The sequence below is a fragment of the Chenopodium quinoa genome, unplaced genomic scaffold (genome assembly GCF_001683475.1).
Source record: "Chenopodium quinoa cultivar QQ74 unplaced genomic scaffold, ASM168347v1, whole genome shotgun sequence".
In the NCBI taxonomy this organism is placed as follows: domain Eukaryota; kingdom Viridiplantae; phylum Streptophyta; class Magnoliopsida; order Caryophyllales; family Amaranthaceae; genus Chenopodium; species Chenopodium quinoa.
Window position 1 is genome coordinate 14,404,684 of NW_018742738.1, and position 72,089 is coordinate 14,476,772.

The 72,089-nt window shown below is 37.4% G+C and overlaps 3 protein-coding genes and 1 long non-coding RNA gene across 4 annotated transcripts; all 4 read right to left on the reverse strand.

Annotated features, from left to right (window-relative positions):
* Window positions 1-13,902: 13,902 nt before the first annotated feature.
* LOC110724116 (serine/threonine-protein kinase WNK8-like) lies at window positions 13,903-18,713 on the reverse strand. Its single transcript, XM_021903512.1, has 3 exons — window positions 18,622-18,713; window positions 14,176-14,734; window positions 13,903-14,043 (listed from the first exon to the last, which is right to left on the reverse strand). The coding sequence occupies exons 1-3, from the start codon at window positions 18,711-18,713 to the stop codon at window positions 13,903-13,905; spliced, it is 792 nt and encodes a 263-aa protein (XP_021759204.1).
* A 3,858-nt stretch (window positions 18,714-22,571) lies between these two features.
* On the reverse strand, window positions 22,572-25,496 carry LOC110724309. Its single transcript, XR_002511951.1, has 4 exons — window positions 25,144-25,496; window positions 24,863-24,932; window positions 22,863-22,929; window positions 22,572-22,760 (listed from the first exon to the last, which is right to left on the reverse strand). It is a non-coding gene; the product is annotated as an uncharacterized LOC110724309 (long non-coding RNA).
* A 5,319-nt stretch (window positions 25,497-30,815) lies between these two features.
* On the reverse strand, window positions 30,816-32,280 carry LOC110724117 (serine/threonine-protein kinase WNK8-like). The gene is made up of 3 exons (XM_021903513.1): window positions 32,207-32,280; window positions 31,166-31,935; window positions 30,816-31,096 (listed from the first exon to the last, which is right to left on the reverse strand). Exons 1-3 carry the CDS (start codon window positions 32,278-32,280, stop codon window positions 30,816-30,818), a joined length of 1,125 nt encoding a protein of 374 aa, XP_021759205.1.
* Window positions 32,281-37,767: 5,487 nt separating this feature from the next.
* On the reverse strand, window positions 37,768-38,691 carry LOC110724118 (serine/threonine-protein kinase WNK8-like). The gene has a single exon (XM_021903514.1). The coding sequence runs from the start codon at window positions 38,689-38,691 to the stop codon at window positions 37,768-37,770; it is 924 nt and encodes a 307-aa protein (XP_021759206.1).
* Between the last annotated feature and the right edge of the window lie 33,398 nt (window positions 38,692-72,089).

A 72,089-nucleotide genomic window follows, 5' to 3' on the forward strand; every position in this document is an offset into this window, starting at 1 on the left:
GGAATGGAGAAGAATGAATCTAAGCCCGTCTGCATTGATAATTCCGAGCTCGTTCAAGCTGTTGTAGCAAACAAGGATTTTGACCCCTCCGAGTTAATCGTCCAAGCTGATAATATTTCAAGGGGATGGCGCAAGACATTGAGGATCACTACACCAAGCGGAAAGAAGTTGGAAATAACCGCTGGCGAAGACCCTATGTTTGATGAGTCGGAGTCGTCTGGGTCCGAGTCCGAGTCTGAGTCTAATTCTGTAGACGAGTTCTTAGAGTCTGAGGCCGACCCTATTTCTGCTATAGAGTCCAATCCTGAGTCTCTTGTTGAGTCATCTCTTTCTAGTCCCGGTGAGGTCGCAGCTGACCTTGCCCCTCTTGATGTATTAGCCAATGAATTCAATAAAATGAGTACCTTTGCTTACGATGCGTGTCATTCCCCTAACCCTGATCAATATTGCTTTGCTAATGATAAAAATGGCAAAGAAATAATAAAAGAAATGGAAGAACACGAAAATAAAATAGCAGTTATTGAAGATACAGAAACAGTTAATATTTCCAATGATACAACTGTTAAAGAAGTAAAAATTGGATTAACACTAAGTCAAGATGAACGCAAAGAGCTAATTAACTTGCTTAGTGAATTTGTTGATGTATTTTCTTGGTCATACCAAGATATTCCAGGAATTGACAAGGATATAGCTCAGCATACGATACCACTCATTCCAGGTATGAAGCCTGTCAAACAAAAGTTGCGCCGTATGAAACCGGATGTGGCTCTCAAAATCAAAGAAGAAATCAGAAAGCAGCTGGCCGCAGGTTTCATCAAAGTATCCAAGTATCCAGAATGGATAACAAATGTGGTTCCAGTTCCAAAGAAGGATGGAAGGGTCAGAATGTGTGTTGATTACAAGGACCTCAATAAAGCAAGCCCAAAAGATGGATTTCCTCTACCTCACATTGACATTCTGGTCGATAACATAGCAAACCATGCACTCCTATCATTCATGGACGGTTACGCCGGATATAATCAAGTATTGATGGCTGAAGAAGATATGGAGAAAACCACATTCATCACACAATGGGGTACATATTGCTATACGATAATGCCATTCGAGTTGAAAAACGCGGGTGCCACCTACCAAAGAGCAGCTACGGAATTGTTACATGACATGATGCAAAAAGAGGTGGAGGTCTATGTCGATGATATGATCGTTAAGTCTAAAGATCGCCTAGGCCATATCATTGCACTTCGCAAGTTCTTTGAAAGACTCCGCAAGTACAACATGAGATTAAATCCAGCAAAGTGTGCATTCGGAGTCACGTCAGGCAAATTACTTGGATACGTGATCAGTTCTAGAGGGATTGAAATAGATCCCACAAAAGTAAAGGCGATCATGACCATGCCACTGCCCAAGAATGAGAAGGAGATTTGAGGTTTCATTGGATGGTTGCAATATATAAGTAGGTTCATATCAAAGCTCACAGCGATATGTGAACCTATATTCAAGAAGCTTAAGAAAAATGTCCCAATCACATGGGATGACGATTGCCAAAAAGCTTTCGAAAAAATCAAAGAGTACCTGGCAAACCCACCCGTGCTAGCGCCAGCAATACCTGACTTTCCTCTTCGACTATACCTTACGGTGACAAGAGAAACGATAAGGGCAATGTTATCACAAGAGATTGATAGCAAGGAGAATGCAATCTACTACTTGAGTAAGAAGCTTCAAGGATATGAGACACGATACACACCACTTGAAAAATTGTTTCTCGCACTTGTATGGGCCGCACAGAAACTAAGACATTACATGCTCACTCATACAGTGCATGTCGTGTCCAAGATGGATCCTCTCAAATACTTGTTCGAAAAAGCAACACTCAATGGCAGATTATCAAGGTGGATAGTCAATCTTGCTCAGTTTGACTTAAAATTTGTACCACAAAAAGCCATCAAAGGTTCTGCGGTTTCTGACTTCTTAGCAGACTTTCCGCTAGAAGAAGTTGAGAAAGAATAAGATGAGAACGATTTCCCTGACGAAGATTTACTCATGACCGAAGATGTTAGCTGGACACTCTATTTCGATGGAGCTTCAAACCAAAAAGGATGTGGTGTAGGAGTCTTGCTTGTATCACCCAATGAAGAGCACATCCCAATTTCCATGAAGCTCGACTTTGATGTCACCAACAATGCCGCAGAATATGAAGCATGTATTTTGGGGTTAGAAACAGCTGTCACCTTGGGAATTAAGAAACTCAGAATTTACGGTGATTCTTCACTAATCATTAACCAAATCTCCAAGAGATGGAAAGTGAGAAGTGAAAGTCTCGCTACGTATCAAGCTCATTTAGAAACTCTCACGGAGCAACTAGATGAAGTGGAATATACGTATTTGCCGAGAGAAGAAAACCAATTCGCCGACGCACTAGCTAAATTAGCATCAATGGTGCGAATTCCAACGGATACAATCAAAATGCCGTTGACCATAGAAAGAAGATATGAGCCGATTTATGTTCACGCACTCGACGATGAACAAGAACCACAAGAAGAAGATGAAGAGCCATGGTATACAGATATCCTTAACTATGTGACAAGAGGAGAATACCCTCCCAATACTGATAAAAGGGCACGCCGTGCTTTAAGGCTCCTGGCCTCACAGTATGTGCTCATCAGGGGAGAACTCCACAAGAGGACTGCAATGGGGAGAAATCTCTTATGCATAGCCAAGAAAGAAGCACATAGAACCATGGAAAACCTCCATGCCGGTATATGTGGAACGCACATGAATGCAAAGATGTTAGTCCAAAAGATTCAACGGCAAGGTTATTATTGGACTACTATGGAGAGAGATTGTCACGAATACATCAAGAAATGTATGAAGTGTCAAGTCTACGCAAATTTACAGCATTTTCCACCTTCGCTTCTCTACACATATACTTCTCCATCACCTTTCTCCACTTGGGGCATCGACATCATTGGAAAAATAACACCACCAGGACAAGGGGGGCACGAATTCATCCTCGTAGCGATCGACTATTTCACCAAATGGGTGGAAGCTGCCTCATATGCTAAGCTGATGGCGAAACACGTAGCTCAATTCATTGAGAAAAATATCATATGCCGCTATGGGGTACCACATGAGATGATCAGCGACAATGGAAAGCATTTCCAAGCCGAATGCGCAAAATTATTACAGAAATATCATATCAACCATCACAAATCATCACCTTACAGACCACAAACAGTGCGGTCGAATCGGCCAACAAAAATGTGAAAACTATCATCAAAAAGATGACAGAAAATTACAAGGATTGGCCAAGTAAGCTACATTTCTCCCTTTGGGGATATCGAACCTCTGTTCGTACATCAACGGGGGGCTACCCCTTTCTCTTTGGTCTATGGAGTTGAAGCTGTACAACCAATTGAACTCGAAATCCCTTATCTTCGAATCGCATTGGAAAGCCAACTAGATGAAGTCGACTGGATTAGAGCAAGATATGATGAACTAGTCTTATTGATGAAAAACGCTTGGCAGCTTTGCATCATGTCCAAACCTACCAACAGCGTATGGCGCGACATTTTAATAAAAAAGTCAAGACTAGGAACATCAAAGAGGGTGACCTGGTGCTTAAGGCACTTCGTAAAAATGTGTTGGATCCAAGAGGAAAATTCAAACCCGTACATTGTTAAAGCCATCTTGTCTGGCGGAGCGGCGCAATTGGTAGACATGGACGGTAACGGTTTCCAAAATTTAACCCACTTGGATCAACTCAAGAAATTCTATGCCTAGTCGCATGGGTTCATGACCCAATAGAGCTACGTTTGGCCTGATTCCTTTTTAAGGTTACGTAGGCAACCCCTCAAGGGGGCCCGGCCATTTCAAAAAAATAAAATCCTCCCTCTGTCGATCAAGTATACGCATCAGTTCAGCATTGCGTCACGACTAAAAAAAAAAAAAAAGAAGAGGGATCTCTGCCGCGACACGGGACATTCCACCGTGGCACGGTGGACCTGAAAAAAAAGGGGGATCTCTGCCGCGACATGGGACATTCCACCGTGTCACGGTACAATCCACCGTGGCACGGTGGACCTGAAAAAAAAAGGGGGGATCTCTGCCGCGACACGGAACATTCCACCGTGTCACGGTACAGTCCACTGTGGCACGGTGGACCTGGAAAAAAAATAAATAAAATTGTCGTGACGCGGGAATTTGCAACGTGTCACGGGATTTTTCACCGTGATACGGTGGAATTTCAGGTTTTCCAATTTTTTTAGTGACACATTCTTTGCGAATTCATTATTTGTTCAAGGTTTTTATTTTCATTCTTCCATTGCGTCCGACTCCTTGACTCGGATAAATAAATAAAAAAAAAAGTCATTGTAATTTTTTATTTAAGGCTAAAATAAATATGCTATTATTATTGAAATAAATGTGACTACAATTATTGGCATCATACGCCTTATTTTAAATAAAAAATTATAAATCATAAAAGCAAAGCAATAATGATCTAATCCCTCTTCACTTTAGGAACCTCATTCTCTTTTACAATTAGGTCGGCCTTCACCATTAATGTGTCTTTGTAGCCCGAACCGTCACACCCCTAGTCGAACTTTCACCCCTTTCACCTTTCTTAAAATTCTTCGGTTGTTTCTCTCTATAGACCATCTTCTCTTTACCCTTCCCTTTCACATAATTTTTCCTTTTCGGCATTATAGGAGTCTTAAACTCAATCCCTTGTGTTCTTGGACGTAGACGATCTTTAGGAGATTCTCTCTTATTTCCAAGACGACTCTTCACATCAGACTTGTGTGATCCGAATCGTTCCTCCTACTTCTAGGGTTCAACCATGCCTTGTGTGCACTAGATAAAGGAGGAGGAGCTTGGTCACTTCCAGAAACGATCCACAAAGTTCTTCCAATCCAGTAGGTCTCGTACTTGTGAACATTACTTTCATGCAACGATACTTCATGAGGACTATCATTATAGCGTGAAACTACTTGTTCAAGTCCATACTGCCGCATCAGTCGAGCAGGACAATAAAAAGTCAGTTTTGAGATACTAGGAACACGACAATATGGAGTATCATTCGTACCAACCATCCTAGTAAGCCTCCACCAAGGCACCACCCAACGAATGGAAAATTCCCTCTTTGCAAAGAAATTTTTCCAGTCTTCATACGACATGTTCACAGAGTAATTCTTTTTCCTGCGGACTAGGTCGTTAGGGCCATATTTTTCAACATCGTCGGGGGCTTCAAATAATTCTAAACGCTCCATCAACCAAATCTGCAAAAAAAAAAAAAAAAAAAAAAAAAAAAAAAAAAATCAGTCGAAAAAAAAAAATGCAGATTTCCCGTGACACGGCAGACAGCCCCCGTGACACAGTGCCTGTTTTGTGTTACGGGGGCTACTCGGAGCGTATTTTTACCTGTGGCAATATCAGAGAGCCCTTCTTGATGGCTTTCCGGTCAACTTTTTCTTCGTCAAGGCCACGAAACGTTTCTCCAAGGCACGTAGGCATAGGGGATCTCCCAGATTCAACATGTTCAAGCACAGACGCTAGGCAAGAATGTCCTACCCTACCGTTTGCAAATAATAGCTTGCTAAACATGCAAAAAAATATATGCCCTTCTACGATATACATGATAAGACTCAGAGATAGGGCGATTAAAATATAAATTTGCAAGTTTTTCTAAGTCTACCTCATTACCACACACAATTCTATTTAAATCTGGATCTGTTAGATTCAGATGGCGTTCAAAATCTTGGTAATAGTATTCACGCAGGGTAGGCATGGCAATAAGATTTCTAGAAGGAAATCCAAAGATGGCACCGAATTCCTTCGGCAGGGGACGGATTTCATCATAATCAAATTTAAAACAATGTGTTTCTAGACTCTAATAGTCTAATGCTGCCCTAAGAAAATTATATTCAATCGCGACATGCCTCAGGGCTAGTAAACCCCTGACATGAAACAATTCTAACTCTCTTTTGTCAGCATTGGTCAAAGCATAAGACCAGTCGCGCAATGTATTATCAAAATTCTGAGACATTATTATTGAAATATGAAATTCTAATTATTTTGTGTTTCGTAGTTATGCATATCATGAATATACTGGTCCTATTTTATAGCGAAAGTGCTCGGAACTACTCAGAAATTATCTTTTCGTACGCGTAAACCACACCGTTGTAGAATACGCGCACCGTGACACGGGGAATCCCACCGTGTCACGGGAATTTTTGCCGCGACACGGCAGTTTTTGCCGTGACACGGTGTGCAGTGCCGTGTCGCGGCACCTATGCGTTTTCTTTTTTTATCTTTTCCGTTCCTATCCAGATTATTTTTTTTTTAGTATTTTATCTTCACCGCTTTTTTTTTTCAGTTTTCTGGGAGTTTCATTCCTAATAAAATTCTCAAATTTTTTTTTATTTTTATTTATTTATTTTTATCATTTCTTTTTTATTATTTATTTTTATTTATTACTTTAGTATTTCATCCTTTTTATTTCTATCTTCTCCTTTTCATTTATATATTTACTTGTTTATTCTATTTATTTTTTCATGTCTTTTTATTTCTCTTTCTTTTGGGGAAGGTCGGTACCCTCCACTTACTCCACTTACGTTTTTTGTCGCGTCATTAATAAATACACGATCACACACAATGAGTCTCAAACACACACTAACACACACTAATAAATGCATAAACTGTGAATAATATACAAAATGAGTCATATTAACAGTGTCAAGTGTCATCACAGTATGTACAAATAAAGACCCTCGGTCAAAAGTCTGTAGAACTAGAAGAGTTAGGGTCAGTATCATCTCCACCCTGTGAATACGGGAATGGTGAGCCAAAGAGTCCCGCCATCATCCGAGTACGGGGAGTAGTGTCCCTACTAGTCCCTGTGACTCCAGCAGCAATCAAACTCAAGGCAGGACCCGTCCAACTGGCAAACAGTGTAGACTGACTCAAAGACATGGGAATCGTCGGTGGAGGCATCGTCCCGTACATCGGAACTGAGAACAAGCCCGACACCGGTGGAAGAATCCCAGACGATGGAGCCGAAAATAAACCAGGATCCACGGGAGTCAAAACAGGCCTAAACTCAGGCTGTGAAGGCTGTGAAAACGACTGCGGCTGCCCCTGACTCTGACCCTGAAAGCGTTGGGAAGACTGAGGCTGCCACTGAGCCTCCTGAAACGGCTGAGTAATCTGAGGCTTTCGCTGAGACTGAGAATGCCGATGAACCGCAGGAGATCGTCTACCACGACCAAGCTCCTCCTCGTCCGAGCCTCTATGCCTCGAGCGCGAGCGGGACCTCCGTTGCTCCTGAAAGATACAAAATCAAAAGGCGTCAACAAATGAAAATAAAACAAATGGTAGAAGTTGAAAAAATGAGCATACCTCAAGAACATCGCTATAACTGCTCCAACAACTCGCACCACGCCGAAGCTTGATGATGCAGTACTTCAGAGCGTCAACCAGCTTCATGAATCCCTTCATCTCCGAGCGGTTAAGCTGAGAACAAAACAAGGAAAAATCAGTAACAAACGGTGTTAAAAGGATGAATAATGCATCAAAAACTTACCGGCTCAAAAACCTCGGGCAAAGACTTCTACGCCTGTCTGTAACCCTCTGGCGCGTCAGCAATGTGGTCTTGGTAATACCAATCGGCCCTAGGTAGCGGACAGACTGAGGCGGAATCTCGATCTTCCCCACAGGGCGAACAGTCGTCTGAAAATACGATTGAATAATCAAGTTATTCGACTATTTAAACATAGACTAGTAGCAAAATCCTCAAAAGAAATCATACCTCAGGAAGGCGGGGTGGAGGAGCTAGAGAGGGAAGCAAGTCCTACGCGTAATCACCCTCCATGTGCACAAGCTTTTGCCAGGGAAAAGTGTAGCGCTCTCCCCTGTTTATCAACTCCCTAAGCAAGCGCGAGTCCAGCATCGACTCCGTTGGAGATGAGGGCACCACAACGCGATCACCGCTATGTAGACGAACAACACGCTCCCCCAAATACCAGACAAAGCGTCCGGTACCAACCAAAATGGTGCGGTGCGCTGAAAGATGCAAAGCCTCGGGAGGATTAGCCATCCCGGCCCAAGGACGATACTGGACATCAATGGAAACCTGAAAACCATAAAAAGTTGGCATGAAACACCAGAAATAACGTCAGAGAGAAAATAACAGGCAACAAAACTAATTCTTACGCCAACAGAAGAGGTGCCTCGGCGTAACAGCCCGCGCAGCGCAGAGACAGACTCCACTCGTGACTCTCCTCGGTCACGCCAGCTGGCCTCGACAGGGAAATCATGAACCGCTCCACGACGCAGTCGAGGTGCCAATCCTGGGAAGTACTCGTAGAACATAGCTGCAATGAAAAGTAATCTTTGAGCACATGATTCGAACAAATTAAAATAAAACAAGAAGAGGAAAGGATCATCACCTCTACAACTCTCCACAGACCGTAGACAGTGATGGGAGACCCGTCGTTCAGCTGCCTACCCCCATGACGCAACAACAAGAGAAGGTCGGCGTATTCGAGGCTGACCTAGCTAAAGGATCCTATCTCACTGATCCTGAATAAAGAAGGGAGATAGCAAAGGAGTGCACGTGAACTCCTATCTGGAGAAAGAGTCATAAAGATGAGAATCAGAAGGAAGATCCGCACTCGCTGCTCAGCTGACATCTCCTCCATGTCAAAACCACGGGCATGAACCGAATCCAGCTCCGATCGCCCGCTCCTAGGACCACCTCGAGACACTGGCTGAGTCCTGGTATGATGAACAATCGGACCTAACAAATCGGCTGCCTCAGCCGCTCCCCAAGAGAGATCAGACATCTGCGCTACAGCCCAGTCAGTGAAGCGCATACCGCTAATCATGCTAAAGTCCAGAGGGGTCACCGTCATCTCCCCCCAAGCAAAGTGAAAGGTGTTGGTAGTATCCCAAAAATACTCCAACAATGCGCAAACGACAGTCGCACCGCAACCCCGGGGGCTGCGAATCCCTACGACCGCCGAATAAAAATCCACTAAACCAGCCGATTCCCATAAGGCGTTCGTAGCAGGATCCCTCGTGATAATCTGGTGAAGTCGAGGAATCAAATCTCCGGCTCCAGAACCGTGGTGGCGAAGCGTCCCGTCAACTATGCCGGCAAGTGGGCGATGAGAAACATGGTTCTCATGACAGAAAACCAACTGGTCTGGATTCCACGGAGGTGGAACCCACCTACCCCTACCTGTAGAGGCCCGAGGCTCAGACTCTAAGACATCATCGTCCATACCCTCGCGAATCATGGGAGTGTCCTCCCGAAAAGCCTGATGCCGGCCATGGGTGGAAAGATCGCAATCCCGTCGCCTAGGCATGCTATTATAAAAATAAAAATCTAAATGTTTAGCATCATTTCCTAAGACGTTTAGTTTGAGTTGCATTCTAACAAAAATATCTAAATGCTTAGCATCACTTCCTAAGTTATTTAGTTGTTTATCGCATTATACGCTAAATTTTACCTCAAGGCTAAAAATTGGCAAAATAATGGAATTATTTGTAGTATTTAGTTTCTCCATGACGGACTAATACTATGTTCTCCTAATTGCATGATACTATGTTCTCCATGACAATGTAGTACATACACAATACAAAACATGTCTCAAAGTTGCACAAAAACAATAGATTGACGCATCATAGCATATTTTACAAGATCTACAACCAACAGGTCATCAATCCAAGTGCAAAAGAACAACATGAACAACAAGGAGCACCATTTACCACAAGTAGTGCCAAAAATGGTGATTTTGCTCAAATCCTCACCAAATCATGCAATTTTTGTCTCAAATCGCTCACAAACACGCATAGATACATATACAAGTAAATTCATAGCAATAATTTCAACATAAACCACAAAATAAAAAAAATGCCCAAATTGATTTTTAAGGGTTTTTCATGAAATTACTCATTTGAAGCAAATTCGAGGCAAAATCAAGGGAAACTTACATGGATCCTTGTAGAGAATCAAAAATGAGGAAAGTAGCAAAAAATTAGACCATAATTGATGAAGGTTTGAGCTCCAAAAGCTCGAAAAACCACGAAGATCAGAACAGCCGCCGTAACACGGTCAGGCGAGGCTGCGACACGGTGAGCCAAATACGTGTCACAGGGATGAAATCCCGTGTCACGGTAAGCACAGGGGACGCCGGAGCTCCAATTAACAGCAAACAGCAACGCGGCAGTGAGCAGCAAGCAGCAAGCAGTAGCGGAGAATTTTTTTTAAAAAAAAAGGGGAGGCAGAACCGCCGTGACACGGGAGATGATTCCGGCTGACGGGAGCAAACTCTGAGCGCCGGTGAGAAGCCGCTGAGACACAGGAATCCGAGCAAAAAGAAATTTTTTTTTTCTTATTTTTGGGTGAAAACCGGACAAGAAAGAGAAATGGTGGATGAGCAAAATGGGAGAAATGGTTGATATTTAAAGCCAAAAAAAAAAAAAAAAAAACATCCCGTGCAACGGATCCCGTTCCCATGTAACGGTAATATATTGGCGTGCCCCATGTGGTTTGACTGGTCAAAGATGCCAATTGACTGGTTTTCAGCCAACAGAGTTCCCGCGTCACGAGAATCTGCTCCGCGACACGGGAATTGGTCCCGTCTGACTGCAAAACGCTACCGTGTCGCGGGATGCTTCCACGTGGCACGGGGTTCAGAATATTCTTTTGCACATTTTTCGAAGCTAACAGCGAATATTTCTGGTGTTTTTTTACCAAAGCTGCACGATTTTCCGCGCAAACTGGACAGTTAATTTTTCGGTAAAATTACGCGGAAAATTCTAACTGACGGTTGGAGGGTACCAAAATTACTATTTTGCCCCTAGAAGCATTAAAGTCATGTTGTCGATATTTTAAGCACCTAATATGGTCGGATAATCGACTTGAAAAGTGTGAATCATCTGTGGCCCACGTTCGGGGATAATCGAACCATCATACACTTGTAAATTTCAGCGATTACAGTAGTCGTCGGCTTTCCTCGGGCTTGGAAAGCGTTATCGGTGGATTTTTCTTCAAGTATAGAAAACCGCCAAGTCGGCTTTCCTCAAGCATGGAAAGCGTTATCGGTGGATTTTTTTCTTCAAGCATAGAAACCGTCAAGTCGGCTTTCCTCAAGCATGGAAAGCGTTATCGGTGGATTTTCTTCAAGTATAGAAAACCGCCAAGTCGGCTTTCCTCAAGCATGGAAAGCATTATCGGTGGATTTTTCTTCAAGTATAGGACACAGCCAAATTCCTTTATCGGCTTTCCTCAAGTATGGAAGGCGTTATCGGTGGATTTCTTCAAGCATAGAATGACACCAAATTCATACGTCGACTTTCCTCAGGCATGGAAAGTATTATCCGGTACGTTTCTTCAGGCTTAGAAAACTACCAAACTCTTCAGTCGGCTTTCCTCAAGCATGGAAAGCGTTTCAACAAATGTCACCCGGTGGATTCCTTCAAGCATAGGAAGCTGCCAAATTCATTTGTCACCGATACACTGGTGCCAGATACGTGTTCTATCCTTTTACTCTTTTATCTGTGGAATTAACATTTTTCTGAAGGTATCGGCGTATACAGAGTGATTTAGGATCGCAGAACGTCTTAAATCATTCTCCGTCCCTATCGACTACTTTGACTATCGTTTTCGAAACTAACGTTTCTACAAACTCTGTTAAAGTGGGGGTTTCTGTAGACACCTAAAAATGTCTCCCCAGAACCAAACTCGTTGATGAACAACCTTTCACCGCCACTATTGGTCGGATTCAGTATTTAATCCCGAGAGTGCTTAAAAAAATCGTATTTGATTAAATTCATATTTTTGAACAGTCCGTGGATTAGTCTTGATGTTTGGTAAAAGCATAGTTTTAATTTCAGCCCAAATTTATTATTTAATTTTAGCCCAAACCGTTTATTTATTTTATTTAATTATTTTCTTATTTTAGCCCAAATAATAATAAGTCAGAAAAGGCCCGAAATTATCAATCGACACTTAAAATGCCGAATGAAATTAGGGTTAAAAATGTATTTAGACGGAAAAGCGGGCTGGGAATTCCCGCGCCACGGCAGATACCCACCGTGTCACGGGAATAATTCCCGTCTGACGGTGGGATTTCTCGTGACACGGGAAATTCTGTGTCTTTTCCGCGTAAACCCTTAACGCGTTTTCTTCCCCGTTTACTGAAAATTTTCCGCGTCACACTAAAAATGCACCGTGTCACGGGAATGTTTCCCGTCTGACGGTGGGACTTCCCGTGTTACGGTACAGTTTGCCGTGTCGCGGGATACTTTTTTAGGGTTTTTATCATTTTAGGGTTCCGTGTGCTCCCTCAGCACATTTTCTCTATAAATACCCCCTCATTTCTGATGTACGGGGCATCATGTAATTCTCTAGTTAATTTTCTCTCTTCTATGCTTTAGCCTAAACACTAGCCTACCCTTCTTATTTCAAAATTTCTTCTTCAAGTACTCCAAGGAGTCCATACTTTACTCGTGGTTCTGTCCTTAAGCCAAGGCGTGAAAGGTAGAACTGTTTGAGGGTTTGGCCCCAAATCAACTCTAGTTTATTTATTTTAATTTAATTATTATTTTATTATTATTTCCTTGAAGTTACTAACTCGTTTATTATTTTGTAGTTGCAAACAAACAGAATCAAAGTAAGAATTATGTTCCTTTTATTTCTATTATTATTCTAACGATTTTATATTGTTGGAATTATGGCTAAATTGCTTCCAATATTAATATTTATTCTATTATTGTTATGATCACCATATTGCATGTTTAAAGGGAATATGTAATTGAAAATCACGCCTAATAAGATAATTTGGACAACCGGTTTAGGTTCCTTTTTAATCTTGTTATTTAATCAAGTGATCACTAATATTTTAGAATTATATGTTGCATTAATATTCAACCAATTTAGCCTAATAATAGTTTGGAGCGAATTGAATATTTTATTTGTATGCCTTTGAGATCGCAGGAATCACTTTTCACTATAAGAATTGAGAAGAGGTCAATACGGGCGAATGTGACTCCATGACTCACTTCGTACCATCATCCCCGATCCTCATTTCGTGGTTCCGAAGCATATGGAGTTAGTAATCTCATATATTATGAATGGGGTGTAACCTTCACGGGTCAATCGTTGTTGCCTATCGTTGTCCCTTATCGTGGTTGCCTTTTTATGATCTGTGAACGGTTTACAAGTTCCTTAAAAACTTGTTGGCGGCTCCCTACTTTCCTTGTCCCTAATCGTATATGTCAATTCCCACTTCCTATGAGTGTCAAGCATATTCACACATGCTTTTAACGTAGGCGCACTTCGAGCGACACCTACAGGAGTGCAACATCCTAAGGCTATTGAAGCATATTGAAGTTGATTGTCACTTCGTCCGAGATGCTATTTCAGAAGGGTTGATTGATCCATCCTATGTTCCTACACGTGAACAACTAGCCGACATCTTTACCAAGGCTCTCGGCAAGGCTCAATTTGATTTATATATTGCTTGGCAAGTTGGGCATCTTCACTCCACCTGCTCCAACTTGAGGGGGGTTTTAGGAATATATTTAGGAAATCTTATCATATATTTGTGATTATTATCATATACTTAGTTTCCTAGTTTATAGGCTTAAGATATATATTGAAGATATTAATTTGTTATGCTTAGGAAGCTATGTACTCTATATATTTGAGGATCAATCAATGAACAAGGGTAAGCTTTCAGCCCTACTTTGACAAAAACATATCTAGAACTATTCTGAACATTTCAGTACTATGACATTAACTGATGAATCTAGAAATAAGCTACTGACATGCCAAGAAATAACCGAATTCTGAAGCAACTATACTCTTTCTTCCTGTATGTTGCCACTTCCCTCATCTTAATCACTCCCATAAGACGTTTCACCTTCCCGCCCTGCGAGTGTTTCTGCCATCAGTGGGGCATTTTCAGAAGCAGCAGCTGTGTTACTGTCGTCGACATCACCCTCAGGCTCTGCAGCTGCACTAGTGATGGTAGCAGGCTGCAGTTGAATTGTAGGCAAGGGCCAGGGAAATAGTACTGATGTACTGCCAGAAGGCGCAGTACTCGGTGCAAGAAACGGGTGTTTCAGGAGTTGAGTTATTGTAGTTCCGACATCTCAGGAAACACACACCTGAATGAAGCTCTTAATCCCTTGGTCTTGTAATTTTTTTAACAGCCTAAAATCCATTTTTCGCGATGTGCTGTCTGCAGCATCCTTATTCACCATCTGTAGCGCACACAACCCAACACAGTACATCTCAGACCGCTCTATCCTTCGAGTAATAACAGCATTATACTCAGGACTATCAACAGTCGTTGCGACACTCAAATCTCCTAGCTTAATCTTGCCTGAGTTTCCAACAACAAAGATGTTTTCGCGCTTTAAATCATCGTGAATAATCGGTTCATCTTGACTGTGAAGAAAATGAAGCCCTGACAGAATCTGTTGACAGCAATTCTTGATTGCTGGACTGTTTTCTTTAACCTGATGTTTCTGAGTGTAATCCTTCAAATTCCCAGAATAAAGCTCAGTAATCATGTTAAACTCAACTTTGTTTTCTAATCCAAAAGGCCAATAATGGTAGCATTTGATTACATTTTCATGATCAAATCTCTTTAAAGACCTAGCTTCTCTCAGCAAATAAACAAGATTATTAAGTAATACAAATTTCTTACACCAAGCAACTTCTCTGCCATTAGTCTCATCATATCCCAAATAAACTTTAGATCGCCTTCATCAATCAGCTTACTGTACCTTGTGTATTGCCCTGTCGGATCTGTCTCCTCAACCGTCTAATCGCCGTCTCCTCTGCTTGAACTCGAACCCGCCATTACTAGTAAAGAATAACAGCAAAACACAGAACTAAAGAAAGATTTGCAATGGAATCAAGCTAATGAAGTTGATTTCTATGGATTAATGGAATTTTTGTTGGGTTATTAGGAGAAAAAACAGAATGTTTGAAATAATGGGTTGATGATGAAATGAATTAGAAATTTAGAATGGTATTTATAATGGCAAGTGTTTAAGTTATTACTTATATCCAAACCGATTTTATCCAGTTGTAGTTAGTTAAGTCAGTTATCAAGATTAAGAATTAGAAAGTGCCCTTTCTTAATTTTTTTAATTAAAAAAAAAAAACTTTAATTTGCCCTCTGTTCAATAATATTTTATTTTTTAAATTTTATTTAAGAGATATTTCTTATCCCTACCCTATAAAAAGTACAAAAGAACTAATGAATAGTGCGATTACTTTTTTACCCATAAAAATGTTTATTTATCTGTATACCCTTTTATAAAAATGTTTATTTACCCATATACCCTTTTATGTCATATTAACTGTTATGCTTCCATATTTATTTCTCTAGTCTTCCTTCCCTTCCAACTTCCAACCTTTTTCTCTCTTTTAAACCCCCCTTTCTCTCTTCTTCCTCCTTTACTTCCCTAATCTCTTTCTCTCCTCCATTAAAGCGAAGGAGCCCTCCATTAAAGCACCTACCGAGCTAAGCCACATGAAGAAGAGGAAGAGGAAAAGGAGGAGGAGGAGGAGAAAATAGTTGAATTTAATGGCAAAACTATTTAACGTGAAAATAATCATCTTCAAAGGGTGGGGGAATAGTCTGGATATAACCCACTTTGTTACTATTTTTTTTAAAATAAACAAATAAACACACACACACACACAAACCCACTGAATTTAATTACCTAATCATCTAATTAGAATTTTTTTGGAAAAATTGTCAAAAATAAAATGACCTTTCAGCCGTCTTCTAAAAATAAAACCACCTTTTAATTATCCTGTAATAAAACGACCTTTGATAGCCATCTGCCAAAAATAGAATGGTACCGGCTGATAACCTATTGAACAGGTTGATGAGACACGTGTAGCAATACGATAGGTTGGTTTTTTTTTTTTACAATTTATTTCTTATTTTTAAAAAATGATTTTAATAAAAAAAAAATACAACCCTGCCATGAAACCGGCCTTTCCACGGTCAGTGAACTCAACCCCAATCCTTGCCATCGCGAACCCAACTCAGTCCCAACCCCCACCCCTGACGTCGTCGACAAAAATCCTGTACCACCCTTGCGTATATTGGCGAACCGCACTCCAACCTCCATCCATTTTTGTGTGGAATTTAACGATTGGGGGTTTAGGTTGGTTAGTGGGTTGGTTTAGGGTAGTTTTGAGGCAGTTTCAAGGAGGTTGGGTGGTTAAGAGGTGGCTATAAGGTCGGTTTTGGGGTGTGTGGAATGGGTAAGGGGGTTTTAAGGGCGTGGTTATGGTTTCGGGGGTGGCTGCGGGATGGTTTCAAGGGTGGCTGCGGGATGGTTTCGTGGGTGTGGGGTGGGTTTTAGGGTGGTTACAAGATGGGGTTTTGGAGTTGTGAATGGTTGAGTGGTGGCTGGGAGGAAGGGGAGGGGCTACAAAGGTGGTTAAGGGGTTGGAAGGTTCAAAGGGGGATAGGCTTTTGGTGACTTGTGGGCGGTGGCTTACTGTTAGGGGGAGGGGTAGGAGATTTTTTTTTATTTTTTTTATTTTACTTTTATGAATTGTATTTTTTTTTAATTAAAAATGAATTCTTTTAAAAGAAAATTGAAAAAAATGATCGTAGCCAATCGCATTATGACACTTGTCCGGGTTTAACCTTTTAAACAGGTTTCTGGTTTTTTGTTCTATTTTGAGCAGATGCATGTCAAAGGTCATTTTATTATGGAATAATCAAAAGGTCGTTTTATTTTTGGAAGATCGCCCAAAGGTCGTTTTATTTTTGACAATTTTTCCAAATTTTTTTAAAAGTTTTTCTGTTAAATTTTTAGTTGTAACATTTTAACCTTCACGCTTGTCAATACATAATTTCAATCTCTTGTATCTCTAATTATAGACATATAAATAATCTAAAGATTAAATATTTAAAACATATATATAAATCGAAATGAATCTAATAAAATCATACATGACTATTTTGCCTAACAAAAAAAGTCAATAAAATAAAGATCAATTATTAAAAAAAAATAAAAAATGAAAAATGTATATATTTTAAAGTGTTGCAACTAAAAGTGGCGTAGACTCCCCTAGTATTTTTTAAAAGTGAATAGTAACTGCTACTACTAGTCTACTAGTAACAAAAGTCGTTTTTTCGGGCCGGTGAACATTTATACTACGTATTACGAATATTATTATTATTATTATTGTTGTTGTTGTTGTTGTTTAATCAGAATCCTTAGTGAGAAAGCTAATTTTCCTTTGTCATCATTAATCACCTTTTCTACTTCCCTTCCAGACGACTGCAGTACTGATCTTAGCCTCTGATCACTCGAACCAGGAGGCGGGAATTCCACAATACTAGTTAGCCTCAAATTTGGAATACTGCATCCTGTTAAATACTCAGTTCAAGAAACGGATCATTCAACAGTTCAATCGCGGTAGGTCTGACATTACACCTCCTATACACTTCTGAATATCTCCTTAGAGCAAACACAATGGTTGCCCACAACTATTGTGGTTATTGCTTATTTTAATAATTTCTATATCTTCCACCTCATCTATAACCACTCTTATACCCATTTAATAACCAATGCCTCCCAATAGTTAACCACAACTTTAGCACTATTCGAAAATTGTTGAAAATTTGTATCTAAATCTGAGTTGAGATCAATTGGAATGTTAGAATAGTAAGGTTGAAGATTTGGATTATTTTGGGGTTGTGATGAGTTCTGAGATTTTGTGGGTTTTTTTTTTTTATTAGATTTTGGAATATTCATCTCTACACAATTTGATAATAAAGAGAGTAATATTCACTAAAAAAAATGTTTCAAAATACCTCAATATTGGGCTTAATTTATAGAGATAAATAAAATAGAGCCGTTGTTTTTTTTTTTTAGAATTGTATTTTAAAAATTATGGCCGTTACAAAATTACAACGGTAATAAAATCAAAGCAAATCTCAACCATTGATTAAATGAATAGGTGTCACAATCTCTAGAAGCCTTGTCATTATGTGTCACTATAAAAAACAATAAAATATTCCATGACCAAGCTACAATAACCGGTTATTCTACTAACCAGGTTATTGAAAATTTCCCCCAAAAATTTCTCTCTCTTCATTATTTTATTATTATTCCACTTTCTCTCTCTTAATAATCAACCTCAATAACCAATGGCTGGGTATACTCTTAAGGGGTGTTTGGTATGAAAATTTGTAACATAGGAAATATAAACAAATAAGTGTTTCCATTTCTATTAGTTTGGTATGAGTTATGAGTAACAAATACCGTTTCCAAAGGGTAACAAAATCCCCCAAATTGTTACCCTTATCCTACTAGTGGAAACAAAATGTGTTTCCCTCCTCAATCATAAACTCCTCAATTTGTTTTCATTTTATAAAGATACCAAACATATATCAAAGGTAACGTGTATCATTACCCTTTCCCTTATATAAATCATTTCAATTCCGTTTACGGAATTTATACCAAACGCCCCCTTAAAGTTCTTGGTCCATCACTCTCTGCAGCTTATCACACGAGTCCCTCCATCTCCTCTGTACAACATCCTTTTACACCATCTGTAGTACACACGTCCCAAACTCGTAAATCTCAGACCGCGCATTTGCAACAGCATCAGCATCAGCATTACTGCTGTCAGTACTACTACCCGGTTCAAAAACCATCGCGCTACATAAATCACTAAGCTTAATTACACCCGAATTTCCAATAACAAAGAAGTTTTCCAAGCAAAGACTACGAATATAAATGGGTGGAATAAGACCGTGAAGATAAATCAACACCCCAAGAACATGCCTACACCAATTTTTAATTGGAGTAGTATCTTCAAATCTTCCAATCCAATGTTTCTTGGAATAATCTCAAATTCCCACAATAAATTTCAGTAATCATGTTAATGTGATGAACCGAGTCAACGACACAAGTCAACCTATGATGGTTTATTCGAGGCGCAAGAAGGGTGATCAAGCAGCAACATAGGGAAGCAACATTACTTTGCAACAAGCTAAGACAAAGTTAATTAAAAGGAAGAGAAGGAAAGCAAGCAAGCTAGTTCTTTTATGTCTTAGAATGGTTTTTCCATTTTAGCTAAGTATCACATGTATTAGCTTTCAAGGTCATGTTGACCATTAGCAATCTCTAGTATAAGTTAGTAGTGATAGCAATTTGAAGGATTATCCAGAAAATTGTGAGAGAATTCTTGAGAGACTTGTGGCCTCAAGCTACTAGAGAGATTAATAGCCTCAAGCTATACTACCATCCTTAGTTTGTAATTCTCAATTAACCAGTAATTAATCTTCAAGCTTTCCCTTCCATAGATAGAGTAATTTCATTATATTGCCTTGAGTTAATTCAGGTACACCACAGTTGGTATCAGAGCGGTGGTCCTGTGACCGCCGGTACCGGAAACCACCAGCAACAAAAAAAAACAAAAAATCCGCCATGGAAACAGACGTTCCCCCAAAGACTCACCGCCATAGAAGAGACACTCACAGCCATTCAAGAGAAGTTACAACCACAGGACGACAACCTCACTCGTGCGGTGGCGGCAGCCATTAAAGCAGCAATGGAGGAGGAGCGGAAGGAAATTGCGAAGGAACGAAAAACGACTGAGGAGGTAGTAGCAGCCACCGTCAATCGATTGGAGGCACGTCTTGACACCTTCCGAATCACGGTGGATATGCAAGGTGCCGCCGATCGAGCAAAAATTGCCAAAATTCAAGAAGAATTGGAGAAGGCAAAAGGGAATCAGCAACAACAACCGGTGACTCATCCACACGAACAGCCGGTGGTTGGGGAGAACACTTCCCAGCCGGAGTTAGAGAGAATACGCACTCCTTCCGGGGAGAAGACGTTTGACGAACCGGGATGGCACCCACCTGATATTGGGTGGCGCGGCGGTGGCGGGGGAAGCATCGGCGGAGGACAGTGGAAGCACCGCAAGCTCGAGATGCCCGTTTTCGAGGGGGCGACCCGGATAATTGGACCGCACGTGTGGAGATGTTCTTTTAGTTTTATCGATTTTCGGAGAGGGAAAAGATGGAAGCCACGGTGGTGGCTATGGATGGAGCGGCTCTCAAATGGTTTCAAGGGGAGCAAAAACGGCGTCCGTTCTACGGGTGGCCGGATCTCAAGCAAAGGGTCCTCAACGAGTTCCGAACGGCCCACGCCGGTACTTTACATGAGCAGTGGTTGGCGGTTGAGCAGGTGGGAACGGTGGCCTAGTATCGCCAGCGTTACATTGAAATGGCGGCGCCGCTAGAGGATATCCCTGAAAGTCTGATGCTTGGTCAGTTTATCAATGGCCTCAAGGATGAAATTAAAGCTGAGTTACGTCTCCTCAACCCAGCTGATTTAGAACGAGCCATGGAGATGGCAAGCCGAATTGAGGAGAAGAATGGGGCCCAACAAAGGAAGAAGCCCGTGGTAAATTGGAAGGGAGGCCCCATTGGTGGGTCTACTTCCTCACATCTCACCCAGCAAAGTCAACTAGCCAACAAGGGAGGGCTCATTTCGACATATGGGCTGCCAAGTTCAAGTGGGCCGCCAAAAGCGTGGCCCAAAGCTCCAGAAGAATCGCAAGGTTCAGTCAACATGGGCCGGTCCAACCCCGGACCAGGCCGGAGTGCCACCGGAGGTGCTCGGAGATTGACCGAGTTCGAATTACAAGAAAGAAGGGCAAAAGGGTTATGCTTCCGGTGTGACGAGAGGTGGGGTGTGGGACATCGGTGCAAGCGGAAGGAGCTTAGTGTTCTTTTGGTGGCGGAAGGTGAAGAGGAGATAGAGCCGGAGGAGCCGGAGGATTCTTCGGCCGAGGACTTAAGTGGTGTCTCTCTATGTTCCGTGATTGGGATTCATAACCCAAAAACGATGAAGCTACGGGGGGTAATTAAGGGTCAAGAGGTGGTGGTAATGATAGATCCCGGAGCAACTCATAATTTTTTAGCTCTATCGGTGGTGGAACAAGCGGCCATTAAGGTGGATCAAGGGGGAGAGTTTGCGGTTGCCTTGGGCAACGGGGACACGGTCCGTGGGAGTGGGGTGTGTAAGGAAGTCAAGGTGGAGTTGAGTGGTGGGATAACCATCACGGAGGACTTCCTACCACTATCTTTAGGTAGTGCCGAGGTCATACTTGGGATACAATGGCTTGCTAAGTTGGGTTCAGTGGTAACTAATTAGCGAACCCATGTCATGAAATTCTCGATCGCCGGAGTTCCGGTCACCTTGACCGGCGATCCCATCCTTGAGAAAACTCAAGTCACGTTGAAGGCCATGATGAGAGTAATCAAGAAAGAGAAGCAGGGCTTGTTAGTAGAGTTAAACAAGATTGAGCCCACTGAATTGGGCCCAAAATCAGCAGGCCCACCCTCCTTCTTAGTGGGCATTTTGAATCAGTTTCATGAAGTGTTCAATATACCTAGTGGCGTACCTCCAAATAGAGGCCATGAGCACTCTATTACACTCAAGGATGGAACCGATCCAATTAGTGTTCGTCCATATAGGTACCCGCAAGTGCAAAAGGACGAAATCGAGAAGCTCATTCACGAGATGTTGGAAGTCGGCATCATCAAACCATCCTCAAGCCCTTTCTCGAGCCCGGTTTTGCTCGTGAAGAAAAAAGATGGCTCGTGGAGGTTTTGTGTAGACTACCAGGCCTTGAATAAGGAGACGGTCCCCGATAAGTATCCTATCCCCGTTATCGATGAGCTACTTGATGAGCTCCATGGTGCAACCGTGTTTTCTAAACTCGATTTAAAATCGGGTTACCATCAAATTCGTGTGAAGCCGGAAGATACCCATAAAACGGCTTTCCGGACCCATGAGGGTCATTACGAGTTCTTAGTGATGCCGTTTGGGCTTACTAACGCCCCGACTACTTTTCAATCACTTATGAACGATGTTTTCACTAGTACAGGAAAGGGATATTGCGACACTAAGAAATGGGCTTCTGCGACGCAAAAAAGCGCTGCTAGACCCTTTACCGACGCCACGAAAACTGTCGTTTAAGCCGGTGCCGCAAGACCCTATAGCGACACTATTTAATAACGTCGGTATAGTGTTTAAAAAAGCGTCGCGACCTTGACGTGCTTTTTGGCATCTTATAGAGGCACTTGTAAGCGTCGCCAATTCCTTGGAACCCGCATAGTACACAGCCTACCAAGGCACTTGTAAGCGCCGCCATAGCTTGTAAGGGAGTGCTTTTCTATACTTTTGGCGTCACTTTTAAGCGTCGGCATTATTTATGTAACGCACTTACCTATAGCCTATAAAGGCACTTTTAAGCGTCGTAAGAGGTAAACTACCACACTATCGTGCAATATGTAAAGGCACTTTTTAACATCGCAAGATGTACAATGGTGCGGTTCTGTAATAGCATCTATAATAACATTTAGAGCGTTACTAAATAACCTGTTTTTTACATGATAAAATTGTAAACACCAAAAATTTTATTAAAAATAAAAATTATAGTCATAAATGTCATCAAACAAAAGACATTGAAATAAAGTACCTAAAATCATTTAAACAAATAACCATCTAAAGTCCTATATATATATATATATATATAATAAAAAAAATAAAAAAACGTTCAGTAGCTAGAATGTACTTAATGCCAAAACCAAATCTATGCCAATATAAGATATATTTTATAAGACTAAATATTGATGCTTTAAAATTGCTTTCATGTTCCAACTTTGAAGTTGCCAAAGCATACCCTGCATGAGTGAAAACAAATAGTCAACTACTATATCAAAAATTATTATATGATGAATAAAAAATTAAAAAAAAAATGTTAGACATTTAATAACCAATCTAACCTTGGTAACGCAATAACTAATCTCTACGATTAGTGTCATTGTTAGCTCTGGGAGAAGCTTCAACATCCTACAAAAATAACAAAGGAGAAAAGTTATCAACTCCATATCATCAAGTTAAAAGGCGCAAATGTACCAATGACCAATCAATAATAAGAAATCAAACCTGGAAAATTACTACATACATATTACTAACATTCCCAACATTAAACACTCAAAGATGAAAGAGACATTCCCAACATTAAACAAAGTATTAATTAATAGTTCCTACATTACTAACATTATCGTCAATGTAATATGCAAAAGTGTTAATTTAGAATTTCGCAAACGACAATGTTCAACCAATTTCACTTAAAAGTACTGAAAAAAAATTGTAACCAGATTAGTACGATCCTTAATTAAGTTTTCCAAGTTCACACAACATATTTCTTTTATATGATTCTAGTAAGTAATCATACCAAAGAAAAATAAGCAACTTATGTAACTAGGAGACGGAAAATGAACAACACTGGAAAATGAAATGTTTATGAGTTTAATTTATTAGGCGAAAAGGAAAAAGGCAATCACGATATAACATATAGTAGATATAATTTTCAAATAATCTAATAACTTTAAGTAGCTTAAATGAATTAAATTAAGAAGATATTTTAGCCTAATGTAGACTTCTTTCTTTGGTTTTTAATACGTTCTTTTGGGTTGAGGATGTCTTATACACTACCAACAATTTGAATTTTTATAATTACAAATTAAAATTCATCCCCCCACCCCCAAATATCGAGAATGCAGTGCTTTACTAGTCTTATTGCAGCTTTAGAAAATAAATTTGATCCCTTGACACCTATAAGCACTAACCTTTAAGATTCTTGTCCTATATCATACCATGTGAAACACCAGATTGTAATATATATATATATATATATATATATATATATATATATATATACCCTAGTCTAGGATTACAGAAATATCACTTGAGATTAAAATACAAGTTTTTCTCCAAAAGGCTTGGCTCATGTTCTTATTATATCAGAAGCCGATGTGATTTTTGACCCAAAAAAAATAAAGGAGAACAGCAAGTCAAAGAAAAGAATTAGAGCAGCAACTTTTTACTTACAAATATATCATGTCAAGAATTCATGCCCACATACATGAACACTAGCCTTCTCTAAAGCTATATATCATAAATCCATTTACTTCCTATATTTCTAGGCTCTTCCCTAATCAACAATCTATTCCATGTAATCTTTTTTCTTACCCTTTTATTCTTTGCATCTAGTTTTGTTGGATTATTTCCAATAACATATCTTATATAGTTGTGTATAGGCAATTAGGATACCAACCAATATTATATAACCAAATGACACATAATTAAAATAGGCTAGAGGATAGGCTAGAAGATACATATTACAAACTCCACAAATCCAATCGTAAAAAAATGCCCACAGACTCTATAGTCAAGTTAACTACTCTACATTTTTCTTTTTTTTTTTTTTTTTTTGTGGGGGGGGGGGGGGGTGTGAAATGAAGTACAGTGTAGTTACTAATGCATTAAACATGTAGTAAGCCTATAAATTGCAAAGTAAAGGACTCTTAATACAATCTGTCTCATGTTTGAGGTGGATGAAAACTAACATACTATGATAGAAACAATATGTCTAATGGCTTAAAGGTGTCAAACAACCAAGTTTAATTTCATTGACATGATGTTTTGAGAATCTAATCATACTGGTTTAATTCATATTCAATTTGATTGAGATATATCATTGGACCTTATTAATTTCATTACTTATACAGAATTATGAGACATGAGTAATCAGGGTATATACTAAAGATTGAATTAAACACTCAAGAATACATAATTACAAAATTGATAGCCAAAGAAATTAAACACAGCACATGATAAGCAACATGAAACATTAAACACTTCTATTGATGAAAAATTGCTGAGAAAATATGCATTACATAGACGAAATTACATCTAAATAAACATGCAATAAACATACCTGAAAGTAGCCTCTTTTCTGGATCTCTTTCTTTTCGACAAGAATTTTTTTGAGAATATTGAAATTAAATCTGCAATTATAGCCGAAATTGATGGGCAAAACTGAGCTTAATTCAGCAAATTGCAATTGGAATTGGCGAAATAAACATATAAAGATTAGAAATTGACAAAACCCGGCAAAAAATCAGCAAATCGTGTAAATTAATTTGCAAAACAGAGAATTTAAGTAAATTAAAAGGGGAAATTCAATAGAAAAACAAAAAATTACGAGAAAAACTTTACCTTAGAATGAGAATTTTGAATTTGTATGGGTCGATTAAAATTCTCAAACAAAATTGACGAATTGGGCAAATTAAAAGGGAAAATTCAGCAAAAAGAAAACGAATTAAATGTTTATGGTTCGTCAAGTAAAAATTTGAGGATGATATTCAGAGAGATTAGGGAGATTGATGAGCGCACAATTGGGGCAATTTCATATTTTCAGTAGTGATAGGTTAGGGATTTGCAGAAGTATAGTGGGAGTCGTGGGAGTTTTGAAATATTTCACAAAATAAAAAAAACTAAGTGGCACGGTTTTTTTGGCTGTAACAACGCTATATTGCAGTGCTTTTTAATAAGCGCTCTAATTTTACACGGAAAGTGCATATTTCAGCACTGTTAACATGTTGCGCGGCTACCAATGCGCCTTAATAAACTGTTTTTGTAGTAGTGTTTCCGGCCTTATTTAAGGAGATTTGTGCTAGTTTTCTTCGATGATATATTGGTGTATAGCAAGACAACGGAAGAGCATCAAGATCACTTAAAATTGGTTCTACAAAAGTTGCAGGAACATCGACTCTACGCCAATTTTAAGAAGTGCGAATTCGGTAAATTAGAAATTGCATATTTTGGGCACATTATTTCGGCAGAAGGAGTCTCAATGGATGAGGAGAAAATTAAGTCCGTTCTTGAGTGGGAAATCCCGCGCAACTTGAAGGAATTAAGAGGATTTCTCGGGTTAACCGGGTATTACCGAAAGTTCATTGCACACTACGCTCAGATTGCAGGCCCTCTTACCTCGCAACTTAAAAAAGAGAGTTTTGGGTGGTCGGAGGCGGCAACAGAGGCTTTTCAGAAATTGAAAACCGCCATGACCACTGCCCCAGTTCTAGCTGTTTCGAATTTCAAGGAAGGGTTCGTGGTGGAGACGGATGCCTCAGGGTTCGATTTAGGGGCGGTGATGATGCAGAATGGGCGGCCCATTGCCTTTTACAGTAAGCTTCTTGGGGTGAGGGCCCGCGGGAAATCAATCTATGAGAAAGAACTAATGGCTATTTCTCTAGCGGTGTCGAAGTGGCGGCATTACTTGTTGGGTCGGTCGTTCGTTATTCGCACGGATCAACAAAGCCTTAAATTTCTAGCTGAGCAGCGTGAAGTGAGTGGCGAGTATCAACGTTGGTTAAGGAAGCTCGTGGGGTTCGATTTCACAATCCAATATAAGCTGGGCACCGCCAATAGGGTGGCTGATGCTCTCTCTCGGAGGGACGAAGGGGTGTTGGGAATGCCTGAGAAAATGCCAGAGAAAAATGTCGAGAGAAGGAAGAAGGAAGAGTTACTGCCTGGAGAAAAAGTCGAGAAGAAGAAGGAAAGAAGTTTGATTGTGTTTGGGGCTTTAGTCCACTCACAATATGTGGACTGGGCTGAGTTGGAGAGGGAGCTTAAAGAAGACAAATGGTTGGGTCAGATAGTTGTGGGCCTCAAGGAGGGAAAGGAGGGGCCCAAGGGCTTTCATTTGGAAGGAGATAGGGTCCTCTATAAGGATCGAATTGTTTTATCTAACTCATCCAAATTTGTTGAATTGCTTTTGCAGGAATATCACAGTTCACCCGTCGGAGGCCATGACGGAGAAATCAAAACCTATCTCCGCCTCGGCGCCGATTGGTTCTGGCCGGGGATGCGAAAAGCCGTTGGAAAGTTTGTGCGAGAATGTGAAGTCTGTCAGCGAAATAAGGCAGTGTGTAGAAATCCGTTGGGGCTACTTCAACCACTCCCAATTCCCGAAGCAATTTGGGAAGATATCTCAATGGATTTCGTGGAGGGGCTGCCGCCTTCTCGAGGGGTCGACACCGTGCTAGTGGTGGTCGATCGGCTCTCCAAATACAGCCACTTCATCGGACTCAAGCACCCCTTTAATGCACTCAAGGTAGCCGATGCTGTTGTCAAGGAGGTCGTTCGTCTTCATGGGTTTCCGGCGTCAATTGTGTCCGATAGAGATCGTGTTTTATGAGCACGTTATGGAAGGAATTATTCATATTGCAAGGTACAAGTCTCAACCGTAGTACGGCTTACCATCCTCAATCGGATGGACAAACGGAGATCGTGAACAAGAGTCTCGAAACGTATCTTCGTTGCTTCATTGCCAAGCAACCCAAGCAATGGGCTCGTTGGCTGCCGTGGGCGGAGTACTCATACAACACATCCCCTCACACCTCATCCAAGATGACTCCGTTCAAGATCGTATATGGGCGGGATCCTCCTAAGTTGTGGCGCTTAGGAGCAGGACAGACTATGGTTAGTTCGCTAGAAGAGAGCTTGCGGGAAAGAGATAACATCCTAGAGGAATTGCGAGTTAATTTAAATCGGACCCAGAAGATTATGAAGATTAATGCGGATAAGCACAGGCAAGCAGAGGACTTTGCAATTGGGGATAAAGTATTTTTGAAGTTGCAACCTTATAGGAAGAGGTCACTAGCCAAGAGACCTTATGAGAAGTTAGCAGCTAGGTTCTATGGGCCTTTCACAGTGTTAGAGCGGATTGGGAGGGTCGCGTACAAGCTGCTACTACCACCGGAATGCAAATTGCACCCTGTTTTTCACATTTCCCAACTAAAAAGTGCGCTCAATAGCCTACCCTGCAATCCCACAATCCCTCAGCAACTCTCGGCAGACTTGGAATTAGTGGTAGAACCTGAAGAATTGCTCGAAATCAGGCGAAGGAAACGCGGTTCTGCTTCTGTCTTGGAGGTACTCCTTACTTGGAAAGGGCTCCCACACTTTGAGGCCACGTGGGAGGACTATGATGCTGTTAATTTGCGATTCCCCGCCTTCCACCTTGAGGACAAGGTGAAACTCAAAGGGGGGAGTGATGTGATGAACCGAGTCAACGAAACAAGCCAACCTATGATGGTTTATTCGAGGCGCAAGAAGGGTGATCAAGCAGCAGCATAGGGAAGCAACATTACTTTGCAACAAGCTAAGACAAAGTTAATTAAAAGGAAGAGAAGGAAAGCAAGCAAGCTAGTTCTTTTATGTCTTAGAATGGTTTTTCCATTTTAGCTAAGTATCACATGTATAGTTTTCAAGGTCATGTTGACCATTAGCAATCTCTAGTATAAGTTAGTAGTGATAGCAATTTGAAGGATTATCCAGAAAATTGTGAGAAAATTCTTGAGAGACTTGTGGCCTCAAGCTACTAGAGAGATTAATAGCCTCAAGCTATACTACCATCCTTAGTTTGTAATTCTCAATTAATCAGTAATTAATCTTCAAGCTTTCCCTTCCATAGATAGAGTAATTTCATTATATTGCCTTGAGTTAATTCGGGTACACCACAGTTAAGCGTTACTATTTCATTCTTAAAATCGACCCAACAATCGTAACACTTCATTATATTATCATGGTCTAACTTATGTAACAACTTAGCTTCTTTGTATAATATCTCGTGATTTTCAGTAGTTAACACTGTCTTACTCCAAGCAATATCTCTGCCAGTAACTCCATCAAATCCCTTAGAGCATCCCCATCAATGAGCATTTTTTTGCTCATGAGCAAAAATGGTGAGCAAAAATGGTAGAAGATGTTCCCCATCAATGAGCATATTGAAAAATGCTCATGAGCAAAATGAAAATTGCTCATAGGATGAGCATTTTTTAAGATGAATAGTAATCATGTGGGGTCCACAATACAAGTAAAAAAAAGAATTAAAAATAATATAGTAGAGAGAAATATAAAAGGGTATTAGTAAAAGTAAGAGAGAAGATGTATTAGAGAGAGAATGGGGAAGAATTTTTTTTTTATCATTGGTGGGATAAAAATATAATCACAAAAATGCTCATGGGTTGAAAGAGAGAAAGTGGGTAGAGAGAGAATGAGGAAACCAATTTTTGCTCATTGGTGGGAATGCTCTTATAGACTACTTTCGAGCTGCTCGGTTCTTTGATGAATTGGTTTCCTACTGATGGCTTCTTTAGCCTTAGTACCGGTTGTACAATGATAATGTCATCGTACCTTGCGGATTGACGTGTCAGGTTTCTCTCTACGATCTTAAGCTCGTCTGCCTGTGAACTCGAAGCCGCCATTAATGGAATAAGGTTGATTTTTATAGATGAAACATTTGTTAGTTATGAAGTAAAAACAGAATATTTGATAAAATGATTTATTGCAGTAATGTAGATAGCTATTTATAAACTTAGTTTAGTTAGATGTTACTTGTAAGTTGTAACCAAGGTATTTTTTAAGTGATTAATCTTCAATCATCCATTAGTTTTAGTTAATTAATTCGGTTATCAAGATCAAGAAACAGAATGTACCCTTTCTTGATTTTTATTTTCTTAAATTGTTAAATTCAACCTTTCGTTAATGGCAGATTGGCGGGTACAATAAATTATTATTACGGAGTAAATGATTTTTTTTTTTTTGAAAGATTTGTTTGATGTATTTTTATTTATTCCCTAATCGTTAAAGCATTGAAGTGGTAAAAATAGTTTACTCCAAGTTAGCTAAATAAAATTATTGGTGGGTCTAATTAAACACACTTTTTTTCTTCACATAATATTTTTAGTTAGATCCATTATTTATTAGTGGTAGATATATATTATTAGCGGTTAACATCTACTTCCTCCGTTCTTTTTTACTTGACCCGCTTTGACTTTTATACTATTCACTACTCCTCTTTTGACTGTCTTTTGTGAATAATATGTAAGGAAAAACATATTCATGAAAGATATTTTTGAATTCGTCTCAATAAATACTATCATAATATATAACATTTATGATTTTTACTTACGGAGAATTAAAGTTATTGATCGTTAAAGTTTTGTATTGACAAACGTGATAAAAGAAACAGGTCAAGTAAAAAAGAACAGAGGAAGTAGTTATTTTTCTTTTTGGAAATAAAATATCAATAATCACTTATTCCACTAAATTTTTCTTTTTATTTAGGAACCAAAATATCTAAGTATACTTTTCGTCGCATAAAATAGGTACGTTCTAATTTTTGTTACATTAATGTTCTGATTTTATCAAAACATAAGTTTAATTTAACCTAATTGCTTCAAGGACCAATGCGATTAATAGTAAGTTAGACGCTTATTTATTGAATGTGGGTTGAGGCTGCATAAACAGTCAAAGTTAGCCTCAACTAACCAACCCTTAGGACGATTAATAGTAAGACGCTTAATAGTAACTTATAGAGTAATGAGATGAGAGTATTGAAAAGTAAAGAAATTGTAAATGGAAGATACTAATTATAAAGAAACAAAAACAAACTGCATATATAGTCTCAAATTTTATTAAAATCTTACAACTAATACACCAATGTTCACACATCTAAAATTTCTAAATCAAACTTAGGGCCTGTTCTCATTGACTGAACTCAGCTGAACTGAACTGAACTGAATTGAGCTGAACTGAACTGAACTAAATATTTTATAAGAGAAGGAAATTAGGAGCTTTACTGAACTGAACTGAACTGAATTTCAACGTAAGAGAACAGACCCTTATTGACACACTAAGTTTCACTAACATACCTAGATTTGTTCAGAAAATTTCTGTACTAGACTTAAAACCAAATTCTATTTTTGCACTAAACAATCAAACTCATGAGTATAATATTTACTTTTCATTGTGTCTTCCTGTTGCCACGTCCCTCGTCGTGATTACTCCAATCAGAACCTTAGGATGCTTGCTGCAATCAGTCATGCTTCTTCAAAAGAAAGAGCTATGTTACTGTCGTTGATATTACCCTCAGAGTTCGCAGCAGCTGCATTACTATCGTCGATATCACCCTCAGAGTTTGCAGCAGCTGCGTTACTGTTGTTGATATCACCCTCAGAGTTTGCAGCATCTATGTTACTGTCGTCAATATCACCCTCAGAGTTTGCAGCAGCTGTGTTACTGTTGTCGATATCTCCCTCAGAGTTTTCAGCAGCTGCGTTACTGCTGTTGATTACATTACCATCAGCCTCGCGTTTTTGTTCTTCAATGCCAACAACAATCTCGGGAGGTTCACTAATATTATCTTCTCAAGGCTCATCAAGTCGTGGACCTCCTAGTCCTATGTTGGGTATGAAAAATCTCAGTCGTTCCAGAGTATGAGCCATCAACTCGACGTCTGCATTAGTATTAACTTCTGCTGTGATTATATCCATCATAGAAGAAACTGTATCAGTGCTGAGTGAAAATACAAAATCAGTATTCTTAACTTCAGTAGTCCTCAAGGTCACTGCTATCAGTTCTCTGTCTATCCTCTCTCCCTGTAATGTGAATCTCCTGTGTTCTGTAACGAAGTCTGTTGCAGATCGCGGTTGTAATACAGGCTGAGCTCTCGCGGGGCTAGTAGCTGGCATTGGAGGTACTTGTGTATAGCTAGAAGGCGCAATCGTTGGTAACAGAAACGGGTCATTCAGGAGTTGAGTTATTGTAGGCCTGATATCTGCAGGATACACACACTTCTGAATGAAGTTCCTAAGCTGTCTGTCCTGTATTCTGTTTAACAGGCTAAAATCCATTGTACGCAATCTTTCGTCTGTCAACGTCTGTAGTACGCACAACCCAAGACAGTATACCTCAGATCGCGCTATCCTACCAGCATCATGATTCTCTGGACTAGTCAGTACAAGAGTCTTCGCGGCACTCAAATCTCCTAGCTTAATCGTGCCTGATTTACCAACAACAAAGATGTTTTCGCACTTGAGATCATTGTGAATAATCGGTTCATTTTGACTGTGAAGAAAATCGAGCCATGTCAGAATCTGTCGACACCATTTCTTGATTGCAGGACTATTTTCTTCAACCTGATGATTCTGAGTGTAGTCCCTCAAATGGAAAATTCCCAGAATAAAGGTCAGTAATCATGTTAAATTCAACTTTGGTATCTAATTCGATTTTTTTTTCGACCCAAAAATAATGGAAGCATTTGATTATAATATGATGGTTAGAATTCCTCAACAACTCAGCTTTTGTAATCAAAGTATCAAGATTATTAGTTCTTAGAAATTTCTTACACCAAGCAACTTCTCTACCATTAGTGTTTTCATATCCCAAATAAACTTTTTTAAGATCTCCCTCATCAATGCGCTTACTATACCTTGAGTATTGCCCTGTCGGATCTGTCTCCCAAACCGTATAATCGTGTCCTCCTCGTGAGCGCGAAGTTGCCATTACTAAATAACAACAGCAAAACAGAATAGAAGAAAGATTTGGAATGAAATGAAGCTAATTTTTGTTGGGTTATTAGGAGAGAAAACAAAATGTTTCAAATAATGGGTTGATGATGAAATGAATTAGAATGGTAAAGGGTATTTATAATGGTAAGTGTTTGCCTGTTTGGTTGTTACTTATAATCTAGCCATTTTATATATAAACCGATTAATCTTCAATTTATCCATTTGTTGTAGTTAGTTAAGTGGGTTATCAAGATCAAGAATTAGAAATAGCCCTTTCTTGATTTTTTATTAAATTTTTTTTTTTATTATACAAACCTCTATTGAATACAGAGTAATTATTATTATTATAATGTTATATGTAGCTTTAAGGGGTATATATAACCATTAAATATACTCTTGAAAATTGTATAAAATTAAGAATTCATGACAAAAACACGCGTAAATCAATTTTATTAGTGTTTATATATTGATGATTTCTTAACTTTTTACGATTTTCAAGTGTAAATTTAATACTTATATGTGGGCTATGTATAACATTTTCCTTATTTTTTTTTATATTTTAATTAAGAAATATTTCTTATCCTCTTTCTTAAAAGTGATTAGTAGTGCTGTCAAATTTCAAACCGAAACCGTTTAACTGCCCGAAACAAACCGACCCAAATGAGAACTGAATCGATTAAAAACCGGTTTTTTGAAACCGAAAACCGACCCGAACCGTATGTGAATGAACCCGAAACCGAACCAATCCGAATTACATTACACCATATAAGAACTGAACCCGTTAATGAACCGAACCAGTTCTAAACCGAACTGAAATCAAACCGAACCGAAAAAGAATCGAACTGTTTCCAACCCGAAACCGCTTTCAACCCGGAACCATTTGAACCGAGATAAAAACCGTTTACACCGAACCGTTAACAACCCGGAACCCGTTTGCACCGAACTGTATATAAACCGAATCGTTTATTAACCGAACCGCTTGCAAACCGTATTGTTTTATGAACCGGACCACTTATAAACGAATTGGCTACAAACTAGTAAGATCTATGGCTGGCTAAACATGAAATAGAACATGATATGTATATATAAAATTAATGAGAATTTTTATATAACATGATGCCTATTTAAGAAATGATGAAGTCTCGACTTAATATAAAACTTGCTAACCAACAAAAGGTTAGCAAGTACTATCAAATTTCAAACCAAAACCATTTAACTGCCCGAATCCAAACGACTTGATAAACAATCGATTTTTTGAAACCAAAAACCGACTCGAACCGTAATTTAGTAAACTCAAAATGGAATTGATCTAAATAACGTTAAACCGTAGAAGAACTGAACCAATTATAAACTAAACTGAAAAAGAACCGAACTAGTTATAAACTAAATCGAAAAAGAACCGAACTGTTTCTAACCCGAAACCGTTTCCAACCCAAAACTGTTTGAACCGGGATAATAACTGTTTACACCGAACCGTTAACCAACCACGACCCGTCTGCACCGAACCGTTTACTACCCGGACTGTTTAAAACACGAACCGAATTAAAACCGCATAAGAATAAACCAAAACCGAATCAAACCGATAATTATTTAAACCGAACTGAAACCGACCGCGAGACACTTAAATTGATTTCAATACAAACCGACCCGATTTGATACCGAACCGAACCCGAACTGTCAAACCGTTTTGACAATACTAGTGATTAGTGACTTTCCTTAAAAAAAAAGTGATTAGTAACTACTAGTACGGATGTTAGTGGGCTGGCTCAAGTAGGAGACCCGCCCCAGGTGGGCTGGGGATGGGTCTTATTTTGGTGGGTGGTGGGGCGGGGATGGGGAAAAAATAATATTCCTGCCATGGATGATGGGGCGTGGGTGGATTTTACTTTCGGTTCAGGTCAAATTCGGGTCAAGATATGTTAAGTCTAGATAAGGTTCGGGTAAATTATTGGTGAATCATATTCAGTTCGGATAAATTTGGATCAGATTCAAAAAATGTGTTTGACAAGGGGTAATTTTGGGTCAGATGACTTTGGATCGGGTTGATCCTGGTTCGGTTCATTTCGGTTTAATTACAATGGTTAGATTTAATATCGATCAATTTTGATTCAGATACTTATCGTGTTTATTTGAATTTTGATTCAGTTGACCAAATTTAACATTAAAAAAAGCACATATTTAACAGAGGTTTTTCAGTACGGCAGGCCACATGGTGCGGCAGGGGTTACTTATTGGGTGTTACCAGTTTTTTCAGGGGTAACTTGCTTGTTGTTGTTACTTATATTTTGGGTTACTTGTATGGTTATTTGTAGGTTCTGAGTAACCCTAGACCAAACCCCCATACCAAACTAGTAACACCCTACAAGTAACCACTGACCAAAACAAGTAACCCTTTACAAGTAACCCCAGAATACAAGCAACACCCTGAAAAAAACCAGTAATACTCATCAAGTAACCTCAGAATACAAGTAAAACCCTAAAGTAACCATACCGCACCATGTGGCCAGCTGTATACAAAAATTTGTCCATATTTAAAACTAAAGTAATTATTGAGGTTTTTTTTAGGTTTTTTTTTTTCTTCTTAGAAGTCAATATAAAGTCATTCATGTGTCATTTTTCATGTCGTGTCTTTAATATGTGCTTAAGTAAAAAAAAATAATTGGGTTTGAAATTATGTCAAGTCAAAATCAAGTCGAGTTAAAATTAGGTTAGGTTAATATCAGTTTAGATTAAAAAAAAAAAAAAAAAAAAAAAAAAAAAAAAAAAAAAAAAAAAAACCTATCAGATTGAATCGGGTATATGTCGAGTCAATTTTGATTTGGATAGCCTAATTGCTAGTTAAAGAGCCAAAGGGTTCGCCCTGCCCTTCTTTCCTTCTCTGTCAAAGTTGGTCTCAACTAATGCCCTATTAGTTATTACAGATCAGATGACCTCCAATTGAACACATTAATAACTCTGGTAAATGAATTTATAGCCCATGCTTAAGATGCTTAATAGTAAGTTCGATGCTTAATAAGTTATAGAGTAGCAAGATAAGAGGGTTGAAAAGTAAATAGGTTGTAAATGCAAGCAGATATACACTTGTAAAGAAAGAAAAACAAACAGCTTATAGTCTCAAGTTTTATTAAAATCTTATATCTAACACAGTAAGTCAGTAACACACACCAATACTAACACAGTAACACACACCAATATAATGTTGATATATCCAAATCAAACCCTTAAAAATGAAAATGAAAATTAGTCAAAAAGGTGCTTTTAAGTTTAATCTTTCTAGGTGTTGCTCCGTTTAGTAAGGGTTATAAATTGCTTGCTTAGGGGTATTTTAATCTTCCGAGTTTTCAATCGCGATTTATTCGTTAAATGGTCGCCTTTGGAGGATCAAAGATAGGTCGGATGCTCACGTTTGAGGCGTTATAAGTTTTATTGATGGATTAATTTAATTTAATTGTAAAGGTGGTGTGTATTGGTTTGGATTTGATCAGGACAAACCCCGAGGCTTACATACTCAGCTTGGGTGGTTCGATTTTGATTCCGAGGAAATTAGCTTTGTGGATTTGCATGATGCTCTCAAACAAATAGGGCTCATCATTAAAATTAGTTTTGTCCTCGTTGAGTCGTCTATAGCAGTTTTCGGTACGTCTTCGGGTCATACCTGTATATGGGTTTAGGTCGATGAGGATGGTGGTGGTAAATCATGGCGGCTGTGGTATAATGGAGATTCAAGTGTAAAAGCCTTTTGGTTTCTTGCAAGAAGTTTTCGTATTTAATAAACGGAGATTGTATTCTAATAATTATAAAAGTCACCACATACAACTTGTGGAAAATTATAATAATGATGGACCTAGTAGATATTTAGACATTTTTAAGGAGAGTTTAGTACTGCATAAACGATCGTAACCCAAGGTTTTTGACATGATGATTACTGAATCTAGAAGAAGATCGTTAAATTTTCTTCATGTCTTCTTGAAGAAGCTTCATGTATGTGAGTGTTATGTTGCTTGTTCTTCACCTTTACTTTAAATAATGATTCTATGATAAGAAATTGCTGAATGTTTAACATGGTTTAAATCTATTTCACTCATAGTTTTCATACTAATTTTACTTCACCATTTAGTTTGAAGTGTTGCGTTGCGAATCTTCGTCTTTACTTTAAATACTGGTTCAATTCTGTCATACGAAATTGCTGTATTGGTTTAAATCTATTTCACCCTTAGCTTTCATACTAATGTTAGTTCACGGCTTAATGTCAAGTGTTTTGTTGCTTGTTGACACACTAACATACCAAGAAGTGAACACTTTATTTGAGAATCTCTAGTAATGGAAAATTATTATTGCCCGTGCTTAAGAGACTTAATAGTAATTAAGTTATAGAGTAACGAGATGAGAGGATTGAAAAGTACAGAAATTAGATGTGGAAAGACACTAATTACACAGTAAGAAAATCTAATTGCATAGTCTCACATTTTATTAAAATCATAACTAGCACACCAATGTTAATATACTATCTCCGTTAACCGTTATTTGCAACATTTACTAAAATTGGGTGCTAACTATTATATGCAACATTTCCAAATCTTTCCATTTTTAGAAACTTTTTTTTAAATGATATTACAAAAACACCCTTACTTAAAACTTTATAATATCATTTACATATTTAAAACATAATTGATTAAAAACTAATCTAATCTAATAAACTTAATTTATCATTCAATAATCATCCATCTAATAAACATATTTGGTTCGAGAAATGTCAAACCATACTTATTTTTACGTTTTGATTTGGTTTAAGAAATGTCAAACCATACTTATTTTTACGATTTGACTCTAATTAGTCCAATTAACTTGACCCGGCTAGCTCTAGTTGAACACTACTTTAATCAAAGAGTTCTAGTCAACTTACTCTAATTAGTCATACTAGCTTGATCTGCTTAAGCCAACAACCTAGAGTAAGTACCCCCAACAAGATCAATGCTTGCAATTTTTCTATAACCTTAATGCTCCCACTTGGGTTACAAGCTCTCGTTACTGAGCTCATCAGCTTGATCTGCTTTAATTGAACACTTTATTTAAAGAATTCTGGTGACATAAATTTATGGCCGTGCTTATAGTAGTGAAGAGATGAAAGGATTGAAAAGTAAAAGAAAGAAAAAACAAATTGCAGTGTCTGTTTTTATTAAATTCTTATGACTAACACACCAATGTTCATTTTTCTAAATCACACAATTACAATGAAAATTAATCAAGAAACGAAACAATAAATCTCAGTTGGACCTAAAACTGAGAAGTGAGAAATCATACTTATTGACACACTAAGTATCACCAACATACCTAGAATTATTCAAAAATTTATGACATAAACGAGTCTAATTTTGTACTTAAAAAATCAAACTAGTAAGCCAAGAAATAACAGATTTCTGAAGCAACTATATTCTATAGCAAACGAACAGACATTTCATTTTAATCACTCCCATCAGACATTTCACCTTGCTGCCTTGCGAGTGTTACTGTCATCGATAGCACCTTCAGACTCTGCAGCTGCACTAGTGATGGTAGCAGGCTGCAGTTGAATTGTAGACCAGGGCCCAGCAGATGGTACTGATGTGCTGCCAGAAGGCGCATTCCTCGGCACAAGAAACGGATGTTTCAGGAGTTGAGTTACTGTAGTCCCGACATCTGCAGGAAACACACACACCTCAATGAAGCTCTTAAGCCCTTTGTCTTGTACCTTTTTCCAAAGCCTCATATCCATTGTTCGCGATGTGCTGTCTGCAGCATCCTTATTCACCATCTGTAGTGCGCACAACCCAACATAGTATAACTCAGACCGCTCTATCACTCGAGTAATAATAGCATCATACTTTGGACTACTCTTGGGTGCAAGAATCGTCGTGGCAATCAAATCTCCTAGCTTAATCATGCCTGAATTTCCTACAACAAAGATGTTTTCGCACTTGAGATAATTGTGAATAATCGGTTCATTTTGACTGTGAAGAAAATGAAGCCCTGTCAGAATCTGTTGACACCATTTCTTGATTTCAGGACTGTTTTCTTTAACCTGATGTTTCTGAATGTAATCCTTCAAATTCCCAGAATAAAGCTCAGTAATCATGTTGAACTCAACTGTGGTTTCTGCGTCAACCCAATAATGGTAGCATTTGATTATGTTTTGATTATTAAAACTCTTCAACAACTTAGCTTCTCTAACCAAAGTAACAAGATCATTATGTTTAAGAAATTTCTTACACCAAGCAACTTCTCTGCCATTATTGTTGTCATATCCCAAATAGACTTCTTTATTATCGCCTTCATCAATCAGCTTACTGTACCTTGTGTATCGCCCTGTAGGATCTGTCTCCATAACCGCATAATCGTCGTATCCTCCGCTTGAACTCGAACCCGCCATTATTAGTTAACACAACAGCAAAACAGAACTAAAGAAAGAATTGCAATAGAATCAAGCTAATGAAGTTGATTTCTATAGATGGATGGAATTTTTAGGAGAAAAGACAGAATGTTTGAAATAATGGGTTGAAGATGAAATGAATTAGAGTGGTAATGTAGAAGGGTATTTATAATGGCAAGTGTTTGGTTAGTTAAGTCAGTTATCAAAATCAAGAATTAGAAAATGCCCTTTCTTGAATTTTTTTTTTCTTTTTTTTTTTAAATCTAAAATTTGCCCTCCATTCAATCTAATATATATATATAAAGGGGAGTTTTTTCCCGAGTTTTTAGAGAGCCACATAAGATCTAATTTTCATACTGTGCCATGTAGGATTATAAATTTTAGTAGTAACCAATTAAATAGGAGATTATTAAAATCTTTTATAATTAAATTATTCAAATGCCACGTAAGAAAAATTGGCAAATAAGATTTTCTAATTTAAATTAATTAAATATAAAATATTATCTTTTCATATTAGGAATTTTATCTAAATATATAACAAATTTTAGCACATAAATATATGTATAAAAAATATTATTTTTAAAAATTCAAACAAACCGTGCATCACACGGGCTTCATCTAGTATTTTTTTAAAACGGAGTATATTTTATTTAAGTGATATTTTTGCTTTTTTATCCTATTTCTTTAAAGTGATTAGTAACTACGAGTAACAAAATTCATTTTTAGGTGAACACTTTTTACTACGATTATTATTGTTTAATCAGAATCATTAGAGAGATTATTGAACATCCAATTTAATTTCAAAATCTTTAATTGTCCATTAATCAAGAATATTTTTTTTACTATTTAATAAAATAGTGTTCATATTTCCACATTTTGTTGATGACCGGTAGAATTATCATTAAATGATTGAAGCGTTACATCAATAGGAATGATTTTAATATTTTACTCCAAGTAAGCCGGTTCAACTAAACTATTAGTCGGTCTAGTTAAACACATTTGTTTTAAGTTAAGGAGGCTCTACGCTCTGCTCGTAGTAGTCGTCTAAAGTGATGGGGGTAGAAATATTATCAGCAGTCCGCATATTGTTCATTAGTCCTATTAGGAGGAAAAAAAAATGTTTGAAATAATGGGTTGATGATGAAATGAATTAGAATGGTAGTGTAAAAGGGTATTTATAAGGGTAAGTGTTTGGGTTGTTACTTATATACAAACCGATTAATCTTTAATTTTTGCAGTTAGTTAAGTCAGTTAAAAAGATCAAGAATTAGTTAAGTGTTTGGTTGTTAATTATGTCCAAACATGTAACTGTAAACCATAAAAATTCAAACCTGCAATATGTAATTAAAGAGGTAGAAAATATACGGGAACAATTATTTCATTGATAATTTGTGGGGTTACAACTCTCGTAGATCTCTTGATTCCTCTCTCCAAAGGGGTAGAGTTTGATATTTGTTTATAGTACGGGGCCTTGTCGGCTTAATCCATACTATAGACCTACAATGTTTGGTAGTAGGGAGGAGTTGGAGTCTTTGTGACTTGTTCCATCTGATTCGAATTAAACCCTAGATTTGACCCTCTTTATATAAAGAGTCGTAGAGTACAAGATAATAAGCTTGACACCTAATAATTAACAAAATTTCGGTGTCAACAGTAACTCAACCCACTTCCTCGATTAACCTGTTTAACACCTCTAACCACATCAAAGAACATGCATTCCCTTGTGCGCGATGGGTACAATGCAGCTGCACAAGTACAGTAATTTAAGCGCGATGAGGTAGCATTTTTAGTAACTATCAGCATCTTTTAACTCAAGCATGATCCATACCTCATCTTTCCTGTGATAACTGATAAACTCTTCAATTCATTGCAATCTATCGTCGTTTGAACTATCTTGGTCCCTTGCTAACATTCGTATACACGAACATGTCCTAGAAAATGTGCAAATTCCATAGGCAGAGCAAGCCAGGGGAAGATCACAAGTAGTATTTGTAGGGTGAGTAGTTTCCAGTGTCCTAGAAAATGTGCAAATTCCATAGGCAGAGCAAATTCATGTGATAAAATCATAAAATGATGCCTCTAACTTGTCTTTGTAGGGTGAGTAGTTTCTAGTGTCGTTATCCAAGGCTAGAAATCTTCAATCTATCCAATTGTAGTTAGTTCAATCTGTTATCAAGATCAAGAATTAGAAAATGCCCTTTCTTGATTTTTTTTTTTTTTCCCTTCAAATTTTATCAAGTGACTAGTTAATACCTAACTAAATTTGTTTGATAGAAAACATCGTAAAAAAAATGTGTTATGTATGACACGTGACATGCTATTTGTGTAAATTTCGTTATTAAATAATTAAATTCCTTTAACTTGCCCTTACTCAATAAAGATATTTTATTTATTTAAGAGACATTTCATAAAAGTGATTAGTAACTAACAAAAATACTTAATTATGTTTTTTTAATTAGAATCATTAGAGAGAAAACTTTGGTTGTGCATGTCAATCTAAAGAAGTTTAAAACACTCAATTTATGACATAAATTTTCTTTAAAAGAAATTTTTCACTATGTAATAAAATGGTAATTATAATTCTAAATAAAGCATCAGGCTCAGTGAGAACTCTCCATCCAAGTTTAGTTAGGGAAGCTGAGTTGTCCTGACGTGTCGAACAAAGTCTTAAACCACCTTTACCTCTTAAAAGTTTTACTACATCCGTTAATTATCATGTGCAACTTTGAAATATTTCATATCTCACAAATAATACCCCAAAGTTTCACATAATAATTAACGAAGGTAGTAGAATATCTCAGGAGAGTAAATGGTTTGTTTTTCCGCTAAACTCCCCTACATAAAACGCCGAACTTTTTTTGTTAATCTCATCACAAATGGAACTAGGTAGATTCGCAGTTTGCATCGAGTAATTTGCTAAGGTGGTGATGGTAGATTTAGTGATAATGATGCGACCTGTCAGTCATAAATATTTTGTTTTTACCCCGTAATAGTAAAAATAATACTCCCTCCGTCCTTATTTGATAGTCACTTTTGGACAAATTTCACGGGAATTTACATTGAAAAAATAAATTTACATTGGGTATGCAAAAAAGTAGAGAGAAAAAGTCATTAAAGTACATGAGAAAGCAAAATATACATGGAAAAGTTATATTTACACAAATATTTTTGCAAATTGGAAAAAATTTTGATAAAAAATTAATATTAATGGTACTTGGAAGAAGCAAATGTGATTAACATTTTGTGGCACCAAAACTGGAATAAATGACTATTAAATAGAGACGGAGGGAGTAATTAAAATGAAAGGACAAGCTATGAACACAAGTTAATTTAAGAAAGCAACATACCTAGGCCACTTTAACCACGTTGTGTAACATCTAACATGTAAGTAAGGCCAATGAACTTGCCAACATCAAGAGTTTAAATATACGATGGTACAAACTGGCGGCCAAATGGGTCATCTAAGTCACTTGCATAGCCCACCTATCTAATAATCAGATTTTACTAAATATTACACAATGCGACTAACTCAATCTGATTGTTGTAATACCACAATCTGGCTCAAGCTGATCATGTTACTCTAATGACTAGAAGTCTAGAATGTTGTAAAATAAAGAGATATTTTCAAGGTTGCAATGAAATTATAACAATGAGATCGAAAAGATGATCTTATGACAATAGAAAGAGTACGGTGTATCGTGAAGCAAATTCACTGATTTGAAAATATATGGGATGATATGTGAAAAGGGTTGATATGTTCCATAAAGCAGACATATCGGCCATATCGGCTTTTCGGTACTTGGCACGTGGAAAATTTATCATTGACACTTGGCAATAAAAGTCTTGCATGCCTTGTAGCCACCTGTCATGAAATTTATTATAAATAGTAGGTTAAGCTTCATTAAATGGTAAGCATTTATTACACACACTCTCTCTCTCTCTCTCTCTCTCTCTACTTTCTCTCTCTTACTTACCTTCTCTTTCTTAAACACATTCTAACTTTATCATCGGAGTGGCTATCCCCGGATCACCCCGGGGTTAGCTAACTTATGTTCATTGTGTAGGTTCTCAGTTTGCCGATAGGAGTATCGGGATCTCGGGTTCGGACTCTCGAGTAATCGGATCCTAACAGAAACAATTTGGCGCTAGAAGGAGGGGAAGTAGTGATCACTTCTGTCGCCTAAGAACCTAACACACAAAGTAACAATAATTATGGCCGATAATAATGCAACACTAATAATAAGTAGAACGGTAAATCGACCGATTACAACACAGCCATAAATTGAGGTAGAACTTCAGGGGAGTTGATGGCAGTAGAGCAAAGGTCAGATGAGTCTTTAAGGGATTATATCAAGCGGTTTAACAATGAGGCAAATACAATCCCGAAGTTGCAACAGGAGATAGCTGTGATGGCGTTGATGAATGGCTTAAATGATTCCGAGTTTAAGCGCTATCTTACGCGAAAGAATTTTCAGACATTGGCAGCTGCTTTTAACAAATCCCATGATTACATCAAAAGTGAAGAATTGATGAAAACGAGTAGTAAAAATGTAGCTGTTGGCAAAGGGGCCAATATCAATATGAAGGTGCAGCCTCTGAAAGTGGAAGGCCAAGAACTTCGACCCCAGGAAGGGGAGGGGGAAATCGGCAAGAGTTCAGAGCTACAAAACCACTAATGCGGTACAGTTCGTATACACCCTTGAATACACCAAGAGCAGCAATTTATTCGGTTAATCAGAATAGAGAGGGTTGGACAAGGCCAATTCCGATGAAGGCAAGACCAAGAGATGTTAAGAAGTATTGTATGTTTCATATAGATGTGGGTCATTATACCGAAGAATGTACGCAGTTGAAGGATAATATTGAGGAATTGATAAGGAAGGGGCACTTGACTCAGTATCGGTTGAGTGCGGGGGGAGCTCAACCACCGCCCCGGCAGATAGAAAGACAGCAGTTGGAAGCAAGGCCGAAAAGATCACAAGGTGGAGTGGTCCGACAAGGGGGTGGTGGAATGCCGCCCCCGTCAACAGGAAGAGGGGTAGATGTGATAACTGGGGGGCCGGTTCATGGAGGAACAGTTAGTGGGGCCAAGAAACATCTATCTGAACACCGTCACATCATCAATGCCCTGGATACCGACAACCGCCCTCGGCCAGCTTCAATCCCAGATGTTGTATTTACTGAAGAGGACGCCAGGGGTATTGTTTTCCCACATGATGACCCACTGGTGCTGATAACAAAGACATAGAGCTAATATCAAAATAGTTTTGGTGGATGGGGGCAGCTCCGCGAATGTCTTGTTTATGAAATCTTTTAATGAAATGATGATTGGGAGGCAGTATCTGACACAAGTATCTTATCCAATCATTAGGTTCAATGGATCAACGGTGAGACCAGAAAGAAGCATAGTTTTGCCAGTACGGTTGGGTGATGGGTCGACTGCAAGAGATGTGATGGCGGAATTTTTACTGGTCAATGTTCCATAATCTTATAATGCCATTATCGGTAGGCCGATAATTCATGATGTCCAAGCAGTTGTGTCGACATACCATTTGACGATAGCCTATGTGTCGAATCTGGGAGCTGTTGAAAAAGTTCACGGAGGGCAGGAATGGCGAAGTCTTGCTATGTAACGGCTTTGAAAAATCCGTCTAGGGATGATGCGGTGACAAATAATCCTAAGAGAGAGCTGGAGCCAACGGTACGGGATCTGGCCATGAGCAATTTCGATACAAGGCCGGAAGCAACTCCAAGGCCTGTTGCCAAGAGGTGAAACGGTGCAGATAGAGTTGCAGCCAGGAGATTCCAGTCGGACAGTAAAAGTTGGGGCAAATATGGATGTAGATATGAGGTATCATCTAATAAGTCTATTGCGTGAGAACACCGATGTATTCTCCTTCTCGACAAGTGAAATGCCAGGAATCCACCCTCGTGTAATGAAGCACAAGTTGAATGTTAACAGAGGGTTTAGGCCCAGAAGGCAGAAAAAACGAAATTTTTCTACTGAGAAGATAGAGGCATAGAAGCAGAGGTTATTAAGCTCTTAGCAGCAGGGTTTATAGAGTCGTGCACATACCCAGAGTGGTTAGCAAATGTTGTCATGGTGAGAAAGCCAACGGGGAAGTGGCGCATGTGTGTGGACTTTACCGATTTGAATAGGGCTTGCCCTAAGGATTGTTATCCGTTGCCTCAGATAGATAGATTGGTGGACTCTACTTCTGGCCATGCAATGCTCAATTTTTTGGACGCTTTCTCGGGGTATCATCAAGTCAATATTCATAAGGCAGATAGGCCAAAAAACATCCTTTATAACAGATGTGGGTGTGTATTGCTATAAGGCAATGCCGTTTGGGTTGAAGAATGCTGGAGAAACTTATCAGAAGTTAGTTGATAAAATTTTTGAGAAGCAGAAAGGCCAAAATGTGGAGGTATATGTAGATGATACAATTGTTAAAAGTAGAGAAAAAAAGGATCACATAGCTGATTTGAAGGAAACATTTGAGACATTACGGAAATATCAGATGAAGTTGAACCCAGAGAAATGTGTATTTGGAGTTCGGTCAGGGAAATTCTTGGGTTTTATGGTTAGTGAACGGGGAATAGATGCAAATCCCGATAAGGTGAATGCAGTGCTTGAGATGAAACAACCAAACACTATTCGAGATATACAAAGGTTAACTGGAAGGATGGCAGGGTTAACTCGGTTCATCAGCAAATCTGCTGACAAAGCACTTCCATTCTTTGTGGCTTTGAGGCAGAACAAAGCATTCGAGTGGGGAAAGGAGCAAAGGGATGCATTAGAAGTGGTAAGGAATCATTTGAGGTCTCTTCCAACTGTGCCAAGGCTAAAAAGGGGGGAATTGTTGCAACTATATATCCCGGCTTCTCCAAAGACGATAGCTGCAGTGTTGCTAATAGAGAGGAAGATGTTACAAATGACGGTATATTTTATCAGTCATGTCCTAAGTGCGACTTAACGTAGATATCCGATAATAGAAAAGATGGCATTGGCAGTGGTCACAACGGCAAGAAAGTTGAGGCCGTATTTTGATGCACATCCGATAGATGTTTTGAAAAACCATCCGTTGGAAAAGTCTTTGTGCAAGATGGATACATCGGGTCGGCTGCTAAAGTGGGCTGTGGAGCTGTCAGAGTATGAGATAAATTATAAGCCAAGAGTTTCGATAAAAGCACAAGCCTTGTCTGACTTCATTGTGGAAACTTTGTACAATGATGAGGAAGAAGAATTGGGAACTTGGCAGGTTTCAGTGGTTTATAATCTAATACCTATGATATAAAGATGAATTACAAGTTTTAAAGTTAAACATTGTAGACGAATCCGCAACATCAACTGGATCAGGGGCAGGGATAGTGATAACGGCCCCAGATGAAATTTTTTTTTGAATATGCAATCAAATTTAAGTTCAAGGCCACTAACAATGAAGCTGAGTACCAAGCAGCCACAACAGGAATCCAGCTATCCATGGCGACCGAGGCAAAGCGAATAATTCTGACCACCGATTCTCAGTTAGTGTCCAGCCAGTATATTGGGGAGTATGAAACAAGAGAGCCAAAAATGATAAAATATATTGAAAAGATAAAGTAATTAACAGTGCAGTTGCAATACTTTGAAATCAAGTTAGTGCCGAGAGCACAGAATGCACAAGCTGATGCCTTGGTAAGGTTGGCCAGCTCAAGCTTTAATGACTTGGAAAGAACAGTTATGGTGGAGATATTAAAGCACAGAAGTATTGAAGAGATATCAGAACAAGTGCACTATATCAATAGTGGCACGCAGTGGTTTGACAAAATACTGGCATATTTACTATATGAGGCTTTACCCCTTAATAAGGAAGAATCAAGAAAATTGCGCAGGGATAGCATGTGGTTTATAATGCATCAAGGCCAACTGTACAAAAGAGGATTTTCGTTACCACTACAGAGGTGCATAACAGATCTTGAATCTATCAAGTTGATTGAAGAGATACATGAGGGTACTTGTGAAAATCATCTTGGAGCAAGAGCACTGTCACGAGAAGCAATAAGAAGGGGGTACTACTGGCCGACAATGAATAAAGATGTTGTTAAGTATGTGAAAAAATGTGAGAAGTGTTAGAAATTTGCAACCGTTATCAATTGGCTGGCAAATGATTTAATGCCAATACTTAATCCAATCCCTTTCGCACAATGGGGAATGGATATAGTAGGGTCGTTTCCCTCAGCAACAGGCGGAAGGAAGTTTCTCATAGTGGGGGTGGATCATTTTACAAAATGGATAGAGGCGGAACCAGTAGCAAAGATAACAGCGTCGGAGGTGAAAAAATTTATCTGGAAGAATATCTTCACAAGATTTGGGTTGCCAATGGCAATGGTCTTTGACCATGTATCTCAATTTGACTGCAAACCAGTGAAGGATTTATTGTCCATGTATAAGGTGAAGTTCGCATATGCATCGGTATGCCACCCACAGTCAAACAACCAGGCAGAATCAACAAACAAGCAAAACATAGCGGCAATCAAGAAGAAAATAGAGGATGCAAAGGGTTTGTGGGCTGATTTGATACCTGAAATTCTATGGGCAAATAGAACGACAGTGAGAGAAGCATAGGAGAATCACCATTCACATTGGTATTTGGAACAGAAGCGGTGGTACCAGCAGAAGTAGGGTTACCGACATTCAGAATTCAGCATCACTGTGAAGATCAAAATGATTTACTGTTACGACAACAACTAGATTTTCTCCCTGAAATACGGGAGAAAGCAGCAGTTAGGTCAGCCGCCTACAAAGACAGAATGTCAAGGGCATATAACAAACGGGTTGCATATCGACCTTTGTGTAAAGGCGATTTAGTATTGCGAAGGACAGCAACCACAGGAAAAGGTAATGAAGATGGAAAGTTGACGGCAAATTGGGAAGGACCATACCGGATAAGAGACATGGTGATGCAAGGGTCCTTTTACTTAGAGACAATGGATGGAAAACCATTGAAAAATGTTTGGAATACATCGTTACTAAAAAAATATTATGTGTAAGTAGTGTAAAATTGTTTTGTAAGCAGCAAAACTAATGTTAGTAACAGCAATATCAATAGTGAATATATACAAATTATCGGTTACAAGTTCTGTTGTTGAAAAAGGCATCCTCAACTTAACAAATCATCGTTAAGTGGGACGGACAGCTAAAAACCGCTTTCGTGAGGTTAATGTGCTCACAAACTGATCAGTTGTGATCATTAACTCGCGAGGTTGCTGGTTCAAAATATAATTCCGGTAAAATCAAATCAAGTATACGCCGACAAGAGGCATAGCTTTGATAATGATCACCGAGAGGGTGCTTAACTGACTAAGAAATTGGTGCAGTAAGCGACCAGTATTATACTCTGAACCAACAAAAGAAGCTCCGGTCTAGTGCATATAATTGTTTAATCAACATATGCACTAAGGGGGCAAGAAATAGGGTTAACTTGTTATTATCTTTGTTTAATTGAAAAGCTAAAACTGGAAAGGACGACAACTGATAAGTCAAAAGTGTAAAGTGGAGTTAGGACGTTAAGCCCAGTAATGTCGTAACCATGGGAAATTAGTTAGATAACTTATTAGAATTTTTTATGCAATAATTTATATGCAGATTTTGTAATGAAAGGCAAGGGTTACAGTTAACTAAAACACATGAAATTGATAGTCATGAGGCTGAGGTAGCATGAGTTATTAGAATTTCGTAAAAACAACTACATGTTTGTAAAAGTAAAAGATAACAATCGACAGGCACCACCACAAAAAGGGTATATGCCGATAAAGCAGCATTGTCAAAAAACAGTTTAACAAAAACAAGAGAAACATTTCAAACTAAGTCTGATAAGGTCCAACAACACAAGACCCACAAGAAGATGTCGGTGATGACTACCCGCCCCTTCAAGCTTGTTTACTCTCGGGCTCTGGAGAATTTAGAATGCTGGGATCTTTGGGGCCGTCATCAACATTCGGCTCATAGTTAAACAAATCTGCTTCAGCAAATTGTTGTTGTTCAAAGCCGGAAGGTATTTTGTAGGCTTCATTGTCAAAAGCTTTTTCAACCTTAGCCCAGTCTTCTTTTTTCTAGCTGGCAGCATGGCAATACACCTCTGAGCAGTTGTCCAACCTCCATCAAAGCGATCTTGGAGTCACATGCAGAATTCTTTAGAAGCCAAGTAACGGCCAACTGCTCTTTGCCGAATGTCAGGCTTGTCAGCCTCCATCTTTTGAACATTTTCTTCAAGGTTTTGAATTTTAGCCTTGGCATCATTGAGATCTTTCTCAAGGGAGGGAAGACACTCAAGGGCAAGGTTCTTCTCGGCAATTTGACCCTTTAGTTGTTGGACTTCTTTCTCAAGTCCCTCGAGCTTGACAGCTTTATCCTTCAAAGATGCCATCTCCAAGTCGTCCCTCTTCTTAGCTTCTTTCAGCAGATTTAGAGCCTTATCAACATTGTCCAGGGCAGTTTGTAAGGCATTTTGGTTGGCAGAGGCTTGATGATGTTGTTCCTGGTAATAGCGGTACATCTCAACAAGCTCGATACCAGACATAACAGTCTGCATTAAAAAGTCGTCCAGCCATAAGAGCATAAACGATCACGTCAGTAAAACATATTAAAAGGTGAAAAGAAAACATAATTTTTAGGAAAAAAATATGTGTATGAAAACATAATGATATAAAAAAAGAGAGAAACAAAATACAAATTAAGTACCTTCATCATGTTATGCATATGAACAGCAGCAAGTGGACCGATTTCGCCCACAGGCCTGTCCAGGGGAGGAGCCAAGTTACACAGAAGACGGTAGCCGAGATTCCCACCTTGCATAGGGTCGTCATTGTAGAGTGACTCATTTCGATACACATCGAGATCGGGCCGCCATCGATCTCCCGAATGGCCAGGGGGAACAGAGAACCCTCTCAAAACTACTTTAGGAAACCTCCCTTCAGGGCGCTGAATACATTGTTTAGACCGATATATGAGCCTAGGAACGCTAGTGTCTGAACCGCCGGCAGTGGTGGGGATGCTTGGACCAATTGGTTGTCCGGTTTCATTAGGATGATGAGGGGGAGACTCGGAAGTACGAGTGAGATCTTCGATCTCCACTCCGTCAGTCATCTTCTTAGTAATCGGTTCAGAACTCTGAACCACTGTCTTGTCTTCAATTTCAGCCAGCTTTGAAGACGGAGAGGAACGCCTAGCCTGGTTGTCATTCTCCCTCAATTTTCTCTCAACCTGGGTGTCGGATAGTCTAGGGTTGACCACTCCGACATTGCCACCCCGACGGTTTCTCAAAGTGGATAGCTTTTTCTTCTTTGATTGGTCATCAACCATCTTTTCGGCTTTTCTTTTAGGATTGACTGGGGAAGAGAGGCTACAATAGAAAGCAAGTGTGTTGTAACTGGAGCTAGGAGCTCTAGGACACCTCCGAATAACTCTCTTCCCGTCAGCAGGCAATCCAAGCTGCTTATTATCTAATTTATCAACACCTGTTGTAAGAAAAGAAATATAAAAAATGGGGGTTAAAGTTTTATTAAACTAATAAGGCAGAAATATAAGACAGCGGAAAATAAAAACATTAAAATAATAAATGGTGGATTAATACCATAACAATCAGTCCAGCACAGAACGACATGTGATAATGGGGCATTGCCGAGAATGTACCCCACATTAAGTACCCACACCTTTGGAGCAAGGCGAGATCTACCTTCATCGTCCTCGGATTCGACGATGTCAAAATGGCTGACACCCCTAAGTTCATGACGACCAAGTTCCCTCTCAGGAATGGTGTCGAATCGAGGGTGAGGCCGGTAAAAGGTTCTCCGAATAGGAAAATCATCGGGAACAGATAAAAAGGAAAAACTTGTCTTGCCACCCTTTACAGCTAGATAATTTGGGGTGAACTGTATATTTTCGAGAAGCAGTATACAAAGACTACCACCCCTCAGATTGACCATCTTTCTTTAAGGTCATAAGCTTCCGAAAAGAATTAAGTGTTAAAGGAAAATTCCTATACAACATGACCCACACAAGGGCGATAACGGCACGGATTGTGGGGGGGGGGGGGGGTTATCGATCTGAACTAAGCATGCGTTCCAAGCTTTTAAAAATTTTTCCACGAACGGATGAAGAGGAAACCGTAAACCAAAATCAAAATGCTTGGCGCAAACGGCAACAAGGCCAGCAGGGCAATCTAATACAAAAGATCCAGCGGCTGGGAGATAAAGGTCATAACCATCGGGTAGGTTATAAAATCGTTTAGCACGACGACAATAATCTTTTTCTATTGCAGTTTTTCTGAACTTGTCGTTTATTATAGCTTTTGCTACTTTACTATTTCTTGATAAAACAAGGGGTTGCTGAAAATCAGCATCATCGGTCTCGGAGTTATACTCTTCATCCAACTCTCCTCTTGAATTACCTCTGTCGTTAAATCAACAACATCATCCCTACTCTCGGCATTAATGCTATCATCCTGCTCATCATCCTCATCCCCAAGAACCGAATTTACTGCAGACTCGTGAACAGGAGATGATTGGTCTTCTAGTCGAGTTGGGGGACGCTCCTCTTTACCGGAGTCGGAGGAGCTAGGGCTTACCACTTGGCCTTGCCCAGGTTTTTTACTTGACTCCGCAGCTTCCCTGGTGGCAACTTCGGGCTGATAACTGGTTTGCTTCATTCTCGGCATAAAATTAGTACTTACACTAATATTCCCGACGTTTGAACCGTATTGATCAAAACGCGTATTAGCAAAACTCCTCAGATGATAACGGACGTTAACTGGTTCGATATCAATAATTTCAACGTTTTTCGGAATACATGGGTTAGTAGGGCGAGTAGCCTTCTCACAGTCGGCTAGCAATTTGTGACGGTAAAAAGCTTTCTTTTGTTCTTCTGGGGATAACGGCTGAAATGGATCGTCAATATTGTCAGAAAGGGAAGAGGCAGTCCCCCCAGGTCGGCCAAGATCCTTCCCCAACGATTGTCTAATAAGACGACGCCTAACAGTGCTAAGGGAAGGAAGTTCTTCCTCAATACTACTATTGGACATCTAATACCTTAATTTAGAATCTTAAAGAGTAAAAAAAAAAAACCGAATTATGAAACATGCAAATTCTTTAAGAAAATATATATATGTTAATTAGAATCTGTAAATACCTTAAAGCTATTCGCCAACAGTGCAGAACTTCAGTAATTCAATTGCGCTAGTGACGAACTGAAAGACCGGCGATTACTCTGCGTGCTATGGCAGTAATGGAAGTTTAGATGAAATCCCTTTTCTCTGAAATTCCCTCTTTTGACCGCTTTTTACTTTTGTTTGTAATCGAGAATGAAATATAAAAGTGAAGGGGAAGGTTTTTTTTATAAAAAAAAAATAATAAATGTTATGTGACAGTTGAGTCAGAAATCCAATGGCTAGGGAAATTTTTAAAATTAAAATGTAAAACCATTAGATTGGCAACACGTGTCTTACCTCAATACATATTTCCCGCTCATTCTACTAAAACCTAGAAAACGATTTGTCTCCTAAACGACTACGTTTTATTAAGTAGACCTTGTGTCTTATTGGTACACAAGGTCACTTGGGGGGGGGAAACGGAGTTTTTTCGCTCCCAATTCTTTTATTAAGTAGACCTTGTGTCTTATCGGTACACAAGGTCACTTGGGGGGAAAACGGAGTTTTTTCGCTCCCAATTCTTTTATTAAGTAGACTTTGTGTCTTATCGGTACACAAGGTCACTTGAGGGGAAAACGGAGTTTTTTCGCTCCCAATTCTTTTATTAAGTAGACCTTGTGTCTTATCGGTACACAAGGTCACTTGGGGGGAAAACGGAGTTTTTTCTCTCCCAATTCTTTTATTAGATACACCTTGTGTCTTATCGGTACACAAGGTCACTTGGATGGAAAACGGAGTTTTTTTCGCTCCTAATTCTTTTATTAAGTAGACCTTGTGTCTTATCGGTACACAAGGTCACTTGGGGGAAAACGGAGTTTTTTCGCTCCCAATTCTTTTATTAAGTAGACCTTGTGTCATATTGGTACACAAGGTCACTTGGGGGGAAAACGGAGTTTTTTCGCTTCCACTTCTTTGTAGACATTATGCCCTGTTGGTGCACAAGGCCACTTTTTTTTTTAAAAAAAAAAAAGAAGAGAGAAAAAACCTAAGAATAACATCTTCTCTAAAAAACACATTACACCAGAAGCCATCCTAAATATTACAGTAAATATTTTTGCAAATATGCTCGACAGAGTACAAGAAACATAGTATTATACCAAATCAGTTAATATCACACTTCAGTACTAGAAAAAGAAAGCCTGAACATAACATAAAATTGAATAATGCAAACAAAACGAAGCCAAAGTTTAGCCAATATACTAAAGTGAGAACGTCGATCAGTATTCCAACGTCCTCACTTGGGGGGCTAGTTGTATGGGATGATATGTGAAAAGGGCTGATATGTTCTATAAAGCAGACATATCGGCCATATCGGCTTTTCGGTACTTGGCACGTGGCAACTTTATCATTGACACTTGGCAAGAAAAGCCTTGCATGCCTTGTAGCCACCTGTCATGAAATTTATTATAAATAGTAGGTTAAGCTTCATTAAATGGTAAGCATTTATTACTCTCTCTCTACTTTCTCTCTCTTACTTACCTTCTCTTTCTTAAACACATTCCAACTTTATCATCAGAGTGGTTATCCCCGGATCACCCCGGGGTTAGCTAACTTATGTACATTTTGTAGGTTCTCAGTTTGCCGATAGGAGTATCAGGATCTCGGGTTCGGACTCTCGGGTTATCGGATCCAGACAGAATCAGAAAAAACTTCCAGCACAACCGAGGTGCACAATTGTATTCGCCGGCACGTTCCCTAAGGTTAACACACCACTTTCATACAAAGGCACTTTTGGGTGGAAGGTTGGAGCCAAGTAACTTATGCTCAATATAAAGTACGTGTTTAAGCTAGCTTGTGTTTGAAGGTTATGTTCAAGTATGTATATTTCAGCTAATGAACAAGTTTTTTAATACCTCCGTTACATATTATGTGCAAGAAAAACATCGACACAAACTCATAGAAAAAATTGGTATGTGAGTGGTAAATGGAGAAAAAATTATAAAAAAAGCATATGATGAGGAGAGAGATAGAGAGAAATGACAACCAATAAAAGGAAATAAAAAATTTGTTGCAAATAAAGTGTAGCATCTATTTTTAGTAAATGTTGAACATAATATGAAACGGAGGTAGTATAATCAAGGAAGTAAGATGAAGAGAATTAATCTAGACATGAAAAGGGTGATTAAATAAGAATAAAGAATATGATTTAATCACCATAAACATCTTCTTTAATGAGGGGGTTACAAAGGATCATCAAGATATCAAGGAAGAATCCAATGGAAAAACCCCGTTGGAATTCCAACGGATACTATCGCGCCCAATCGGGCAAGGCTTCGCCCGACCAGGCGAGCATCCAAGAACAATATGATAAATTTCGAAGTTCCTTGCACCTGACTAGGCATGACTTGCCCGATTGGGCAAGCGAAGGTCTGTTTCATGGCTTTCTCTCGCGCCCAACCGGATGACGTAGATTCCAGCATATCCGTTATTCTTCCTCGCGCCCGATCGAGCACAGCTAGCCTGATCAGGCGGATGCTCAATGCGATAACTCCTTTTCCTCCCTTTATTCCAACAATCCCCCACTAAAGGGATGGAAGAAGAAAAAAATGAACTGAGAAGCAACATATTGGGCATCAGAGGAGATCAATACATAACACTTAGATATTACATAAGTAATTTAAAATCTAGTGCTTAGTGAAATGAGATAATGAATTACAAGTATAAGAGTGGACAAACCTTGAAACCCTTAGACTCTTGATCAAGGAGTGGACTAACCTTGAAACTCTAATATTTAATTTAAAAAAAACCCCAAATCACATACCTTTCTCCAAAATTTACTTAAACTCCACGAAGAGATTTTTTTTTATAGTGAAGCATATTCACCTTAGGTCTAGTGGAAGCATTAAGCATATTCATTAAGAGCTTAATGCTCAAACTCACAAAAATCATAAATAACGGTGATTCCAATGATTTAGTGCGTCCACTCAAACATTTGGAATCATTAAGAGTGTTAATTCAGATGATATACTACAAGAAGGGGGTGAATTGTAGTTTGTTTCTAGTGCCTACTTTTTGCAGAATATAAAACTAAATTTTGTTAGGAACTTAGACAATGAAAAGCGAATTTTATGAGGAAACCATCCAGGGCCTAACTGGATGTAAAACCTCGACCCTCCAAGGGATTTCAAGCCAAACCAATCCACTGTAATAGGCTAAAAACTCCTAGTTACAACCTATTACAAACAGACCTTTCTCATAAGTTCCTACCAAAAAACATGCTACTCGATAGGACCCTATTCTAACCAACCTAAGCCCCTCACTTAGATTCACTCGTACTCCCTTAGTACTACTCACTCAGCCTCTCACTAGAAGCTCACTCGGCTTCACCCTAGAAGCTCACACTTTGCACTCATACAATTATGATGATGAGACTTCTCACGAACTCTCACACCCCAATACATAAAACACTCAAAACCCTTTTTCCCAATTACAAGATCTCAAAGAATAACTCTAAATACATATAAATGAATAGAGAGATAAAACTAATATGCTGGACACTCAAGATCTGTCTGGAACTTACTGGACGAACTGAAACCAAACCTGACTGGAACTTTGACCTTGAGGTTTGACTTAGCTTCGTGGTGAAGGATGAAACCATTTAGCACGACCACTAAGCTTTGTCAGCCTCGACTTAAATTGAATACATATGAGCATATTTATAGTACACCTAAATCATTCTTTTCGTAAAAGATAAGTTTTCTCAAAAGATATGTTTAAAAGATATTTCCCAAAAATAAGTTTTCCAAAAATATATCTTTTTGTTAAGAATATATTCTGTCAATAATAATAATATTTATTTGCTATAAAATCAGATTTTATTTCAAACTTATACTTTCCAAATATATTAGCTTATCTTTTCAAATGATATACTTATCATAGAATCAAATTTTATTTCAAACTTATATTTTCCAAAAATACTGGCTTATCTTTTTCAAAGATATACTTATCATAAAATCATATTTTATTCCAAACAAATATTTTCCAAATATACTAGCTTATGTTTTTCAAAAAATATACTTAACATAAAATCATATTTATTTAAAACTTATTTTTTGCTGAAAATACTTTCCAAAAATAACCTATCTTTTTCCAAAAGGGATTTATTAGAAAATAAATATCTTTATTCTATAAAACCAAATCCCTATCAGATATACACGTATTAGGTTAATATTTATATCATTAAAACCGACATTTCACGACGTGCACACATAGGTTCCTATTACGTTCTAGAACTCTGACAGTCTTTGAGTTCCTGACAAGTCAGTAACTCTAATTTCATTGACTATCATGAGTTCACCTTGGTTCTTTAGACTTGTTCCAGACTGACTTTTATGTCCAACATACTTACATGAATCCTAGAGTGATATACTTTGATTTCTCCATCTTCATGTTGTTTCTTTGAAACTCTTGTTCTAGAATCTTGTAGTATTAATGTATTCTAATGTTCCACTTTTGGAATCGCAGGCCAAGTTCCTAACTAGAACTTGTTGTCACTCTTTTCATTCCTTATTTGAACTTGCAGACCAGGTTCCTTTCTCAAACTTACTATCATCTTCGTAGTCCAAGCTTCACTCTTTAGCTTGCTGTCATGCTTCTGTTAGGAAGCTCCTTGTGTGTACCTGTTAGGGAACACTTCATGTACTTGTTAGGGAACATGCTTCGGCTCTCGTGGGAAAGCCTGCCGAAGGTTCGTTCCTTCTGTATCTCGTTAGAGAATATCTTCAAGTTCCTTCGTGGTTTGGTTCTCGTGGGAGAACCTGCTTTAGGTTCATTCATTCTCTCTTGTTCCTCTTGAAGTCTTCTATGTTCCAACCCTTTGACTTCACCTAAGCCAGTTCCTGTCTTCACATAAACACTTAAGAGAAACATTAAATTGAAGTTTGTTTGTCATAAACAAACTTCAAGTGAGAGAACTAGTTAAACTTAAAGCTTATGTAAATACTCCTACACATATACAACTCATGTATGCATAGTGTACTTACCTCATGAAGATAACATATACAAACACCTATTTATTACATAGTTACCTTCATGGTTCCTTAGCCATCATCATGCTTATCAACCATGCATGACACTCATCATTGTTCTTGTTTCTCTATTGCTTATCATATATTGCTCAGGTTCCTTATATATATACTTGATATTGCTCAGGTTCCTTGTATCCTATTTCAAGCATAACTTGTTCTTTCTACGCACAACTTAACAAACACGTTAGATAGATAATCATCATTAGTTTACAATCATCAAAACCTAATTACTCAACAAAGAGTCAAAGGACTCAACCTCAAACGGTGGATCAATCAAGTGTGTCTCAAATAGCACCAACCTAAATGGTTTATTGATCTATTAAGAACTTACAAGAGCTCAACTTCAATCAAGCATTACAACACATGTCATAGGGACAGAAAAGTAATGCTTTACCCTATGGGCTTAAGGCCTATCCCCCTCGACATTTCCACAAAAAATTATCAAGGATTGTTACATGTCCTAAATTTTCTTACCATAGTGAAAAATTATTTTGGTAGAATATTTTCCAAATAAAGAAAACTAGCATGTTACCAACATCAACTTAATTTGCACTAATGGCTAAAAAAATGTGTCACATTCACCGTGATGTAAATAAAGTAACAAGACAACTCAAAAAACTTGAAATTTCAACACTTTACTCAATCAAGTCCAATCCTTGAAAATAACATAGTTGTCACATTAGTGAACATACTTCATCAACCACCAATTTCCAACACTTGCTTTTCAGAAATTTTTGAACCACTTTTCCCGGAGGCTAGTGTATTTCATGAACTTCATACCTAAAAAGATACTTAGTAAAAGATGAAGCAAGTTTAAACAACAACGTTAGTCATCCACTATTAAAATTTGTAAAATATTGCACTACAACTACTATTTCACAAATATATGCTATGTTAATATAAGATGCAACGCATGTCCCTGTCACATTGCATGCTAAATGTATTAACATGTTCCACTCAAGACATACTTAAGACCTATTAAAAGTACACATAATTCATGCTAATCATAATCCACTCAAATGATGACATGAACAAACAAATATCATATCATCGCAAAAACTTTCTAATCATGAAACATGTATGACACTTTGGAAAAACCAAAAACTCATAAAGATATTACAAAATAATAAAGCACGTGTCATATTCAAATTCGTGAAAAAGCTTAAAAAATTGGAAAGATTAAGAAGTTTAAGAAAATTATTAACTACAATCACATCACATGTGATTCTCAACACCACCACTGCACATTCACATTGTAGAAACAACACAAAAAATATATTACCTTGAACCAAGTAGTGAGAAGCAAACTTAATCTCAAGTATTAGGTTCTCACAAGGTACTAACCAAACTCTTGTATCAAGTCCTAGATAATTATTTCAAGTCAACTCACACTTGAGCTTTCAACTCACATTTAAGCTTTAAACTCACATTTCCTTATCTTCACCATGGAACACCCCAACCGACTCACTTAAGTCACCACTTAGAAGGCATAATAAACTTCAACCACTGGAGGGAAATTAAACTTATCATCAAGGATCAAGAACCAAAATAATTAAGTTATCTAAGTGAGACCTACATTGTTCCATTAAGACGAGAAAAACAAAGTAACATTTACTTACAAGTTTAGCCTTGAACGCTTCCAACAACACTTAGTGATTTAACATTGGAAAAACTTTAGAAAAAATATTAGGAAACACACTCTATATTAAAAAGGATAGGAGAACTCCAACCATGTTAGAAATGATCTAACTTATCTTCAATAATTTCTTCCAAGGTAAACAATCACTCACGTCATCAATTCATATTAAGTCAAGGAAACACTCTTCAAACATAGAGATGTCATAGCAACACATCAAGGCAAACAAATTATAGTCTTTAGCATAGCTAGTCACTTTCATGCTTTGCATCAAATAATAGAGAGATCTAATATTAGTGCTTCTTATTCCTCTTATAGTCAACTTGTTCACAAAACAAATACATAGATGGGAAAATAGCAATCAAGAGATATGAGAATTCCAATATGCATAGTCAATCACTTGTCACTCACTACTAGAATTTCCATGTATTTTCGACGCTCTTAAGACTTATTTTCGACGTTAAAAAGCGTCTTTCTCTCGGCGCTTTAAAAAAGCGTCATAAAAACGTGAGTCGAGAATTTTGTTGGACGTCAAAAAGCGTCGACAATCTCGACGCTTATTTACGTCCAAATTTTAATACTAAGCGTCCAGATTATGATTTTTCGCGCAATTTCTAATAGTTTGCGACGCTTTCTCATGTCTTTGATATAAAATTGTCGACGCTTTTTAATGTCCTTAACGCCTAATATATAATTCTTCTTCCTATATTTTCTAAGTTAGCTACACTTTTTAGTGACCTTTCCAATTCAAAATATTCTGTAGAATTCCTTGTTATGCTTAATGCGTTTTTTTTTACAAATATAATTATTTGGGCTCGTAATTGAAAACAACTAATTAATATCATTGCGATACAAAAAATTGCAAAGTTATAAACAAAAATCTCATTTTATTGTCTAAAAATTATGTTGTATCTTAAACATGACGTAATGCACAAAAATGCTAAAAACAAATTATTATGGTAAAGGATGCCAAATATTGTGGTACATGGAGATAATTCAACAATCCGGCCAACAATCACATAAAATAATCCAATATTGTGATGCACGGAGATAATCCAATAATCCAACATCACATAGAAAGTCATGGAGCATACAATCAGTTGCTTTAAAAGCAAAAAACAGTTCAAGACATCAAACAAACCAAGATTTTGAGTTCAACACTTATTCTCATATTACACTTTTCCCCCACAATGGACGATAGAAGTCTTCAACTAAGTATTGAAATTAGACATGGTAAACTCTACTCCTTTCACATAGGGAATATAAGGACTAAATTCCTACTACAAAATTCTATAAACTCATAGAATTATAACCCCCACATGCCAAAGTTAAGTTTAAAAACAAAACATAGTTGATTATGGAGAAAGGAATATGTGGACAAACCTCCATAGTGCCTTTAATAGTTTACCTTAGCGATCAATGATGAACAATACAATGACCACCACTTGTAGTAATTGTGCATCCACTAAGTATTTTGATCTAATTCTCATATTGATTGCAGATTTCTCAAATTATTTTTTTCTCTCATTGTGATAATGTAAGTGCTATCTACCTTTCATGGTTGAATTTGGCCAAAAAAAAACTAAAATAATCTACCAACATTGCTTAAATACAATTCTTGTAGTGTTTGCTCAAAATAAAATCATGAACTCTAGCAAATTTGGCCTAAAAAAGAGAGATAGAGAAGAAATAAAAGAAGAAAAGTGAGAAGAAGAAGAGAAATAATTGAGAAGAGAATGACACCAAAATAGGGGAAATGGGGAGAGGAGTAAGAAAATAAGAGAAGTGAGAAAAAGAGGAAATCATAAGGGGGAAATGAGGAGAAGAGGAGAGAGAAAGGAAATAGAAGAAGGAGAAAAGAGAGGAGAGAGAAAAGGAAACGAGAAGAAGGAGAAAAGAGAGGAGAGAGAAAAGGAAATGAGAAGAGGAGGGGGCGGCTGTTGGCTCTTAAGCCCTTAGGGTTTTTTTTCTCTATAATTTAAAACCATCGGAAATTCTTCCATTTTTCGACGGTTTTTGACCTTCCAAAATTTCTAATGGCTTTTAAAACCATCGAAAATTTCCTGGAAAATCCATAGGATATACACTTTTCGATGCTTATTATTAGGGTCGTTGGAAATTTCAAATGGCTTGTTCCATCAGAAAAATTATTAAACCATCTGTAAGGAGGGTGTGCCCATCGTAGGGGATCATTCTCCTTTATGCCCATGGCCCTTTAAAAGCCTAGGACTTTACACTTGTTAGGGTGTATTAACATTTAAATTCCTGACTGTTTGAGGGACTTTGAATTAGAGTAGTTAATCCTATCATTATGCCTTTTTGTAAGAAACTAGTAAGGAGTCGCCAATGAGTTTTAGGAAAACTCATAAACCTCGTTCATGCCTTTCTCCCAAGTAGAGCTCAAGGGATATTTAGCATGAATCATAAGTTTACCCATGCCCAAATTGGTCTACTTGTACCAGATTTAAGTTCAGGAGTGTAGGGAATATTTCAAGCGTTAATCCCTTAGCTTGAAACCCACTGTGATATACACTAAATTACGGTGGCTTCCAAAGGGAAAGAAGATAGAGCAAAAGAGTCGCCAACAAGTTTTTTAAGGAACTTGTAAACCGTTCACGAGGTGAAGGTTGTTACACCCCTTAACGATCCAAGAGATCGTCAAATCCATAAGGTCTTGAACCAAATAGGGTTCGGGGATGAAGGTACAAATCCAACCTAAAAGAGATTGAACCTGCCCTAATAATAGGCCTCTACTTTATTCTGATCGTATTCATGAGCGCTTTCTGATTAACATACAAGCAATAGGATTAACCCTAAACCTGTTTATCTATGTTGGTTGAATATAATGCACAAATAAATCTATTATTGGCGATCACTTGAATCATAATCATATTAACCCTAAACAAGATTATTAATTATCTTATTAAGCGTGATTACAAGTACAAAATTCCCTTTAAACATGCATAAAAGGCGTGATCAAGCAATAATAATAAATATAATCAAGCAACATGATAATAATCAAATTATAAATAAAAATAATAATAATGATAAAATAATCATGAATCATGTTAAAGCATAAAAATAATAGCAAGATCCTAGGCATGATACTAACAAGATTAATAACAAACCATAGCATGTCACTAAGCATTAAAAATCAAAGCTTTAACCCTAACATGATACTAACAATCATAAATATTAGGAAGAACATACAAGGCATCATAACGATCATATTTAGCATTAAAGTTACCCTAGACATGATACTAGGAATATCATAATAACAACCACATGATTTCTATATCATAATATCAATAAAAACCATTAAAGTACTTACTTTGATGCCTCGTACCTCTTTCTAATAACAAAATACACATGTTAGTAACTTCAAGGAATAAAAAAAACAATTAAATTAAATAATTGAAATAGAGATTTGGGACCAAACCCTCAGAAATTAAACCTTTCACGTCTAGGGCGAAGGCAACTTCGAATATGGCTAGGTGTATCTAGATCTAATGAATGCGGAATTTTGTATTTGAGAAAAGGCTAGTTTAGAAAAGAGAAAGAGAGAGTTGATAGATTGTAGAATTTAAAAATTGATGATTGTTGATGAGAATTGATGGATGAATATTGGCTGTAGGTGAAAACTGGTTATCGAAAACGGAGTTTTTAGCACGTTATTTATAGAGAAAATCAGCCAAAAAGATAAAATATCAAAACAGAGTTATGGCGCAGATAAAACTGGATTAGCGCCAACGCTGGCTATTGGCGCCAGACGCCAACATTAGCGCCAGGCGCCAATGCTAGCATTGGCGCTGATCTGGAAATTCACGCGTTTTCTTAAAATCAGATAAAAATTGTCGTACAGGAGGATAAAATCGTATCTTCCTCAAAAAATGTTCTTTGATTTAATTAAAACTCTGAAAAGTCAACAAAAGTCAATTTATCAATGCTAATTGAATTAGGAATGAAAAGAACCTTCTAGAAGAATCTAGAAGACTAAAACTATTTCTAATTGCATTAGGAATAATAAATCTATTAGGCCCTACCCTAGATCATTGGGCCGCATGTAAGGCTCAAACCGGGCCCAGATTAGTAAATTAGCCATAACTTCCTCAATATTCATCGGAATTGGGCTTATAATATATCGTTGGAAAGCTCTTGTCAAGCCCCATCCAACTACACCACTATTGGACCCATTTCATGGACCAACCAAACAGGATTGACTGTTTTTCTTAAAATAAGTTTTAAAAAACAGAGAGAAGAGAAAAGAAATTAAAACTTTCCACAACACTAAACTTTCCACACTTTCACTTCATTCGATTATGATTCAATGTGAAAGGTACTCATCACTGGGTTTGGTTTTGGGGAGACACAAATAGGTGTTAACAAGGACCGAGGGTACTAAAATAACGTTCCTTTAGGGGGGAATCGCTATTCTAGCCCTAGTGCGGCCTCTACTAGCTCTTCCTTTTTTGCAATTTCATCACAAAACAATATGTGCAATGTGATACCTAAACTTAAGTTAGTTAATTTTATTTACAAGCGAGCATTGATCACGTAGGAATTACATTGCAAAATCTTTATTCTTAATTAATTAAATTCGTGAAAAGAACAATAAATAAACAAGATTCGCCTTGACTTAAGTGATCAAACAACAATAAATTATTCAATTCCTAGTCTTTGATTAACAAAAGAATACTATGTGAAATTAATTAATTAAAGTTTATTTTAGGTGATCAAACAACACTAATTAATTGATTAAAGGTTGTTTAAACAAGAAAAGAAAAGCTGCTTGATCTAAGTGCTCGGGAATTTAGCACTTTTCCTTGCTAGATCTTCGTTTAGAACACTTATGGACTCCTTCTTGTTCGGGGACCTCCACCATAGTAACAAGTAATAAGAGGGGTGAGTGTTTAGGATAAGAGGGTTGATAGCACACAAGTTCACAAAGTTTCTGTCAGTATTTCGGGTTAATTTCTATGTGTTTAAGCTTTGTATTAAGCCCCTATTTATAGGGAATGGATGCGTTTAGGGTTTTGAGTATTCTACCTCAGCAGGTGTTGCGCACATCTGAATGAGTTGTGCACGTCTACTTAAGTGATTTAGGTGCGCTGCTATGGGTAGCTTAATTGAATGTCTTGCACGTGGCATTATGGTAAGATTTGATTTTATGTTCTCATGAAATTCTAAATCTTCTGCGAGCGCATCACTAGAGGATGCGCTGGGCGTCACACGCAACCTTGTGAGTTGCGCACGCCAGACCAGCGCGACTCATTGAGATTCCTGCGGCAACTTTAGTTTTTAACCAAGGCGCCTTTAACTCCATCAAAATTAGGTTTTAACTTCGGGTTTAAGCCTAATTATTGATCGAGCTTAGTTAATTAGACTTTTATTCATTTTGTTTTGGGTTAGGCTAGTTGTTTTTTATTCTCATGGCTTAATGAGTTGTCCAACAGCATTCTTCACGTTGATCCAACAACATTCTTCACGTTGATCCAACACAAAGATAGTTTTATTTATCGTTATAGCACCTCCGGTCAGGATAGGAGGCCAAAAATAGATGTCTACATCATCGGAAATTTCTGATGACTTATAAAACCATCGAAAAATATTTATTTTTGGACGGTTTTAGGTGGCCATCAAAATAATTCCATCAGAAATGTCGTGTTTTCTTGTAGTGTGTGATAGATATTATATTTACGATAATATTTATTGCGGATTAGGATAGATTTAGTGTATATTTTGTATCCTCATCGTAACGTATTTAGAACTACGCTATATATATATTCATCAGTGGTACATAATCTAATTTGAAGTGTTTTCCCAAAATATAACAGTTTTAGATTTCAATATCATACAGTTGAAGGTCCAGTGGTTATGTTCTCAATACTAAGGTTACAGTGGACAGTTTCAGCATGTTGTGCGTGCAAAAACCTTAAAACTAATACCTCAAGATCCTATAATCGAATCTCATCATCCGCCTTGTGGCTCTCTAAACACACAAAAAAAAAAATATTTAGCCTAATGTGCAATAAAATGTCTTTTTTCCTGCATCTGATTATTCTTAAAGTACCCAGCCAAATTATGAAAGTAAAACTCAGTAATCACATTAAGTGTGGACACCCTGTTAGGTAAATCAATCCAAAATTTAATCTTTTTTAGTATATGATCAAAATTGAATCTTGATAGTATAATGGATTCTATTGTCAAAACATTAAACCTTTTTTTTTTACTAATAGTTTTCAATAATCTTAGCATATCGACGCCTTTACATGTTAATAACTTAGTACAGGCAATTTCCTCACCATTTTATCTATCAAACCCACAATAAACCAATTTTGAGGCTAATTTTCCAATAATATTAGCATACCGATGCCATTACTAGTTAATAACTATAACGATACAAAACTAAAGAAATATATGCAATTGAATAACCAAGCTAATTTTTGTTGGGTTATTAGTAGAAAAAAAATTGTTTGAAATAATGGGTTGATGATTAAACGAATTAGAATGGTAGTGTAGAAGGGTATTTATAAAGGTTAGTGTTTGGTTATTACTTATAATCAAACCTTCATATCATATAACTAATATATAAAGCTAAACTTTTAGTCAAGTCACGAGACAACGACACTTAGAATACTAATTTTCGCCAAGTGTCGCGTCATATAAGCAACAATAATTGATTTTTTATTAAGATAAAAAAAAAGTTGAGTAGATTTGGATAGATTTTGTAGAATGAAAAAGTTACTTTGGAATTTTGTTTTAAATAAAATTAGGATATATATTTAAGAAAAAAGTGTTGATATAGAATTTTATTTTCAATAAAATACCAATATTTCATAAGTAGAAATTAAATTATAAATGTATCCAAAAATTATATCTATACGACTATACTTAGTATTTTAAAACACAAACCACAAATTTTTCACATGACACATGTCATCACAAGTCACTCATTACCCCATGTCTCACATGTCACTTCCCTTACTTACAAATTCAAGGAAGAAAATGAAGTTTTCATTTCCCTCATAATAAGTACACATTACATAAACATATAAATTAATTAATAAAAATTGTCTTTTCATCTCCTAGACTTAAAATACTTCCTTCGTTTTTTATTGGTAGACATTATTTGACTTTTACACTATTCACACAACACGCTTTAACTCGCTTTTGTGGTTTATATATACAATAAAACATATTCATGTGGGATCTTGTTTGAATTGCTTCAATGTATATATTATTAATATCAATTTTTTATAATTTTACAATGTTGATATTAGAGATATAAATCGTCAAAAACATTCATTGGTGTAGGCGTCGTTCGAAGTGCGCCTCCGTTAAGCATATGTGAATATGCTTGGCACTCATAGGAAGTGGGAATTGACATATACGATTAGGGACAAGGAAAGTAGGGAGCCGCCAACAAGTTTTTAAGGAACTTGTAAACCGTTCACAGATCATAAAAAGGCAACCACGATAAGGGACAACGATAGGCAACAACGATTGACCTGTGAAGGTTACACCACATTCATAATTAATGAAATTACTAACTCCATATGGTTCGGAACCACGAAAGGAGGATCGGGGATGATGGTACGAAGTGAATCATGGAGTCACATTAGCCCGTATTGGCCTCTACTCGATTCTTATAGTGAAAAGTGATTCCTGCGATCTCAAAGGCATACAAACAAAATATTCAATTTGCTCCAAACTATTATTAAGCTAAATTGGTTGAATATTAATGCAACATATAACTCTAAAATATTTGTGATCACTTGATTAAACAACAAGATTAAAAAGGAACCTAAACCGATTGTCCAAATTATCTTATTAGGCGTGATTTTCAATTACATATTCCCTTTGAGCATGCAATATGGTGATCATAATAATAATAATAGAATAAACATTAATATTGGAAGCAATTTAACAATAATAGCGTTAGTCAAATCAAATATAAAATAACCCTAATCATGATACTAGCAATATTAAAATAAAATAAGAATAATTATATTAATTAATTACTCACATTCCGCACGTTCCTTTAAATTGCTACATCATGAATAAACTATTAGTAACTTCAATAAAAAAAAATATAAAGTAAATGAAAATTAAATTAAATTAAATAAAAAGTAGAGTTAATTTGGTCCAAACCCTCAGTTATTTGTACCTTTCACGCCTTGGTTTAAGGACGGAACCTCGGGTTAAGTATAGACTCCTTGGAGCGCTTAGGGGAATTATTATGGAAGAATAAGGAGGCTAGAAATTAGGTTAAAAAAGGAGAAGAGAATGATTTTTGGTGTGAGGTGAGAGAGAATAATTATTGGTGCCCCGAACTACAGAAAGGGGGGTCCTATTTATAGGGGAAATGAGCAGAGGGAACACGCGGAACCCTAAAAAGATAAAAAACCCTAAAAAATAACACCGTGTCACGGAAAAGAGCACCATGACACGGTGCCAGGCACCGTTAGACCGGGGAAGATCCCGTGACACGGGGGAAAACTGAGTGACGCGGGAAATTATTAGGTTACAAGAAGTGAAAACGCGTTTAGGGATTACGCGGAGAAAACACGGAGCAATCCCGTGTCACGGGATGTGCACCGTGACACGGGAAGACATGTCGTGACACGGCATCGTCCACCGTGGCACAGTGCAGTATGCCGTGTCACGGTGTAAAAGTACGCGGAAATTACACGGAATATCCCTGTGTCACGGAATGGGCACCGTGACACGGGAAATTGCACCGTGACACAGTGAAAAATCCTGTGACAAGGTGGATTAAATGTGCAGAATTACACAAAAAGGGCACCGTGTCACAGGAATAAGCCCCGTCACATGTCAGCATTTGCCGCGTCGGAGCGTTTTAGCTGCTGCGTGGTAATTTCAGTTTTTTACCCGTTTTTAAAATAATCATAACTTTTGATCCATAACTTGGAATAAGTCATATAATATATCATTGGAAAGATTATAAAGTATAATTTCCAACCCAATTAGAATCATGTCAAAATAATTTGTATATTTTAATATATTTTCGTTTTAGTGGAAGGGTATTGGTTTTAGACCGAGTTTAGTGTTTTGCTCATATCTTTTTCGTTATAGCTCGGAATTGGGCTTATGATATATGGTTGGAAACCTTATTTAAAGGCCTATCCAAAAAAATAATAATTTGATCAAAATTATATATCCATAAAATCAGTTTCTCTCGGTTTTGCGATGTGGACACGAAAAGTGGAAAATAAGTTATGGTTAAGGGAAATGAGCTAGAAATTGGATTGGTTCATGAAATATATTGTATAGAACATGTATTTAAGCACTCTAAATATTAAATACTCAACCCTACCAATAATGGCGGTGAAAGGTGTTCATCAACGGGTTTGATTTTGGGGAGACATTTTTAGGTGTCTACAATTGGCAAGCATGATAGTAGAAAAGTGTCCAACTAAAAAAAACAGAGAAAGTATAACTTAAGCTAATATATTATTTCATATCCCACAATCTTTATGTATTTTAAGATAAACCTAACCAAATTCCTTTGTCTTCTTTCACAGTTCTACTCTGACTTTTTTTTTCTTTTAAGTTTTAGCAAGGCAACAATTACTTTGTATATTATATCAAAGGTTTCAACTTTTGAAAAGCATACCTATATGTGAAAATAATTAATCTAAGTAACAACCCGTGCATCAAAAGGGCCAAAAGGCTAGTTATATCACTAATACATAAAGTCGGTCTCGCAGCCAGACCATGAGATAGCGATACTTAACATTCCAGTTTTTCACCAAGTGTCGCGCCACGTAGGAGAAAATAGGTATTATATATTGTGACACATGTATTACTAAGTAAGCAATTTTTGGATAGATTTTTTAAGATAAAATTGTTGTATAGAGTTTTATCATCGATTGAATTCTACAATAATATTTCATATATACAAAATTAATCAAATTTTTTTTATAAATATCCTATAAATTTGCTCTATTTCCATCATCAAATTCGTTTTAAAAAATTATTAAAATAAGATCCATTTATAATATATCTAATCACAAACTTTTATACGTAGTTGGCCAAACCATGTCACCAACTATTATAAGAGTTACTTTGTTATTGCTATAGGGGTTACTTGATCAGTGTTATAGATAGGGTTACTTAGTTGGTGTTAGGGCCTACTCTTTTCAGCTTAATTTCAGTTCAGTTTAGCTCCAATCAGTTCAAATTAGTTCAGCTCAGCTCCTAATTTGCTTCTCTCATAAAATATTCGGTTCAGATCAGTGTAGTTCATTTCACCTCCAATCAGTTTAGTTCAGCTCAGTTCAGTAAATCAGAACAGGCCCTTAAAGGTTGCTAATATATAAAGCTGACCACGAAACATCGACACTTGACATTTCAGTTTTTCGCCAAGTGTCGTGCCACGCATAGGCGAAAAATAGATATTTTTATGACATGTAAATGAATTTTAGATAGAATTTTTTTTTAAGATTAAAAAGTTATTATGTACTTCCTCCGTTTTCTTTTAGATGCAACACACCCTTTAGCGCGGTAATTAAGAAAGGTGGGGTTTACATATGATATAATAAACTTTAAAATAGGATGAGTGGTTGTTAGGAGTGTAATTTAGTGGGCCATGTGCTTTAAATAAGGGATATAGTATAGTTTTTCCCTACAGTAACTTTCCTTTTATAGTGTGTTGCAAGTATTGTGACATTTCCTTTTTAGGAAAGTGTTGCAAGTAAAAGAAAACGGAGGAAGTAAATGATATATATCCTCCTAAATCACATTATAATAATTTCAAAAATATTATCCTCCTAGATTATTATCTATTAAGATATCAAAGATATGCTTCCCTATAATAACCCACAACTAACGTGTGGTTAATTTTTCATTACAAATGATGATTGTATTTGCTTAGGATTTTTTAATTTTTTAAAAAAGGAAATGTTAAGCTTATCTTATTTACATTTTCACTTTGAATTGTTACCGTATCATATCACTAATAATAAATAAAGTCGATCTCGAAGCCTTTCGCAACCATGCCATAAGACAAAGACATTTAACATATTAGTTTTTCACTAAGTGTCTAGCCACGTATGTATGTGACAAATAGGTATTATTGTGACACATATATATGATGTCAAGTAAGCGAATTTTGGATAGATTTTTTGAGATAAAAATGTTGTATAGACTATTATTATCGTTATAATTCTAATATTTCATATATACAAATTAAAATTTATCATAACTCTTAACAAATATCATATAATTCGATCCATTTCCTTCATAAAATTAGTTTTAAAAAGTTCTTTATAATAAGAACTATTTATAAGATATTTAATTTATTAAAAAAAAATAGAGAATTAATGAAAATAAGTTTTAACCCGTGCAATTAATTTTAGTTTGTTTGGTAAAAATACTTTATGTTCACTTTAAATAATTTAAATTCAATAATAATAACAAACGGAGTAGATATTAATTTACAAAACAAAACTATAAAAGTACATTATTATATAAATAAGTTAAATGATATGATATCATATGTCTAATTTTTCTGCACTATCAAAAGGGATTAGATGATCGTATTTAACATTCAAGTAAAAAATTTTATCCTAAAATTTTATGAACAATCCGGGACATCGCCCCGGCACAAAACTAGTAATTAATAAATAATGCTAAACTTTTATCCAGGGCATGAGATATCGACACTTGACATTTTAAATTTTCGCCAAGTGTATGTCGCGCCACGTTAAAAAGATTTACATAGACTTCATAGGATAAAAAAGTTAGTTTATAATTTTATTTTCAATCAAATTTGAATAAGATAGAATTTTAGGATAAAATTGTTAGTTGATTTTTATCTATGATAAAATACCAATGTTTCATATGTACAAATTGCATAATAATATAATTTTTTTTATGTCATTATTTTTTTAGCGAAAAAAGTAGTTCAAAACGTAGAACATCCCTTTATAATATATTCTAATCGATTAAAATAATATAATTCACAATCTAATGTGATTTTATTACAGTATGTAGAACTGTCAATCGAGTTGGATCACGAGTCATTTCGAATTTTGATTTTGTAATACCTTAGAAATTCCCTTATTTTAAAATACTCTTTTTACTCTAATTAAAAACTATTTTAAGGAAATATCCAAAATATTACCGCCAACATGATAACGGCTAAGGCTATTTTTCAAAGTCACACAGCGGAAGTCTAAAATAAAACCAACTTTCAAAATAAAACTTGAATTCACAACCTCAAAACAAAATAGAAATAATTAAATCACAAGTTGAAACCAATCCAAACATGGCCCTTTGTAAAATTCCAACTTAAAATAAACACATCAAGGTTAGTCTATAATAAATAACTAAACTCATAAAACTAGGAAAGTATAACAAGTAACTCTCGACACTCATTCCCATCATGTTCTTCATAGTTCAAATACCTGTCACTTCCCTTTTATTTTAACTAGGGGTGAGCAAAAATTTAGGGTACCCTGACCTGGAACCGGAGCCGTTTGGAACCGCAGGTTCCAGAATCGGAACTTGTTCTATAGGTTCCGGTTCCGAGTAATAAAATTGGGAACATGTTGCAACAGGTTCCGGTTCCGGGTAGTACAATTTTTGACTCGGAACCTGAAGGGTACCCTGTTAGTATAGGTTCTCTATAGGGTACATGAAACCAGACCCTATAATTTAAGCTGAAGTATAAAAGCCCTATGTTAAAATTATATAAGACTGGACCTACTTCGCTCCCCCTTATTCATTTTAAATCTTACTATTAAAGGTTTAATTAATGGTATTAATATAAGTATTTGTAATTATGTACGGAGTATTAAATATTCTAGACAAACAAGTAACTATTAAGCTTACTTTGAAAGACAGGGAACCCTGTTCCGAAACCGGAACCTGCAGGTTCCGGTTTCGGTCCCAATTTTTAGTAACCTGTTGAACAGGTTCCGGTTCCGGGTCCCATTTTTAGGAACCTGTTGCAACAAGTTCCGATTCCGGGTCTTAAGATTTTTACATGGTACCCTGCTACGCTCACCCCTAATTTTAACCCTCTACTCACCATACAAATGGGTCATAGTGGGGCCAACCAAAGCAAAGCCAAACACAAACATAAAATTACGAATCACCAAAAGTTGAGTACATATGCACCACACTAACATGAATATCCTATCAATAATAATAATAATAAAACATGTCTGCCATATAATCACAGTCAACTTACCTTTGACTCATAACTAGCAATATTAGTTAGTAAATAATAGCTTTGGATTTCGCATCGAACGGGTTTCCTTCCTTAACAATATAGCCCATTAAAATGGAGCTTCCACTCAGGGAGCTACACTCAATTGGCACCTACTATGTCACACCTTATTGACGGAATTTCAGCGCATAAGAAGTTATTGTTAAATATAAAACCCCATAACTCCCCCTATATGTTCATACTCAAGGTATATATGTTTTAAGAGTTTTGGTGCGTATCATTTTACACTTTACGTGATTTATCAATTTAACATGTGAAGACTCCAACCAATCAATCAAGAATAAACATTA

Bases quoted from the DNA above. Each gene is read 5' to 3' on its own strand.
- LOC110724116 (XM_021903512.1), bottom strand. From the start codon at position 18,713: ATGGTTTTTGAACCGGGTAGTAGTACTGACAGCAGTAATGCTGATGCT. The intron at 14,735-18,621 runs GTGTGTACTACA...GACTAATGGCAG, and splicing joins GAGATTTACGAGTTTGGGAC to AGAAGTTGCTTGGTGTAAGA. The intron at 14,044-14,175 runs GTGTGTGTTTCC...ATTCAACTGCAG, and splicing joins GGATTAAGAGCTTCATTCAG to CCTGCTACCATCACTAGTGC.
- LOC110724117 (XM_021903513.1), bottom strand. From the start codon at position 32,280: ATGGCAACTTCGCGCTCACGAGGAGGACACGATTATACGGTTTGGGAG. The intron at 31,936-32,206 runs GTATAGTAAGCG...TTTCCATTTGAG, and splicing joins CCGACAGGGCAATACTCAAG to GGACTACACTCAGAATCATC. The intron at 31,097-31,165 runs GTCCACGACTTG...TTGGCATTGAAG, and splicing joins ACCCAACATAGGACTAGGAG to AACAAAAACGCGAGGCTGAT.
- LOC110724118 (XM_021903514.1), bottom strand. From the start codon at position 38,691: ATGGCGGGTTCGAGTTCAAGCGGAGGATACGACGATTATGCGGTTATG.